The 60,948-nt window shown below is 44.1% G+C and overlaps 2 protein-coding genes across 2 annotated transcripts; one reads left to right on the top strand and one right to left on the bottom strand.

Annotated features, from left to right (window-relative positions):
- Positions 1 to 6,350: 6,350 nt before the first annotated feature.
- LSG1 (large 60S subunit nuclear export GTPase 1) lies at positions 6,351 to 29,512 on the bottom strand. Its single transcript, XM_005903398.3, has 14 exons — positions 29,332 to 29,512; positions 27,796 to 27,922; positions 26,115 to 26,235; positions 25,852 to 25,938; positions 25,264 to 25,350; positions 21,004 to 21,064; positions 19,696 to 19,872; positions 14,153 to 14,539; positions 13,605 to 13,706; positions 13,306 to 13,458; positions 12,752 to 12,866; positions 10,479 to 10,558; positions 8,341 to 8,514; positions 6,351 to 6,816 (listed from the first exon to the last, which is right to left on the bottom strand). Exons 1-14 carry the CDS (start codon positions 29,428 to 29,430, stop codon positions 6,637 to 6,639), a joined length of 1,950 nt encoding a protein of 649 aa, XP_005903460.2. The 5' UTR covers positions 29,431 to 29,512; the 3' UTR covers positions 6,351 to 6,636.
- A 13,634-nt stretch (positions 29,513 to 43,146) lies between these two features.
- Positions 43,147 to 46,266, top strand: FAM43A (family with sequence similarity 43 member A). The gene has a single exon (XM_005903396.3). The coding sequence runs from the start codon at positions 44,080 to 44,082 to the stop codon at positions 45,349 to 45,351; it is 1,272 nt and encodes a 423-aa protein (XP_005903458.1). The 5' UTR covers positions 43,147 to 44,079; the 3' UTR covers positions 45,352 to 46,266.
- The last annotated feature ends 14,682 nt before the right edge of the window (positions 46,267 to 60,948 follow it).

Here is a 60,948-nt window from a genome sequence, read left to right as displayed (position 1 = left end):
GTGGCCACCTAGATCCTGGGTTCCTCTGGTGCCTACAGCTCCCAGAGGCAGGTCTATCCCCAAATCATCTATCCCACTAGTCGTCTTGCTAAAGTGAGCACTGTCCAGTTTGGTGTTGCCCTTTCACCAGGCCCAAGATCACCTGATACTATCAGTTTTGCTTAGGTCTGAAATTACCACGGTTTAAGTTGATTCAGTCTTTATTATGGTTTCCTTCTCCCTCCGCCTCAGCATAAATCCTGGGGAAGTGGACCTAATTTAAAAGTTGTTTCGGTAATTCTCTGGTGGTCCATCGGTTAGCACTTAAGGGTTTAAGTCCTACAGTTGCACTGCCTGAGCAGTTGAGGCGGTGTGGCCCATAGATTGTCAGTATCAGAATCGCTCTGGTTGCCCTTCAAAAAGCAGACCTACTAAATTTAACTCCCTGGGCATGTGTCCTTGGAATCCACATGGATTAGTGTCCTAGATCTGCTGAAACAAATCATCACAAATTTCGTGGTTTAAAGCAACAAAAATGCATTCCCTCACAGTCCTGGAGGCCCAAAGTCTGCAATCAGTGTCACAGGACTAAAATCAAGGTGTTTCCTGGGCTGCCTGCTGTATCCCCTTAGTGGTATCTGGTATCTGGTGCCTGCCCTACTCCCTGGCACTTTAAGGGAGAAGCTCTTTCTTGTCCCCTCTCTTCCAGCATCTGGTGGCTGCGAACATTCCCTGCCTTGGGGCTGCATCACTCTGATCAGTCTCTACCTCCTGTCTCCATGTCTGTATTGCCTTTTCCTCTTCTATGTTTAATCTCCCTCTGCCTCTCTCTTATTTGTGGCCTCCTCAAATAATCCACAATAATCTCCCTGTCTCAAGATCCTTAACTAAATCACACCTGCAAAGACCCTTTCTTCATACAAGGTAACATTTACAGGCTCCAAGGATCAGGACTTGATATCTTTGGGGGCCATTATCCAGCCAAATGTACTGTTTTATGGGAGATGCTTATGAGAAACAAGGTTATGAGATGGCCCTCGCTTGGGGTGGAGAAACTGTGGGGAGCTGTTTCCAGTCACTGGATATCTGGGGACATTGGACAATGCAGTAGGAAAGTGTGGGTTTTTGATAATCTTGGACCGGATTCACATTCTGCCTCCTTGCAGCTATGACTGGGTAAAGCGCTGATCCTTTTTGCACAGGAGTATTCTTACCTGTAAGCTGATAACAAGAGTACCTACCATAGAGTTACTATGATTATTAGAAATCCTGCAGATAAAGCATCTGGCACATGCCAACTGTGGCAATTATTATTGTTACTGTCTTTCCCAGGAAGAGCCTCAGATATACTTAAAAACAAATGTGGTTCAGGGACTTCCCTGGCGGTCCAGTGGCTGGAGCTCTGTGCTCTGGTCTGGGAACTAGGTCCCACGTGCCGTAACTAAAGATCCCTTGCGACACAACTAAGACCCAACGCAGCTAAATACATACATACATACACATATGTATATTATATACAAATGTGGTTCACTGAAAATGTGAAAAGGAACGTCAACTAATGGAGACACAGCTCAGTGCTTAGTTCTGTTTTCTACCATGTGCCAGGAGCATCTGTCTTCTGCCCCTGGGTCTCTGGAGTGAATTATCCACAGCTGAGAACTCCCACAGTTCAGTCTCACATAGCAACTGCCTTTGTGACATGTCTTGCATATCTTAATTGAGCACATCTACAACGAAACTGGATGATTTTCCTTTCCAAAGCTGTTCCACTGGGGTGGTCTTCCCTCACAGGTGATCGGGGATCTTGGTCCTGAGGGGTCCAGTGCCCACTCTACTCCTCTGGTAGGGACTTTCAAGCATGCTAAGTGTTGTCTTTCTACCAGGCTGTGAGCGCCTTGCCATGGTTTTGTTCGTATCTGTCTCTGCAACTCAGTGCTTGGCACATAGTAAGGAAAATACATAGAATGAAAATATTGATTTTTAAACAGGCCAGAGAGTGATATGTACTTAAGAACATACTGGAAATGCTCTAACAATACCTAGTATTGTGTGAATACGCTAGGGAAGGCTCTCAAGAAAGGCATGAGCTGAGCTTTGGAGATCAGGTGCTCCTGATGGCAGGAAGGGCTGGCCTGTGGGCACAGGCAGCAGCAGATGCTGCAGCAGGTAGAGCCATGTGAGGGGCAGTTGGTCCAGTCCCAAGGGAGCCAGGACTCCGTCCTGTAGGCGACACTTAGGATGATGAATTCTAACCAACTCCCTCCCTCCCAAATTCTTCCAGTACCTTCCATAGGGCTCTCCACCTGATCCACCCTCAGGAAGTGAGTCAGTTCCTTTACCAGGCTCCTCCCAGGCCCAAGAGTGAATGTCTTCTGGCCATGGTCCAGAGTTTAACAAAAAGGAAAACTTAACAAGGGAACCATAACACACGTCCTCCCCACACAGCTTGTAAGCACATCCTGTTGGCAGAGGCACTGCGGCCACTGGCATTGTCCTGAAGAAGGAAGGGCTGTGGCAGGCTGACTAGCCCTGCCGGAGCGGGCAGCCAATCGGACCATAAATCCCAGCTGCCTGTGAAGAGGGGTGGGGTTGGTGAGAGGGTGGGAGGTGGCTGTGGGCAGGTGAGCAGCTCAACAGCTTTCCTCTTCTGAGGACACACTGTCTCCTGTCAATGTTCTTATAAAATGCATTATTTAGAGAAAGGGCTTGTGGCTACTCCTTAAACAATAACATAAAAAAAAGTTCATCAATTTACCTGCTATATAGAGAGAAATTCTAAGATAATGCATTAAAAAAAAAATGTATGTTTATCTATCTACTTGGCTACCCCAGGTCTTAGTTGCAGCACACAAGACCTTTGATCTTTGTTGCAGTATGCAACATGCCTTTAGTTGAGGCATGTGGGATCTAGTTCCCTGATCCAGCATTGGGAGAGTGGAGTCTTAGCCACTGCATCACTCAGGAAGTCCCTAAAGAATGCATTTTGAAATACTGGCCATTCCAAATCTTAAGCAGTCCCATTGTGGACAAACTGGAGTCAAGATTGAAGTGATAGGATTGTTAAGGTCCTGAGTTCTATTTAGAACTTTGCCATCAACACACTGTACGATCTTGTTTTTAATAAAACATTTAAAATTTTTATTTAGGGTCTATTGAGTGGATCACAATAAACTGGAAAATTCTGAAAAAAAATGGGAATACCAGACCACCTGACCTGCCTCTTGAGAAACCTATATGCAGGTCAGGAAGCAACAGTTAGAACTGGACATGGAACAACAGAGTAGTTCCAAATAGGAAAAGGAGTACGTCAAGGCTGTATATTGTCACCCTGCTTATTTAACTTATATGCAGAGTACATCATGAGAAACGCTGGGCTGGAAGAAGCACAAGCTGGAATCAAGATTGCCTGAAGAAATATCAATAACCTCAGATATGCAGATGACACCACCCTCATGGCAGAAAGAGGAACTAAAAAGCCTCTTGATGAAAGTGAAAGAGGAGAGTGAAAAAGTTGGCTTAAAGCTCAACATTCGGAAAACAAAGATCATGGCATCCAGTCCCATAACTTCATGGGAAATAGATGGGGAAACAGTGGAAACAGTGTCAGACTTTATTTTTTCGGGCTCCAAAAATCACTGCAGATGGTGACTGCAGCCATGAAATTAAAAGACGCTTACTCCTTGGAGGGAAAGTTATGATCAACCTGGATAGCATATTCAAAAGCAGAGACATTACTTTGCCAACAAACGTCTGTCTAGTCAAGGCTATGGTTTTTCCAGTGGTCTTGTATGGATGTGAGAGTTGGACTGTGAAGAAAGCTGAGTGCCAAAGAATTGATGCTTTAAAAAAAAAAAAAGAATTGATGCTTTTAAACTGTGGTGTTGGAGAAGACTCTTTAGAGTCCCTTGGACTGCAAGGAGATCCAACCAGTCCATTCTGGAGATCAGCCCTGGGATTTCTTTGGAAGGAATGATGCTAAAGCTGAAACTCCAGTACTTTGGCCACTTCATGCGAAGAGTTGACTCATTGGAAAAGACTCTGATGCTGGGAGGGATTGGGGACAGGAGAAGGGGACGACAGAGGATGAGATGGCTGGATGGCATTACTGACTCAACGGACCTGAGTCTGAGTGAACTTCGGGAGTTGGTGATGAACAGGGAGGCCTGGCGTGCTGTGATTCATGGAGTTGCAAAGAGTTGCACATGACTGAGCGACTGAACTGAACTGAGTGAGCACTTTTTGCTAACATAATGCCTTTAAAAAAAAAAAAAATCAATCATTTTGTTGTTGTTTTGGCCATGCCATGCATTATGTGAGATGTTGCCCCACGAAGGATAGAACTCATGGCCCCTGCAGTGGAATGGGAGTCTTAACCACAGGACCAGGTAAGTCTTCATTTTTAAATTGCTCAAAATGGTTGTTGTTAACCTTTTTATAACTGGAGACTTTTGAAAGCACTATCTTTCCTTTCTGTATGGCCTCTCACCCTCAACTAGTATACAGTACATTGAACACGACAACAAATGGCTGTAAATGGTGGAAATTCAAAAATTTTCCTCACTTCTCCACAAAGACTGAAGAGGGGAAAGGGCTAATAAAACAAGGTAGCACTTGGATTTCTGGCCTGCTATTAATTTTTTCCTGTGTATCCATGAAGAAAACATTGCTATTGGTTTCTTGACAAAAACTTTACTTCCTTCTAATTTCCTGAAAGTAAACAGATGACAGATGTACAGCAGGTTCTGCTTTAAAAGGATGGTATGTCCCCTGTAAGAAAAGACTTCAAAACAATAAAGTGATACTGACTGCCCTGCGAAAACCTCAAAATACTAACCTCTACAAGGGTGGGCATACTATTTACAAATTCCAAGTTTGCTTAACAAGACATATTCCAGGCAGAAGCGAAAGTGAAGACAGAAATTCCCTTTCAGGATGTCCTAGTTTGGGTTCCTCAGACTCTAAGCAAAGGTTCAGTTAGTTTATTTGGGAGGCAACTAACTCCATGAAGCAGAAGTGAGGAAGCAGCAAAAGTAAGAAGGGTAGGGAGAAGAGCAAGGAAAGGTGAGTTAACAAGACAGTTTAACCACGGGCAAACAGGGCTCAGTTCCACTAAGGATCTTGTGAGAAACCAGAATGTGCGTGCTGCGTGACAGGAAGCTGGGGTACTTACCAGCCGGCCCCCACTCCTTCCTGGTTGGGGGTTACTCTGCGGGGGTTCCACCTCCTGCCCTTCCAAGCTGCCCTTTGTGTAGGCTGAGCAAGCTCCTGGGGTGCAGGAAAAGTCCTCAGGTGGGAAACCAGGGAACACAGGGCTTGTGGCAAGCTGTCAGCCTGTTCAGGAACTGGGCTGCAGGCAGGCGGACGCCATTTGACACTGAGGGATGTGGAGTGTGTGTGTGTGTGTGTGGAGGGCATCTGCATACACATCCATCTCTTACAAGCTGTACTTGCTAGAAAGCTGAGTCTGATACCATTGACAGTTGTTATCCACTCATGAACATTTGACTTGTCAAAGGTACATCTCTAGAAATGCCCTCACATTTATGCTTGATTTTCCACACAGGTGCCCAAACAACTACATGGGAGAAGACTGACCTTTCCAATAAACGGTGCTGGGTCTACTGGATACACACATGTAAAAGAATTAAGCTGATCCATTTCCTGACTCACACTATGTACAAAAGTGAACTCTGGTCCAGAGACCTGAATTTAAGAGCTAGAACCCTAAAACTCTTCAGAAAAAAAATGAGTATATCTTAGTAATCTTGCATTTGGCAATACTTTGATTCTAACACCAAAGCACATGCAACCAAAGAAAAAAGATAAATTTAGACTTCATCAAAATAGAAAAGTTGGTCAATGAGTATTTGTTAAATTGGTGAATAAAAAATTTTAAATTCCCCAGATAGAACACATTTTCAAGTATACCAGATATATTACAGTCAGTTAAAGGCAAGTCTTCTTAACTGTGAATTCATGAACTTTGGGGTCTATGAATCTCTGGATACATTTTGCACATTTGTGTAGGTGGTAATGCACATTTTTCTGGAGAAAGTGTCCATAACTTCCACTAAATTTCCAAAACCATCTATGACACAAAAAAACACATGCTCCCCTCTCTGGGGTGGACACTCAAATCTTCAGTAGGTCATGCTCTCCACAGGCTTTAAAACTCATCCATGTCAAACCCTGTTCTAAGATCTGATATGCCTTCTGCCATATCAGGGGCATAAGCTGGGTATGTGTGTGAGGTTAAGTATCACAAATTTAATCATGTACTAAAAAATCCATCCAGGTTTCAGCAAATTAAAATCATTTAAAGAATGTGAAATGTCCAAATAGCAATAAATCTATATGAGCCAATAAAAAACTCACAAGTAGCAACTGAACTTTAATATCTTTCCCCAAAATTCCCAATTTATAAATTACTCTGCATTTGTGTATATATTTACACAAATATACATCATAAATTCCCTCATCTTAAATTCAGCCTTTCAAAGGAGCAGGGTTCTGGGAATCTGAGACAACTGCTAGTCTGAGCTGGTACTCTAAGGAGCCCCTTGGTCTTAACACCGACTGCTGTGTGCGCATCACAAGGGTCCACCCTGTAGCACCACAGATGCACAGCAAAGGTGCCAGTTCCGTTGCAGTCCAAGTTCACGTATCCAGGTGCTTATAGAGTCTGCGGCTTTTCTCTTTTTTATTTCTGTTGCCGTGTTTTTTCCAGGGCTTCCCAGGCCCCCTCTCAGAGCTCACAGCAGCTGCTGTCACCAAGCCACTCCCAGGCTTGTAGCCCATCACAGCCTGGACTCCTTTGGTCAGAGCTCTCACATTTTCCTAGGGAATAAGGGAAGATATTAATGGCGGTGTCAGCAGTCTCCTTCAGAGGATACACACAGAATTGTTTGTGGAGAACTCCAGGATAGTGGACTTCCATCTCTCATTGCTCTTCTTTCTCTCCCCATTCCCAAAATAAGTTTCTCAGAGTTTTGTCTTCAATTCATTCTGCCTTCAACTTTTGTTTAGTCCCATGGCTTCAAACACCATCTATATCAATACTCGTAATACCAGCTATTTTCTGGAAATCTCTCTTGATATCAAAATTCTACTTGTGTAACTCAGTTAGTTAGAAGCTGACTCTACATTCTTTATTTCAGCCAGTGGTATAAGAACCTGCTCAGCCCCCAAGATGACACACTCCGTCTTATCTGTCACAACAGTTAGGCACTGAGTTCCATGGACTCCAGTCTCTAGAACTTTATATATCCTCCCCTCTTATCCATCCCCACTGCTTTAACCCAGATGTTCATTGGCTTTTACTGGACCACTGCAAGACTCGTTGAGTCCAGAGTCCACACTTCTATTAGAGTTCTCTAATCTGTATCTCTCTAAGTCCTGTCCTCACAGATCTCTGAACGCCCCTTGCAGACTGGGGAATCAAGTCCATATTCCTTCCAGTGGCACACAGGGTCACCTGCAACATGAGTTCGGTGCTGATAAAACCCACACTCCCGTATCTTTTTGCCTCTGTTCATTTACTCCTTCTGCCTGGAAATTTCATCACATCTTCCCACTGACACATTTTTATTTGTTTCTCAAAGCCTAGCTTAAATATCATTACCTTTCTGTAGTCTGGCAAGGATGTGGAGGTATTAGAACCCTCATACATTGCTGGTGGGAATGTATAATGGTGTAGCCACTTTGGAAGATAGTCTGGCAGCTACTCAGAAGGTTAAATATAGAGCAATTCCAATGACCCAGTAATCTTACTCCAAAGTATACACCCAAGAGAAATGAAATACATGTAAACAGAAAAACCTTCACGTGAATGTACACAGCAGCTGTATTTATAATATACAAAAAGTGGAAACAACCCAAATATCCATCAACTGACAAACGAATAAACAAAATGTGGTATATTCCATTTAATGGAATATTATTTGGCAATAAAAAGCAAAAGAAGTACGGATACGTGAATGAACCCTGAAGCTGTTAGGCTTTGCTAAAGAAGCCAGCCACAAATGATCATACAGTATATGATACCATTTATATGAAATGTCCAGAACAATCTATTTATAGAGAAAGTGGATGACTGGTTGGAAGTGGCTAGTGGAAGTGGGGAATGGGGAGTGAATGTTAATGGGTACAAGGTCTCCTTCTGGAGTGATAAAATGTTCTAAAATTAGATGGTGGTGATGGTTAACACAACTCTGTGAATACACCATAAACTATTAAATCATGTATTTTAATAGGGTGAATTCAATGATATGCGAATGACATTTCAATAAAGCTATTACTAAATAAAGCTGTTTCAATAAAGTGTATTGGATCAGAAGTTAAAAAAAAAAACTTAAAACTCACCTGATGGAAAAAAGCTTTGTCCACTACATTTTCAATCTGATATACCTTTTTATTTCTAACCACCTGCAGTTTTATTTCCCCACCATTCACTTTTTTCTCCAGGAGTCGCTGGTGTTGGTACTGAAAGGTCACAGGATCTCTGCCAGGAGGAGGATGACAGTACAGGAGTTTACCCTGCAGAGATAACACATGTGTTATCAGAGCACCTGTGTGAAGTTCACAGAGGTGGCCTCTCCCCAGGGCACACTGATGGAACTTTTGTTCTTTTGACAGCCGAGATGGGTTCTGGTCACTGCAACCAGACAATCCTAACACCCAGAAGACGATCCTTAGTGTTCTAGAGGCCTCACTCCTTCCATAGTCCTAACTTAGAATGTAACCTTTCTTCTCTGTGCCCCTCTTTATCTTCTTTAATGTACTCCTCAGTACAAGTACGTGATTATATTGGGTTGGCCAAAAAGTTGTTTGGGGTTTTTCTGTAACATCTTATGTAAAAACCTGAACAAACTTTTTGGCCAATCCAAAACTTAATGTGGTAGTTGGGGGTTTAGTCACTCCGTTGTGAACAACTCTTTGCATCCCCATGGACTGTAGCCCACCAGAATCCTCTGTCCAGGGGATTTCCTAGGCAAGAATACTGGAGTGGGTTGCCATTTCCTTCTCCAGGGCAATCTGCTGACCCAGGGATTGAACCACGTCTCCTGCTTTGCAGGCAGTCTCCTGCACCGTAGGTGGATTCTTCCCTGACTGAGTCATCAGGGAAGCCCTATACTTGATATATTTTCCAAAACAAAAGCCAGGATGCAGTTGGACAGTGTGGCTGCACTAACGGGGACTCTGGGCCTAATGCCATCGTTTGCTGGGCGCCAAGTTTCCTCTTCCTACCATGTATTCTCTAAAGACTGTGCTGTGTTTTAACTCATTTCCCCCATCCTCTACCTAGACAGCATATTAAAAAGCAGACATCACTTTGCCAACAAAGGTCCATCTAGTCAAAGCTATGGTTTTTCCAGAAGTCATGTTATGGGTGTGAGAGTTGGATCATAAAGAAGGCTGAGCTTTGAAGAACTGATACTTCCAAACTGTAATGCTAGAGAAGACTCTTAAAGAGTCCCTTGGACAGCAGGGAGATCAAATCAGTCAATCCTTAAGGAAACCAACCCTGAATATTCATTGGAAGGACTGTGCTGGAGTTGAAGCTCCAATACTTTGGTCACCCGATGTAAAGAACTGACTCATTGGAAAAGACCCTGATGCTGGGAAAGGGGGTGAAAGAGGATGAGATGGTTGGACAGCATCAGAGACTCAATGGACATGAGTTTGAGCAAACTCCAGGAGATGGTGAAGTACAGGGAAGCCTGGCACGCTGCAGTCCATGGCGTTGCAAAGAGTCGGACACAACTGAGCGACTGAACACAACCACCACCCATTCTTCACAGATTGACAGATGGCAAAGAATAATTAATAAATAATTCATCCATACAAGTGTTCTATTAACTGTTTTCTTCCTAAATTAAGAAAAAAAAGAACACGGCTGTCCTCTTTCACTTCTGTGCCCCAAAGCCCCACTGATGACACACTGAGAAGAGGAGGGAATAAAGCGACATCCTCACAGCCAATTATTATGAGCCTCCCGGAATACTTTTTGTGGAAAGAAGTAGCTTACTACTACTGTTAATAAAAACTACCGGGGCTAACTTTACACAAGGCACTGAGCTAAGTGGTGTTTGTGTATATGGGGGTGTCTGTCTCCAACTCATATCACCATTCTCATTTATTTCCCATAATAATCTCATGAGATAGGTACTATGAACTCCTATTTTGCTGATGAGAAAAACCCAAAACTTACTATGTCCTCACTGTAACAGGAAAATAATAGCTCACAGACTTACATACTTTATCACCTTTACTGATAACAGATATTCAGAGATGTTCATCTATTTCATATCATGTCAGTCCTTTCCATGTTTTATATGATGCTGGCTCCCCTGGATCAAGAGTATAATTCCAGTTATAAAACAGTATCAAAGAGAAAATATCTCTTTTTTAACCCAGCTGGTTGCCATTACCCTAAACACAGGCAATGGAAAAAGACCTACTTACTTATTGGAGAGGAACAAGAGGCAACGTTCACTTACATTGACATAATCCTTCAGGATGTAGCGTGCAGATCGAGGCTGGTCTGGCTGTCCATGTGCTGTCATGAATCCTCGCATACCTATGAGGGGAAATGAATTTTGTAAAACCTAAGTTAGAAGACACTGTAATAAAGAAACTTGAGGTTAATGGAAATCTAGCCTTTTCTATTACTACACTGCATTCTTATGCTACCTTAAAAAAATCAATTAACAATGTAGAAAACATTTTGGTTAGCATTACAAATCTATCTGACAATCCAAGACCGACTATACTGGTGCATCTGATCTTTTGACAAACGCCTAGCAACATGTTGTGACGGACACGTTCAGTCTCTCTCTACTCTAGTTATTTCTTTCATCTCTTTGATTTTAAACACTGATCCAAGGAGGCTACTTGTAGAATGCTACATTGTCATTATCAGCAAAACCAAAAGCAACAGATCAAGTTTTCTTATTTAATGACACACCTACACTTTTTTCAGTTTCCCAAACATACAACAAAGATCCCTTTAATACTAATCCAATTAGAAGGGAGCAACAGAGCAGAGCTGATAATAACACAGGCTTTAGCTGACAGGTTCAAAACCCAGCTCCTCCTACTAGCCCTATGCTGTTGGGTCTTTTAGTTTAGAAGAAAGCAGTTACAACTATACACAAAGATACCTTTGAAGGAGGATGAAAATCTAAAAATTAAAAAAAAATTATAGGAAAACAGCTTTTCCCAAGTAAAACACCAAACCCAACAAAACTAAAAACCGAACAAAACTGACTTCTATGGGGCTAAAGAAAATACACATCAAGAAAAACATTTGAAACATAGGTGGCAAAGAATTGCTACAAATCATTAAGACACAAATGATGCATACAAAAAAGTGATTCTTAGAAGATAAAATGGTTAACAAATACATGGACAGATGATGGATTGTACTAGTATTTTAAGAATGTTTAGGCATGTGTTTTTACAAACTGGCTTTGTCCTCACTTTTTGATTTACCAGAGAGAATTAGATGAAAAATTTGAAAAGACTCATATTACTTTCAGTTTTATCTGGATATCAAACCAGATGGAAAGTCTGATACAAAGTCTACTTTTCCCCATCTTTCAGGCCAGCACAAGGGAGAGATGGATTAGGAAAGAAACCTAGGTTCTCACTGAGGCTATGCCACTGACCAGACACCACCTTAGGCAAGTCATTTCATGTTCAGAGTTCAGATTACTTGTTGTAAGGAAAGGGAGAGGAGAGACGGGGAAATCTTTAAGACCCCTTCTTGTCCTATGATTTTGTGACTATACTAGTCTTACCACAAGTGCTTAGTATCCATCCTCTTTAAAATATCTCAACTAAGGCAAAAATTCAAGGTCTGATTTAACTGTGGTTTATATCAAATCACCTTTCTCTGTCAGGAAACACTCAAATAACCTGAACTCTTTCCTGGCTGAGGGCAATTTCTTGAAAGGCAAGATACATATACATGGAAACTTTTTAACACTGGTATTTCTTTAGGTAGATACAGGTCTCTCCAGATTAAAGTTTGTGTTTAAAATACGTAAATCACAGTCAATTGGAGAAATGACAAAGATAATTCTCATGTGTGTGTATGCTAAGTTGCTTCAGTCATGTCTGACTCTGTGCAACTCTATGGACTACAACTTGCTGGGCTCCTCTGTCCATGGGATTCTCCAGGCAAGAATACTGGAGTGGGTTGCCATGCCCGCCTCCAGGGGATCTTCCCAACCGAGGGACTGAATCCTCATCTCTCATGTCTTTTGCACTGGCAGACGGGTTCTTTACCACTACCACCACCTGGAAAGGTTCTACATGGAGCTCCCATGAAGAAAAGCCAACAGAGCCTCAGATCAGAACCCCTACATCTACACTTGGGTCCAAGGCCTCCTACCGGAAAGGGCCTGAAACCACCAAAGCCTGGGAAGACACGTCTCCCAGGCACTGATTTCTGCGATTAAAACCTGGGGAAGAGGCAAGGAATATAGCACACCTCCTTCTCTAACTCTAAAAAGCACCTAACATGAAATAAAATACCACTCAGGCAGCAGCCGGCTCCCCCTCCTTTACTGCCAGACCCCAAAACCACTACCAAGTCAGCTACCTGGAGGCTACTCCACAGGAAAGACCAACAGGACCACAGAAATATCAACCCTGAAAGATGACAAAATGCTAAGGGAAAATTCTGAATTTGTATCTTTGCAGGGTACTTCTATCAGTAATTATATTGTTATTTTTTGTTCACATTTTAAAATAAATCACCACTCACATCCATAAGCCGTCAGCAGTTCCTCTGATGTTGGAGGTCGCCAGGGATCTTCATCCTCTCTAGGCTTTATGATGTCAATGCCATATGTAGCTTCTAAAACATGTCTTGGAATATTCTGGCAAACATAAGCTTGTCAAGGAATCTACTTCTCTGAACTGACCCTCTTCCTCCTCCCCATGGCATCTTCTAAGAACACTGTATTTCAGCACCATGGTGACAAAAAACTTTCCACCTCTCCTAAGAAGTATGATTATTCTTAATTTTAAAAGACTTTCAGTCCCTCTTTTAAAAAAAGCCTTATGCACCAAATGTATGCACCTCCAAATGTATCCTTTAAAAATATTATCTCTGAAACAGACTTCAAGATGACAAATTTTTACCTAAATACACTACAGATTTGTGAGATAATCCTAATTCAGAGATAAGTCACACAATCTTTGTTTCTAATCCTTACAATTATGTAAGGAGGGATTATTTTTTCCTCCCCTGTTTAATTACCCAGATTTTTCTGAAGCTCCAATATACACAGAACAACCACAATTTTGGCATAGCACCAAGGATATTAGTGATACAGGTGGGACATGGTCTCTCATCTGGTCAATCGGGAGGATTCCACTGCAAATCATTTCGGCTTTGGTAGAGACAAAGGAGGGCATCACCAGGCCTGGGCAGTCACACAGGCAGAGGCCAGGTTCTACATAGAGAGTCTGAAGGACAAGTAAGGGGGTTAGGCTGGGCACACGGCACAGGAAGGGGAAGAAGAGCAGCACACGAGTGGCAAAGAACTCCAGAAAATACTCAGAGGGAGGAACTGTCTGAGGAGTAAATGCAGAGGCTGATGCTGTGGAAATACCTGAAAATGCTTGGTGTGGCCAGGCGTAGCAGACACAGATACCTTCTTGTTGCCTAGGATGGTGTTGATTGTTGAACTCTTACCAACGTTTGGATAGCCCACCTAGAAGGGAGTCAGATGGAATGTCTACAGTAAAAGTTGGCAATCTTCACAGGATGCCAAAAGCCTACCCTATCTAAAAAGCCTGCATCACAGGATGCCCAAAGCCTACCCTACCTAAAGGAAAGAACACTGGATCAGAGGGCAGAAGACAACCTTAAAAGTTTGCATTCTGGTATATCTTGTAAGTCACGAATCCTGTAGGGACTAACTGGGAGACTGCAGAAGGTAACTAATACGAAGAGGGGTATAACCAGTTTAAGCCTTGAGAAAGTTCACTCTTGGAGCTGGGCTTTGCCTGTCACACACGGCCTGCTCCCACGACGCCCACGGGCAACAAGAAGGCTTCAGTGTTCCCTGTGACACCAGGGCCTGACTGGTCTCTGGGGCTCCAGTGCAGTGGGAATACAGACCCTCATGAATCAATTTTATGACCTATCTCATCTTACCAGTCCAACAGTAAGTTGTCCATCCTTCACCTTCTTTCCAGAGTGCAGCTGCTTAAAGACCTCGAGCAATTCCTGCTTGGATACCAAGTGACTAAAATTGTGTATTTGTCTCTTTTGTGGGGTGTTCCTTCCTTGAGCCTCAGAATGGCCCTCTTTGCAGTCCTGGCCACAGGCTTCCTCATCAGGGCTGCTGCTGTCTTCCAAACACGTCTGCCAGTCTTCCTCCTCCTCCTGACAGTCCTCATACTCGCTCTCATCTTCTTCACTACTGGCAGCTTCACCAAGTGAAAGATGTTCAGTCTCTTTGTGTAGAATTTCAGCTTCGTCGCAACTGGAGTTTTCAAACTCGGCTGTGATAGCCTCTCCAGTGTCTCCGTTTACTTCTTCCTGATGAAATAACAGAAACCACATAAGTTCAGAAGTGTGTAACAACTGCACTTTTCACTCTGGTGAAAACACTCAGAGTTGGTTATCTAAGATGAACAGAGGACAAAAAACATTGTGAAGAAGAGGAAAGGTGACAGACGGAGGAGACGAGATAACATGAGAATATAACTGAACTATCAACAGTGGTGCCCTCTAGAGGTGGACCTTCACATCACACATTTTTCTTACTTGAACTTTGAACAAATAACATCTATTATTTTTCTAATAGATAACTCTTGTTTAAGGCCATACTACCCTGAACACCTTGATCCTAATAGATAACTCTTTTATCTATTAAAAAGAGAGTAAGAATTTAGAAAAGTCTGTGTCAAGCTGATTTCCTTGGCAGTACTTTTGCAATGGACTGTAGAATAAAATAAAAGCATTCTCATTAACAGTAAAACAGTTAACATTCTCTTCTTTGCACAAAGCAAGATGGGTATAATTTATAATTAATATATATTTGCATTTTCAAAGACAGGGATTTTCATAGTTAAGGAAACTCTTCTTTTATAACTGCCTTTAATAAATCATAGCACCATGGAGCACAGGTCCCTGTGTGTGAAACATGAGAGCAACAAAACAATGCTGTGCATGGAAATTATTCAGCAAACAATGATTTTTTTTGGAAACAGAATGGTAAAAATCATTTACAATTCATGGGTATATTAATCCTTCTGGATGAATTACAAGTTGGAATCAAGATTGCCAGGAGAAATAACAACCTCAAATATGCATATGATACCACTTTAATCACAGAAAGTGAAGAGGAACTGAAGAGCTTCTTGATGAGGGTAAAAGAGAAGAGTGAAAAAACTGGCTTAAAACTCAACATTCAAAAACTAAGATCATGACATCTGGTCCCATCACTTCATGGCAAATAGATGGGGAAAAATGTGAACAGCGACAGACTTTATTTTCTTGGGTTCCAAAATAACTGCGGACGGTGACTGCAGCCATAAAATTCAAAGATACTTGCTCCTTGAAAGAAAAGCTATGACTAACCTAGACAGCATATTAAAAAGAAGAGACATTATTTTGCCGACAAAGGTCTGTACAGTCAAAGCTATGGTTTTTTTTTCCAGTAGTCATGTATGGATGTGAGTGTTAAACCATAAAGAAGGCTGAGCATCAAAGAATTGATGTTTTTGAACTGTGGTGTTGGAGAAGACTCTTGAGAGTCCCCTGGACAGCAAGGAGATCAAACCAGTCAATCCTCAAGGAAATCAGTCCTAAATATTCATTGGAAGGACCGATGCTGAAGCTGAAACTCCAATACCTTGGCCACCTGATATGAAGAACTGACACACTGGAAAAGGCCTTGATGCTGGGGAAGATAGAATGCAGGAGAAGGGGACGACAGAGGATGAGATGGTTGGATGGCACTGTCGACTCAATGGACATGAATTTGAGCAAACTCCGGGAGATAGTAAAGGACACGGAAGCCTGGCGTGCTGCAGTCCATGAGACCACAAAGAATTGGACATGACTTAGCAACTTAACAACAATCATTCTGAATTCTTATGGATAATAAAGCAGAAATACAACAATTTACAGTATTACCAATTCTTATCAATAAGGATGAATTGATTTAGATTTAGAAATGATGCAAACCTATCATTTCCAAATAATCTACAGGAGAGGGCATGATGAACTCAGTTAAATAGGTATCCTACATTTTAGGGAAGAAACAAAGTCAGGGAGAAGAGGTATGATTTCACTGTCATTTCAGGCGACTCAAAAAGAAACTTGGAATTGGAAGCAATTTCTATAATGAATGTCAAGAAGTCACTGTGTACTATTCTGAATCATTTAAAAGTATGAAAGAGGCAGAACACAAGAATGTGGACTGAACATGGGTATGTACTAGGAAAACTAAGGCTTGAAGCAGTTTAGGTTCAGGAAAATGATAAAGGCAACAAAAGGACTTTGCAGTAGTTACATCAAAAATTTAAAGAAGGGACCAATTGAAAAAGTATATACAGGTCCCTTGCTAAGACTAGCCAGTGAGGCACTCTCCACCCCCTTCTGATGTCTATGTCAGAAGCTTTATCTGTCCCTTTTTCACTTTAATAAAACTCTGCTACACACACACCAAAAAAAAAAAAAAAGAAAGAAGGGAAAAGTCCATCTTTTGGGGAACACAGTGCAATTTAACAAATGGTCAAGAGAAAACAAAAGTATTCAATTAAAAAAAAAGTCTCATTAAAAAAAAAATAAGAATGGTTAAACCACCATGGCTGTTGCTGCTGCTAAGTCGCTTTAGTCGTGTCCAACTCTGTGCGACCCCAGAGACGGCAGCCCACCAGGCTCCTCTGTCCCTGGGATTCTCCAGGCAAGAATACTGGAGTGGGTTGCCATTTCCTTCTCCAATGTATGCATGCATGCTAAGTCACTTCAGTCGTGTCTGACTCCATGTGACCCCATGGACAGCAGCCCACCAGGCTCCTCTGTCCACAGGATTCTCCAGCCAAGAATACTGGAGTGGGTTGCCATTTCCTTCTCCAAAAAACCATGGAGAAAGAACCAAACTTCAGATAGGTGAAAAAATAGTGAATATCTATTTTTAATAAGTTCATGCTTGATATTCAAATGACAGATGTGATTAGATACGATATCACAGCAGTAGCTGGTAACAACCTGGAAAATCGTGAACAGAGACTTCAGAAGACTTAGGAAGAATAAATAGGGTTCAACTTTTAGAAAGGAAGAAAGAATATCTTCCATAAACCAAGCACTGGTAATCCAGTCTGACAGGGAAACAATTCCACAAGTTAGCTGACAGTCAGCAACAGGAGGCAGCGAAGATTCCCTGAGAACAGATCCTGCAAACAAATTCCGTTTCCCTTGGGAATCTACTCCTTGATTGTCAGTTCAGGGAATACCACAGATGTAAAACTGATCCTTTTCCCATTTTTAACAGGGCCACTGGGTTGCTGTATCAGGGCTGAGTGATATATTGATAAATAATTATTCAGCACTGCAACTAGACACCAACTTCCAGGAAGGATTTGAAACAAGAGAAGCCATGGTGAAGAGGGCAGCCTATGAAGCCAGATTGCCCACGGATTACAAGCACTTACACTCTTTCTGGAGAAGATGAAATAAAACACAGAAAGTACTCAGAATAGCAGTGCCTGCTAAGAACAGGTTTTCTGTGGGTTAGCTTTTATTAACAACAGTAATAGCACGACAACTACTTTTATAGCCTTTCAAATACATCTTAAATGATTGGTACACCTGTGCTTATTAAGTCCACGAAAGGTCGCAGAACTCTGTCCTCGGCCCCAGACTACTCAACAGCGTTATCAATGAACATTAAGAATACACAGAAGGGCCAACACAAAATCTGCAGATGATTCAACGCTGGAAGAAGAGAAAAGCAAATGACACATCCAAAATGAATTCTACCTTGTCCGCAAAACACTAATATTTAGGAGTTACATGTCCTAAGCTGAGCTAAAAATAAAGTGAAAAACTTTCCCCACATGTAAAGACAGATGAGCTCTGCTTGGTAAAACCTTATCTTTTAAATACTGAGTTGGCCAAAAAGTTCATATAGATTTTTCCCTTAAGGTAGTACGGGAAAACCAGAACAAACTTTTTGGCCAACCCAATATTTGAGGGATATGGTTGCTCATAGGTTTAACGAGCCAAAAGCATAAGCTCCTTTGAAAGGAGGTGAATTAACAAAAACTCTGAATTCCTGGGAGTATCCTGATTACAAGAAATAAGAACACATGCCCTGGGCAAACCACATCTGAAAGACCATACTCGATCGGTGGCCATCCTTTGTAGGTGCTCTCCTGACTCAGGCAGAGAGGCCCTCAGCGTGAGGAGTGCGCTGGAGGACAGGTCTATAAGGAGCGGCAAAGCAGAAAAATGTATCTTCTGCAGAAGAGGGAACACAGGGAGAAAGTAAGAGGCCTTAGATCAAAGTTAGGAGAGCTGAGCCTCATTGGACTGGATGAAGAACTTTCACCCTGGAGAGAAAAAGAATGAGACATGTGGTATGTCTGGCTGCAGACAGTATGTGACTGTCTGCCAGGGAGGTGGAGGGAAGAAGTCCTTCACAGAGGTAGAGCTCACTAATTTGTGAGCTCACCAACAAGAAGGGGTGTATTCAGAGCACCCAGCTCCGGCCACTAACTAGTCAGCAATGGCTGATAAACAGAGGTGAGACAAAAGGAGGTGGACAGGAAAAGATACGACTTTAAGTCTCTTTCAGCTCCAAGATGTTATTGCTAAGTTCTTCCCATAGCTGGTTATCATTAATTTTTATTAGAAAATAACTCAAACTGTTTCTATCAAAACTGGGTTAAAACACATGGTGTATCTTAATTTAGTATTAACTCATTTCTTTGTTTTCAAAATAAAGTCAAAAGAAATTCTAGTTGAGTCCAGAGAAGTTACTACATTCAGCTGCATCTGCATTTTGGTTTTGACTGCTGTTAGAAGTAACTGTGAAGTCATTAGGAAACGTCCTATACAACTTTCTGCCTAACATTTAAAAAAATTATGAACTCCGGAAGGTGGGATTCAAACATGCTCATTATTATGTAAGAACTAGATCATCAAGGAACACCTACTGCAAAGCACAGGGAACGCTAGCTACTCAGTCTCTTAGAACCTGTACAAGAAAGAGAGTGAATAAGAGCTGATGCACGTGGAAGTGAATCCCTTTGCGCTACACTGAAACAACCACAGCACTGTAAGTGAACTATATTCCAATACAGAAGCAAAAAAAAAAAAAAAAAAAAAAAATTATGTGTCTTCAGAGAAAGCAACTCTGCGACTCACTTTTCTGTAAGTCATCATACTACCCTACTGCTGCTGCTGCTAAGTCGCTTCAGTCGTGTCCGACTCTGTGAGACCCCATAGATGGCAGCCCACCAGGCCTCTCCGTTCCTGGGATTCTCCAGGCAAGAACACTGGAGTGGGTTGCCATTTCCTTCTCCAATGCAGGAAAGTGAAAGTGAAAGTGAAGTTGCTCAGTCATGTCTGACTATCCTACTATAAATAAAGCCCCACAATCAACAATAAGAAAAAAACAAAGCGCACTTAACAGAAACTGAAATCTTCCTCCCTGAAGCCCAACCTGAAGAAGTCCCAGTTACCTTAGAGTTACCCATCAGCTTAATGGCTTCAGCCAAAGCTGACCAGAAGATGACCTTCACGTTTTCTTTTTCGAAAAATTCAGCCCAGGCACTCCGCTGCTCGGCAGTCAACAAGTCTGCCTTATTTATCAGAATAACATTCTCCTTGTTGTCATCAATGGTTTTCACATAACATTCCTAGGCAAGACAAAGATATTCAAATATTTCTCCAAATGGGGAAAAATTTGGCTAATTATACTGAAGACCCCCTTTCCCTAGTAGCTATTACTAAAAGGTCTTACTGTCCCCAGTTTTAAAACAGTCCTAATACAAAAGATTTTTAATCATGGTACATTCTATGGATCCTTTCAGCAGGCTTTGAAAAGAAGTTAGGTCACATATACTTACAAACTTCACATAAAAAACTAAAGGGTACATGCTGATATATGGCAAAACCAAAACAATATTGTAAAGTAATTAGCCTCTAATTAAAATAAATAAATTTAAATTAAAAACAAAAGGGTAAAAAAGAAATGCTTTCCTGCCCTGTTCTCATTTCTTTATACAGTTTCTTTTAAGCAAAAATAAAGAACTGCTGATTTGTCAGTCAGCAAGAACTATTTTCAAGCCAAATGATGACAGCCAATAATAATCTTACCTTTTATTACAAAAAATATTTTTGAAGTCTAAAAGGAAAATAAGACCCAGTGATTAAATTAACTCCCAACCATAGCTTTCCATTAGGAAATACCCTAAAAATATTGAAGGCTGAATTAGTAAGAGTTTCCCTATTTTGAATTTTGCTATTCACCAGTAGATTTTAAAATAATGGTTCTACTATGGTCCTTAAACAGAAGGAGGAATACTTCATGTGTGTTCAGTCTTATTAATTCAAAGCCCGTATCGCCTCATTTCTAGTGCTCCTCACACCTTAATGATGACCCCTGCAGTATTTTACAAACTTAGATCATTTGTAGAATACCACAGAAGGTAGTAACTATAGTGTGAGAAGAGAAAGCTTAGTGGGATGAAGGGACTAGGCATATGCCAAACTCAGCAAAATGCTACTTCATTTACTGTCTCTTCAAAAATGAGAAACATTCTAAACTAAAACCTAGAAAGTTCAAGTGTTTATGCGTTCCTGCAGACGGAAACAACTGTCTGAAGAAAACATCTGTCTGAAGGGCACCATTATGCAAGCTCCTGGCCTTGGAAGGAGTCGGGGACCGGATAGGGTGCAAAGGCTGGCCCAGAGCCACTGCTGTCAGTGACACAGTTCTCCCACTGCTGCTCCAAGGACAAGTTTGAATCTTGTCACGTTTTACTTACCAAATCCTCACACCTAAACAGGAGCGGATTTCGAGCATCTACTATCTGGACCACGATATCACTGAAAAACAAATGGGAGATGCCAATCACTGTGAAGTGAAAGGAAACAGTATTGAGAGCAGACATTCTCCATGTCAGGCGCTGATAGGGTTAACTTTCAATGGGCAGAATTATCTCCAGTTTATATGTGAAGAAGCTGAAGCTTGGAACAGCTAAGTGGTCTATTCAAAGTCACAAGGTACTAAGTGATGGAGCTTGAAGGGGAACTCAAGCACTCTGGACCAGAGATCATGCTGTAATTGTAACATTTTCCTGCTCTCAATATGATAAAAATTTTAATTATACCTTCTAATCATCTCTCCTGGAAAGATTAAAGAATTATTTCAAAGACTTCAACCCAAGGTGAGGTCTACTGTATGCTCAGCACCCAGTCTACACTTGTGTTAAGCAAGGCCTCAAAAAGCCCTGATACATCACCTGATCACAGCTGCCACTATAAACCTCATTGAAACCCTTCTGACATGTAGCAAATCATCATCCACCAGTTTCAAGAATGTGCTTAAATGCAAAGATTCAAAATAGCGAAGTATCAACTGAAGTTGCCATGGTGAAGCAGGAAATGATGAATCCAACCCCTTTCATCACGCAGAAGATGATGGAGCAATGTGAAAACTTTCCGCGCAGACAGCAAGTCCCTCGAATTCCTCACAAAGGTAGCGGGGACCAGCAGGCCAGCACTGTACGACTAAATACTGCACTTCTCCGGTAGGATCCTCCCTGCCCTCAGCCTCTGCGGCTAGGACGCCGTGACCACCGCTGGGAGGGAACAAGCTGCGCAATGTGCCAGCACCTTCTAATAGTCTTCCCAATCCATGTCCAGTTCACTCTTCCTCAAGTAACTCCTATGCAACTATGCTGAACACCAAGGAAATGTGTTAAATCAAGGCTACCATTCAGGGCAGAGCTTTTGACAAATCTGGGTTTGCATTTTCCTTCAGAATAAATTTCCAGCATAATCTTGTGAGTAAAGGAACTCGTAGACTTGCTAATTTCTGACAAGATGCTTAAAAAGTTCTCTAGTTAAGTGGGTCCTAGTATTTCCTTCTTTAAGGTAATATCTACTGCTTTCCAACTGTAAGAATTTAACAGTAAATGCAAAAATGACTGCAAAAAACGGACAAAGTCTAATGAACCAAAGTCCATAAACATTACGTCTACCTGCCAAACAGGCAGAAAGAATAACCAGCTTAGACACACCAGTAAGAAGACAAGTTTAAGATGGCATGCTTTGTGTACTGAATTAAGATGCAGGGCAAAGTGCCAGTTATGTGCTGCAAAGGCTTGATGCAACGCAACGGAAACGCCCTGTCTGACCAGAAGCAGCATTCTGCCCTCCGTGCCTCAGAGGTTTCCTGCATTTCAATGAAATGTCATACACCAAATCCTTTCTGATAACTATTCTTGAACTTAAAGAAACAGATGACATAGCTAGCCTGTTATCAAACAGGAGACATCTGCCGCTTTACAGAACATATCAATAAATATTTCCTGTTAAGAGACACAGCAGGAGTCACTTTAATGATATTTTTATGTAATTCAGATCCACTTCCATGTGATAGAGCAACAGAACAAGTGATGCTGTAATCCAATTGAAGCTACAAGTTTCAACAGGTCCAGGCTTACTCTGGGGAAACAAACAGCTTATTTAGGGGCATAAAAAATAAGGGCCTTCCCGTTAAACATGGAAAAATTCATATGGTTACCTTTGTTCCCTCTCAAGACCTACAAAAATGAAAGTAAAGGCTGGAACTCATTAGGACAAAAAGAGCAACTCAGAAAGTTAGTCAATGAGAAGCAGGCCTGTTCACACTCCAGAGCTCTGAGAAAGCTCAGGATCAGAAGCATCAGATGCAGCTTTTGAGACAAGGGCAAGGTGTGGGGCTAAAATCACTCTGAACAGGGAGTGATTAGGTCTATTCCCTTGTTCCATTCAGCCAGGCGGCCACACTTCACCCCACAGCCCCTCAGCCCCCTATCCCAATGGCAGAAGCCAGGCTTTATTGTGGAGAAGATGAACCTGAGAGGCTCTAGAACTAAGACCTCAAGCATAGGAGAAGGTGGGAAAGAAATGCCATACTGAAGAGGAGGATTAATGTAAGTCGACATATACCCCAAATGGTGCAAAGGCCCAGCCCCCGTGTAGTATATCATCACCTTTACCCTGTTCCTGACAGACGAAAGTGCTTCTCTTTAAGAAACTGACTGATCCTAGGGAAAACACCCTAGATACGAACATCTTAGGGTATCCCAACCAAATAAAATTGATCTCTGCTCAGTCACCACACAGAGAAGTTCACCTGGTGGCAAAATCACCCAAACAGAAGTTCGTCAATCAGCTTTGTAACACTTTGTTTTCTTAAATATGAACAGATGGCAAACATCACTTGATATCTGTGGAAAGCCTCTTACACAAGTCAGAAACCAGAATAAATAGGGAAAAAAAGAAATACGGAAAAAGACAGACAATATATGAAATAGGAGAAAATCTAGAATTAAAAAATAAACTAAGAGTGTGCAGATGGAGGCATTCCCTCAAGGTAGAAGTTTCAATATTTCACACTGTTATCAATCCTCTTTGGAAAAAAAAAAGCGCATTTTCAGCAACATACATCCTAACTGCATGAAGGAGACATCAGTCCACGTCAGTCCCCCAAAAAACCATAATGGGTCTTCCTAAGCCCCATTCAAACCTAGGTCAATCTAAGGTCTGCATGGAGCCTGGCAATTAGCAGCAACCTTCCCCTTCCTTCCGGAGAAGGCAATGGCACCCCACTCCAGTACTCTTGCCTGGAAAATCCCATGGATGGAGGAGCCTGGAAGGCTGCAGTCCATGGGGTCGCTGAAGGTCGGACACGACTGAGCGACTTCACTTTCTCTTTTCACTTTCATGCATTGGAGAAGGAAATGGCAACCCACTCCAGTGTTCTTGCCTGGAGAATCTCAGGAACGGGGAAGCCTGGTGGGCTGCCATCTATGGGGTCACACAGAGTCGGACACGACTGAAGTGACTTAGCATAGCATCCCCTTCCTTTAGGCTTGGAGATTTGCCTTAATATTTTCACCTCCTCACATCCCAGCCCAATGACCCTCTCTACCCAAGGGAGCAAGATGGGCTGGAGGCATGTAAATGACTTTTAAGAAAAAGAGATAATTCGTGTTATCATAAAATTCATCCTTTTAAAAGTATACAATTTAGTGGTTTTTAATACAGCCACAAAGTTGTATAACTATCACCACTAATTCCAGAGCATTTTCATCACCCTAAAAAGAAATGTAAGTGACTTTTACAAATTTAATCCAAGCCCTTCTTCTTCGTAATAATGCTAAATATGCTAATATTCTTTCCCAAGAATCCCAGTGAAAGCATCCTGTTTCCTAACGTTCTTACTGGGTATATTTTATAGATTAAACACACACACCCCTGCTCCCCGAAGGCTTATTGTTAAAAGCATCATTTCAAATATAAGGTTAATTTAAGGGGTCCTTATAAATAACTCATACACTCTTTTGACAAAAATAAAAACCCTTTAGCAATAACAAAGAATGAGATTGAAGAAAGCTGATTCATCAATTTCTAACTATCAGGATATGGCGATGATCGAAAAATCTCCCATTCTCAACTTACCAAAGTCATTCTCTTATTTTCAAATCCCAGTTGAAACAAATCACTCCTAAATTCCCCCAATACTACTAACTGTTCCTTCAGCTCTGACTTGGCCCGTGATCCTTCATCTGTAACACAGCAGGACTCACACTTCATCTTGTATTTTACTAGTATTTCGTCAACTTAGTGCAAGGATTGCATTTCATCTATCTGTGTGTCCCTGGTGTTTGACCCCTCCCCAAAACACATTTGCTCTCTGCAAGCAGACACCAATTCTTTTTCACATCTGTATTTTCCATGTTACTAGTATGAATTCGTATACGTTTGCTGAAATAACTATAGGTAGTTCACAACTCATCTTACAGAAAACAATCATTAAGTTTATCGATGTGTTTTATTAATAACAACCCCCCCCCATATTTTAAAAGAAATGTAGGATCACAGTTTCAGTTTTTATAATAATTCTCAGTAGCCCTTTGTATAGCTTGATCCTGTTCCCTTAACCCCTCTCTGAGCTCACAAACATATATAACATGCAAATCTAACATAACACCATCACCACATCCTTCTTACACCAGAAGAAAATGGTAATCTACCTTCTCTCAATCACCCTCCAGAGTTGGCGCCAAAAGTCCAAATTTCTTTCAAATGGTGTCAATATCAGGTTTTGTTCCTCTTCCAACCTGGTTTTAGAATGAGAAGTTTATCTTTCTGCTAGATTTTGATAGTTAGGTTTCAAGTGATATAAATACTCAAATTCATTGCATTAAAAAATAAGCATGCAAATATTAATTGTCAAATGATTTTTATATCCTTTCTGTTGAGTTAATATGTAAATCAAATTTAAATTTTCTACTCAAGCTTTTAAGTCCTAGAGGTTTATCCATCACACTGCAAGAAAGCTCCAGGGAGCGGTGATCAACTCCAGAGTGACAAATGGCGGGAGAAGGATATGAAAAGGAGAAAAGGCCAGGAATGCAGCGATGAACTCACAACCTTTGTGCAAGGAAACACATGCACAAAGCAATGTGGCTTGCACACACAAACTAATTTGCACTTATAAGATGAAATCTACCATTTCTCTTTAAAAGAACAAAGCCTTAAAAATGCAAACAGCAATGCAAGGACACCAACATGCCTAACTTAAAATTTCAAGAAAATTCTTCATGGAGGTGAACACTCACCAGACAAGCTGACGTCTCCATTCTAGAAAGTTATCTTTCTCTGCTTGTTTGAGTTCTTCTGGGCTAGTTTTTTGGTCCCACTTTGGTCTGAAACAATCATAAAAAAAAAAAAAAATCCACATGAGTTACCAAAACAGAATAGGATAACTGGATTTAATAATGGCAGTTGAGAAAAGAAAGCAGAAAAAAGTGAACACCAAATAAAAAATTTTACATTTAGTGGATTTGTTACGCCTTTTGATATACATTTTTACTCAACTCACCTCCTTGGTATACACAGGAACTGTTTGTTTTCTTCATGGAGTTTCTTAATTCTCTGGTTCTCCTCAAAAGATAGTAGTCCAGTTCTAGCCTCAGGAGGCACAAATTTAATATTAAGCTTCTCTGTCCATAGGGGGGAAAAAAAAGTACTGCTATTTAAGAGGCGGTGAATTCATTACTTAAAATACTAAAAATATGAGCACCTAAAACAGAATTTAAGCTTTCTTGATCTACATAGATTTCCCTAACCTAAAAAAAAGGAAAAGATCTTTACTAAATGTTTCAAAAGGTCAACCACTTTTTCCAGTACTGATTTTTATAAAACTCCATATGCTAAATGCATTTCTTGGAACCAGAAACAATAGAAATGGGAAGCAATTGAAAATATTCATTACAGAATGTATGTAATGAGATAGCAAAAGAGACACTGACGTATAGAACAGTCTTATGGACTTTGTGGGAGAGGGAGAGGGTGGGAAGATTTGGGAGAATGGCATTGAAACATGTAAAATATCATGTATGAAACGAGATGCCAGTCCAGGTTCAATGCACGATACTGGATGCTTGGGGCTAGTGCACTGGGACGACCCAGAGGGATGGTATGGGGAGGGAGGAGGGAGGAGGGTTCAGGATGGGGAACACATGTATACCTGTGGTGGATTCATTTTGATATTTGGCAAAAAACTAATACAATTATGTAAAGTTTAAAAATAAAATAAAATTAATTAAAAAAAAAAAAGAAATAAAACAATAGGAACGGAAAAAAAAAAAAAAGAAAATATTCATTACAACCAATCTCCTCATTGTACCCATGGAGAATAATTATAAGCCAAAGGGACTGAGGGGAAAAGCAAAGTTCAGCAAGGAGTCGCACTCCAGTCAAACTGGTGAGCTACTACAAAGCTAGAATTTACATAAAACATTTACAAACATTCACAATTAAGCTGTACAAGAATTTAAAGGAATAAAAAAACACCCAGTGTATATATAAACCAGAGGCTTCTACTCTAGGCTTTATCCCCTGAAGCTGCTCCAGGCCTCTCTACTGCACCTCTCCACACAGCCACCTAGTCTCCGAGGCAGGTGACTCCAGTGAGATAAGCACTTGGGAGCCAGCTACGCTTCTTACCCAAATGCTGAGAGGAGATCCTATTCAAGGATAACAGGTCATCTTCAGCAATGGTTCTCTTGATCTTTAGGCAAAGACGGCAATCCACTACCCTCATGTGACCATCAATACTGGCCGGTCCAGTCACCATTCTCATCATGTCATCCTCAACCACCAGTCAGAACACACACCCCTCTAACCCCATGCTTGATCATTTTTTAACATTAATTTCTCCTTCCAATGGTGACCTCCTACCCAATGTTCCCACTTAATATGGGAACTTACTCACCATGATGTTAACTGGTCTCTTCCCTGATGAGAGACTGAGTTTCTTGAATTTGACATGACAGATAACCACAGATACTTTTTAGAGCTTAATTTTAAAACCGTGGCACATTTTGAACTTCCCTGTTGAATTCAACTGACCCTCCCGCACTGCTCCTGGGATATCTGCCTTTGGGTTAAAAACAGCTCCCTATGACTTTAGGAAGATTGGCAAAACAGCCCCAAGTAGACTTACTTGTATCTAGTCAGCAAAGACAGAAACGTGTTGGAGGCACTCAGCAACAACTTACCAGCTACAAACTCTGTTCCTGCAAGTTCTGCAGTGGCAAGGAAGTCATCCAGGGAACTCTGTTCAGTCACGGACTGAAGATTAAGTCGACCCCAATCATAGCCATCGTTGAGCTCACTTGTGTGTAGCTATGAGTAAAACATACAGCTGCTTTCTTCTGCTCTTCACATCCAAATAAACGCTATGTTCTCAAAAAACCATTCTATGGCCTTGAGGGTGGTGTTAGCTCTTTTAGTCAACACTAGTAACAGTTAACATTTAAATGGGTACTTTCTTACCTCGTAATAGTTATTTTCCTTTTACTTTCTTGTTTAATTTTCAAAATCTTTTGAAATAAACTTCATATCTCCATCAGGATTAAACTGGAGAGAATAAATTGCCTATAGTCATAAGCTAATAAGTGGCAGAGCTAATATGTGGTTTATAAATCCATAAACCATATACTCTGGTTCTGGCAGCCACTGTTGGTCAACTTTTTTAGACAGACACCCACAGTAAGCAATACACTTCGGATAGTGACTTAAATGCTGTGAGATACTGTGAGATGCTGTGTACCATTCAGTATAGTGAAGTGAAAACAAAAGAATCCTGAAAGTTACCTTTATTACATTCCACACAACGTGGTATTTTCTTGAGTTTTATTCTGTGGGGTGAAAAGCTTGGCTAGTTGCCACTCACTGTTCTGATTCCAGACACACCTCAGTTTGATAAGATAAACACCATCCTAAGCTACATGCTCTGTACAGGTACAAATAAATGAAAAAAAACTGAAGGTTAAAAGGCTAGGTGGTTTGCCCAAAGGCCCCAGAATCAGCAAAAATCAGGGTAAGGATTAGAATCCAGTTCTTTACTGAGAACTTTGTGAATTCTAACACTTCGAGGAATGAATGTCAAAATGACAATTACAAATCAATCAAACCACTTCATCCGCTCTTCAAGGATCCTAAAGCTATGACCGTTTCCAGGCCCAGGAAGCTACTAGGCCCGCCAAACTTTGGAGAAATGCTGTCCAGTTCTGAGTAATACCACTAGGGAATAAAAAAAAAGTGAAGCACGAATCTGAGTTATTTTGTACTTCTGCTACCAACCAGCGGCTCTTGGAGGATCAATTCTTTAGAAAAATGAATACAACAAGAAGTAGTTTTTGCGTCATTCCTGTGAGGAAACTTCCAAATGCTTCCACGGCCTACAGGATAAATATCAAACTTTTGCCCTGGTTTCTGCCCTGGTTTTCAAGATCTCACTCCGGCCTCATCACATTAGCCTCCACCTATGGGCCCTGTGTCTTGCTAGGAGGGCCTGTTTATCCGTCTGGTCGATTCTAACGGTCTTGAGCATTTGCGCATTTCAGTATCCGAGAGGGGCTGGAGGTGGGCCTAGAACGGTTCCCCGCCGTTACCGGGGCGCAACTGTATTCATCCCTAGAAACCCTATTTTGGCATCATTTCCTTTGAATATTTCCCTGAGAACCCTGACCGTAAATTTCGCAGCGTTCAGACTCACAACTAGGCAGAAAGGCTGAGAAAGACGTTTTTACCCAGGAGTCAGTGTGGCGGTGGCTACGGCTCCGTTGAACTTGCTGGCGGATAAGAGCCCGGCCAAGGGTTCCACCCTCTGGCGCTCTTCTCCGACCCATGCTTGTCCAGAAGACGAACGAAAAGCAGCAAGTTAGAGTCACACCAGTTTGCTGGGTATTCAGGAGCGCGATCTCCGGAAGTGACGTGTAGACGAGCCGAAGTGGTTAAGGCCCGACATCGCAGGGAAACAGAATAATCTGCCTCAAATCTCCACTTATATATCTCACACTTGCCACTACGATAGAAAGTAAATGCAAAAAGTGGCCTCAGAACTTAATTTTCAATATATATATTCCTAAGAATATCTCAAAGTTGGATAGGGCGATTAGATTACACGAATGGTACCTTCTAAATTTGTGCGTCGACTTTTAGTGTTCGGGGTACAACTAGGAGATTCGGAAAAAAATGGCCGGGCATATTTGCGGTAGCAGCCACGCCTCCGGTTAATTTCGTCAGGAGGAGGAGGTGACGTGCGTGTAGAGTGTTCTGGAGCGCTAGGTGGCGTTGCTTCCTGGCGCTAATTTTCGGCCTAGTGTTGTAAGGTGTGGCTTTACTGCTGTCACGCCTGGCAACTAAACAGCTTTGTGTTTACTTGGTCTTCCTAAGCTGTGAATTGGTGAGAAGAGTTCCTGCGTGGATGGCCGTTTGGAATGGAAAGAGCTTGACAAGGTTGCAAGGAAAGCCAAAGGAATCTGACTTAAACGTGCTTTTTTTTTTTTTTTTTTTCCCAAATAGCTTTTAAAAAAGTGTTTAAAACTTCCAGCTAGAATTGTATTTAAATTTTCCTATAAATTAAAATAAAGTGAAAGCAGTGACCCCGCTCCACTCTTTGCGGCCTGACTTTTGCTCCTCACTTTATCTTTAGAGAAGTCGAATTAAAGTTATGAGGATGTTGGGGGTTTTAACTCCATTCTCATTAATCAGAACACCTCATTGTTGTGATGCTCTGAGAGCAAGCAGCATGCCCAAATCATAGCTGAAATGTATTCGGTCAGGCATCAAACCCAAGTCTCCTCAATATTTTATCAGTTCCTGGGGCGGATAAGAGGGGAGAATGAGGGTTGTTATTGTGTATTTTAGAACCCAGTTCTTCCCCAACTTTGATGTGCATGTGAACCCTCTAGGAATCTTGCTAACGTGCTGATTCTGACTGATAAGGTCTAGGGTCTGGCTGCACTGGGTTCTTCCAGGAGATGATGATGATGTTGGTCTGGCCCACAGGCCACTCTGAAGAGCAAGAGAAGTCCATTTCCTGCTGGTGCAGATGAAGATCCTGAAGAGCACTGGCTAGAAGTCAGTCACAGCAAGTCTGGGTCAGGAAGAGCTGGAACCATATCCCCCACCCATGTCTGCATTCCCTGGTAAGCCCTGCTGTGGGCTGTATCTCACTGCTGACTCTAATTGAATTGGAGTGCACTTTGGGAAACATGCTGACAAACCATGTAGTAGTCGGCAAGTCTTTGGGAAGGTGGTGCTCACAGATCAGTGAAGGAAAGCATTAGAACGTGGTTTCTTCCATCTGTCAACTTAGAGACAGCATATCTTTAAAAAACCTGAGAAATTTCCGTGGCAGTCTACCGATTAAGACTCCACCCTTCCACTGCAGGGGGCATGGGTTGGATCCCTGGTCAGGAATTAAGATCGTACATGCATTGAGGCATGACCACAATAACATACGATAAAATTGGGTTACTAAAACAAACAAACAACCCCCCCCCCAAAAAAAAACCTGAACATCAACTCAGTTTCTGGCATTCTCTTAGAGCTGAGTGGATAAAGAAAGAAAGAAAGAAAATAAATGTGCTCAGTCACGTTTGACTCTTTGCGACTCTTTGCGACCCCATGGACTGTAGCCTACCAGGCCCCTCCGTCCATGGGATTTTCCAGGCAAGAGTACTGGGGTGGGCTGCCACTTCCTTCTCCAGGGGACCTTCCTGACCCAGGGGTCGAACCCAGATCTACTGTGTTTCAGGCAGGTGCTTTACCCTCTGAGCCACCAGGGCTCAGTGGAAAAAACTAACTCATAAAGCAAGATTCAGTGAACTTTATATTCTAGTGACAATAATAATGAAAAGATGTAAACAAACCTGCCACCTAGAGCTCAGTTAGAAACTTGGGACTTCACTTTCATTTCCTCTTCCAGATTTTGTCACCTTCAGTGATTTAAGGAAAACAAACACTTTTGGTTTCTATTGTTATTCTTCTCCTAGGCGTCAAAAAATCTGGATCAAATAAAGTGATAATTTAATCAAGATAGATAGGGCATCAAAAAGACACTGACATCGTAAAATGCCAACAACTACTCTTAGCTGACAAATAAGTAAGGCATAAAAAAAATCTACTCCCCTCTGAGATATTCCTCAAATCTACCACTGACAAAGAACTAAATCTCAGCTTTCTTATCTGGTTAATGAGGATAATAATAATTCCTGTCCTGCAGAGGTAGTAAATGAGATAATGCTGCAAGATCATTGCCTAGTATTTTGTGTTCATTTTCACAACTGAAAAAAATTTTTCCCCAACAACTGGATAATGCCGGTGAGATTCCAGATGTATAATTGGTTCATACTGAAGGATTATGAGGCTAGTTCAGTGAGAGGGCAAGGAGGAAGGGGAATTGAGGATGCTGATGAGACACGATTGTGGGATCTAGATTCAGAGGAACAAAGTGAGATGGGGGTACAGGGAATGGTGATGGTGATGGTCAAGGGCGGAGAAGGTGTTGGTTGCTGCTCCTGAGTGAGGAAGTTGAAAAGATGAATCAGCCCAGCCCCTACACTCTAACTACAAAAGCCATTCCACCCACACACTTCAGGGAACAACACAACCCAGCCAAACTCCCTTCATCACTTTGTCACGACAGTGGAAATGTTTGTGTCTGGAAGACTAGTCAGATCTTCCTAATACCCCATATAGCTGAGACCTGTTGAGGCCAAGATTCCCTAAATAGCTGACTCCTGGGGAATGTTGCATTGATTTGGAGCTTGGAAGCCTCCTATTCAGTTTCCAAATAGCAATATGGGGTGTTCCTCATTCTTGATTTACTGTGATTCAACAAATGCAATTCCAAGTCCCCCAAACCTACATGCAGGAATAAACCTTGGAGTAGCTTTCTGCTCTCCAGCTTCACACTCTTGTGCCTCTGAGCTCCACCTCTCTCTGGGGATGGAGAGGGGTGAGTGGGTGGGTTTCTGTTTTGGTTTTGTTTTCACCCCTCGGCCAACAATGTGTCAGTGGCAGAAAAATTATCCCAAGGCAAGCTTGCAACCCTGCCCTCCCTCTTTCCCATTCTCTACACCAACTTCTTCCACAAGGACATTAAAGCAGTTTGCATAAGCCTGAGAGTTGTGAAAATAGAAGTCTGGCAGTCCCCACAGAGTCACTGAATCAGTAGGAAACTCCCTTCGATTATCTATGATTCTCAATTTTTCCCTGTCGAAAATGGGTGGATTCCTACACATAAGCAAGTTTCAATAGTTCAGCAGTGACTATACATGATAAATTTGAGTCACTTCAAACATTGCTTTCCTGCTTGTGCAAGTCACTGTGTGTTCAATGAAACATGTAAAAGACCTCTCGTTTTGGTGGGTAGGCAACAAGATCCTATGTGTTCTGTATTTGAACCCATGAATTTTTCCCAACTCTTGGAGTTGTATGTGGAATTTCTGGGGTTTTTTTATTCCCAGATGACTCTGCAAATTATTTTTTCCCTCACAACAGCAAATAAGAAAGGGCACTATCTGTTTTCTGAACTTTTGGCAGTAGAAATTGAGATCCAGTGAAGTTCAGTGAAGTAATACAAAATAAAGAAGGCTCCTAGTAGAATGAATAATCAGCAACTCTAAAATCTTCAGATGGAAAGTGCCAGGTTTCTTTCATTTGTTCATTAATTCATTCATTACTAGTCTCTGGGGTTCAGCAATGGACAAACTCCCTGCTCCCATGAGCTTATATTTTAGTGGTCATCAGTCCAACAGAGGGACTCATCCAAGGTTAAATAGCTCAAGTCAGTGGTGGGGTGATGAACTATACCACCAGTAACTAATCCACTAGGAGGGCCTTCTGACCATTGGGATTTCACTGTTTGTCTCTAACTGTGGTCCCTCCCCTAAATCATTTTATTAGATACATCGATAATGTTAGCAGGTACACTTGGATGGCAAGGAAATGAGAAAAAGTTGGAGGAAGTGTGAACAGAGTCAGGAGAAAGTATATAGGGCCATTTCTGTTCATCTGAAGGACTGTCATAGGGACAGGAGAGGATTGTTTTGACAAAGAAAGTGGAACTAGAACAAATAGGGAGAAACTACAGAGTTGCCATTTCAACCTGTGTGAGCCTTCTTACAATTGAAGTGGTTCAAAGATGGAATGACAGCTTTGAAAGGGAGTGAGCTCTCTGTCACTGGAGGTGTTTAAGCAAAGGCTAAATAATCAAGCATCAGGATGTTCTCAAGTAGGCTCATGCTTCAAAGTGGGTGTTGGAATAGATAATCACTAAGGTGCTCAATTAGGTAAGGTTCTTAGCTAATAGACTCCTTGCCCCTCCTGCTTATGCCACCCTTTGTTTCACTCCAATCTCTGAAATAATAGTAGCACAATGATGATCTCAGAGAAGGTGCCTAGGCTGGCAATATCAGCATGGTACCTTCACTATATAACCCAGGAAGAAGAGTACATCCTGCCCTCTTTGTCATGTAAGGGTCAAGGGCATCATGAGCCAATGATCTAGCAAATGTGCTCATTATTATTTATAAGTACTACAAGCAGCCCTGGGATTTCTTTGGAAGGAATGATGCTAAAGCTGAAACTCCAGTACTTTGGCCACCTCATGCGAAGAGTTGACTCATTGGAAAAGACTCTGATGCTGGGAGGGATTGGGGGCAGGAGGAGAAGGGGACGACAGAGGATGAGATGGCTGGATGGCATCACTGACTCGATGGACGTGGGTCTGGGTGAACTCCGGGAGTTAGTGATGGACAGGGAGGCCTGGCGTGCTGCGATTCAGGGGGTCGCAAAGAGTTGGACACGACTGAGCGACTGATCTGATCTGATCTGATCTGACAAGCACTTATTCATTGGAAGGACTGATGATGAAGCTGAAACTCCAATATTTTGGCCACCTGATGCAAAGAGCTGACTCATTAGAAAAGACCCTGATGCTGGGAAAGATTGAAGGTAGAAAGAGAAGGGGACAACAGAGGGGAAATGGTTGAATGGCATCACCAACTTGATGGACGTGAGTTTGAGCAAGCTCTAGGAGTTGGTGATAGGGAGGCCTGGCATGCTGCTGTCCATGGGATTGCAAAGAGTCAGACACGACTGAGAGACTGAACTGAACTGACTAGCACAAATGAAAATGTGGATTGAAGGCTCCAGTTTTAAAGATAACCATGCAGGCAGAGCAGTTTCTCTGTCCTCTGCCTTTTGAGGGAACAAACTTGGCATTCATCCCTTGCCTCTGGTGGTGCTGATGAGAAAGGCTCACTTGCAAGGCTCAGAGTTTCACTTCTCTTGACTGCCTTCTTATGCCTTTGCATTTCTGCCAGGCCCTTCTCCAGGTGGTAAACATTCCAAGCAAGCAGTGCTTGAAAGGCAGGGCTTCAAGGCAAGCGAAGTCAAAAAAACGTGAGAACATTTTTGGGGCCTCAGGACACAGGACGACCTCCAAAGTTTATAGACATCTAATCTGTCTATTTTCTTCTCTTACCCTTGCAATTTCCTACTATGGCCTTTGCTTTGAGTTGAATGCTGTCTTTCAAAAATAGAGATTCCAGTCTTAACCTGATATTATTTGAAAATAGGATCTTTGCAGATGTACTAAAGTGAAGACAGGGTTACATGTGATTAGAGTGGGCCCTATTGCAATGACAGATGTCCCTATAAGAAGACACAAATTTGGGCACACACAGAAAAGATACAAAACCGGGGGAGAACATCAGAGGAGGAGGAAGGCAGAGACGGGGTGATGTGTCTACAAGCCAAGGAATGCCAGGGATTGCAGAAGCTAGGAAGAGGCAAGGGAGGATGCTATCTTCTACTAGCCTCAGGAGCTAAGAGAGAAAAAAAATCTCTATTATTTTCAGCCATTCTGTTCGTGGTAATTTGTTATGGCAGACTTAGAAAGCCAACATAGCTTCTTATGATCTTAGAACCAGAGGGGAATTTGCTCAGCTCACAAGCAGGAAGGAGAGGGGCCAGGAAGAGGCAGCATCTTGCTCTGGGACCCTCAATGAGTCAGAGCTGGGACATGGGCGTCTGAGCTCTGACTCTGATCACAGCACATCCCTACTCAAAGGCCTCCAGTGACTCACCCAGCTTGCAAGATGCCTCTACCTGCTATTCAAGGTCCTCCAGACTCAGTCCCTGACCTGACTCAATGCAAAGAGCATAGCTTGGGAAAAAATATTTGCAAATGATGTGACCTACAAGGGCTTCATTTCCAAAACAGCTCATACAAACAGCTCATACAACTCAATGACAACAATAACAAAATCCAATTGAAAAAATGGGCAGAAGATCTAAGTAGACATTCCTCCAAAGAAGACATACAGATGGCCAACAAGCACATGAGAAGATGCTCAACATTGTCAATTATTAGAGAAATGCAGATCAAAACTACAATGAGATACCACCTCACATTGATTAGAATGGCCATCATCAAAGAAGCCTAAAAATAATAAATGGTGTGGAGAAAAAAGAACACTCCTGCATTGTTGGTGGGAATGTAAATTGGTGCAGCCACTATGTAAAATAGTATGGAGTTTCCTCCAAAAAACTAAAAATAGAATTGGCATATGATCTGCAATTCCACTTATGTTCAAACAAAACTATAATTCAAAAAGATACATGCAATTCTATGTTCCTTGCAGCACTATTCATAGTAGCCAAGACATGGAAACAATTAACAGATGAATGGATAAAGAAGATGTGGTACACACATTCAATGGAATACTGCTGCTGCTGCTACTGCTAAGTCACTTCAGTCGTGTCTGACTCTGTGAGACCCCATAGACGGCAGCCCGCCAGGCTCCCCCGCCCCTGGGATTCTCCAGGCAAGAACACTGGAGTGGGTTGCCATTTCCTTCTCCACTACTCAGCCATAAAAAGAATGATATAAAGTCATTTCTAGAGACATGGATGGACCTATAGATTATCATACTAAAGTCAGAAAAAGACAAATACCATATGGTATCCCTTATAGGTGGAATCTAAAATATGACACCACTCTAACTCTTTTACATCCTGCTTTCATTTAAAAAAATTGATGTAACATAAAATTATCCCTGTTAAAGGGAATAATTAAGTGGTATTTAGTATATTCAAAATGTTATGCAACCACCACCTCTGTCAAGTTTTGTAACATTTTTATCACCCCAAAGGAAACCCTGTATACCTTAAGCACTTGCTCCCCCTTCCTCCATCCCTCCAGCCCCTGGCAATGCCCAACCTGTGTTCTGTCATTAGGGTTTCACTTTAGCATAATGTTTTTGTAGATCTCCACTTTCATGGACCATGGTGATTAGAATGAGCCCATCTGGATAATTCAAGCTATTTTCCCTGGTTATTTTCAGTTGGTTAGCAACCTTAATTCCATTTACAATCTTCCTTTCCCTTTGCCATGTACTGTAACTTATTCATAGATTCTGGGGGTTAGGACGTAGGCATCTTTGGCGGGGGTGAGATTGTTGGTGGTGGTTGTGGTTATTGTTCAGTCGCTCAGTCGTGTCTGACTTTTTGCGACCCCGTGGACTGCAGCACAATAGGCTTCCCTGGTGTCCTTTGCCATCTCCTAGAACTTGTTCAAACTCATGTCCATGGAGTTAGTGATGCCATCCAGCCATCTCATCTTCTGTCATCCCCCTCTCCTCCTGCCTTCAATCTTTCCCAGCATCAGGGTCTTTTCTAATGAGTCGACTCTTTGAATCAGGTGGCCAAAGTATTGGATCAGTACTTCAGCATCAGTCCTTCCAATGAATATTCAAGACTGATTTCCTTTAGGACTGACTGGTTTGATCTCTTTGCAGTCCAAGGGACTCTCAAGAGTCTTCTCCAACACCACAGTTGAAAAGCATCAATGCTTTGTGCTCAGCCTTCTTTATGTTGGTGGTGGTGGTGATTATTCTGCCTGTTTAGGATGGTCAGAATGTGTCAAGGCACTGTCTGAACAACTGGAGGATTCTACTTATGTTTTGACTCCAGGAGCAGAGCACAGAGACGGTGGTAGTAATCCAGGGAAGGAGTGGATACAGTGCACAGAAATTGTGAACCTGATGCTCATCCAGAAGGTCTTGGATGAGGAGGAGGGCAAGGATAAGAGGTTAGGAAGGGGTTGATAGTGGGAAAAATGAAGTGGGGTAGGGCAGAGCTCCCTGCACTTTAGTATCTGTTCAATCACGAGAAGTTGAAGCACACATATTGCCAACCTCTAACACCAGATATCTGGTTTATGGGTGGGATCCAGGAATTTCCCCACAGAATTCTGATACAGCCAGGGGGTGAGTCTGCTCTGTGAGGAATGCTGATGTGATAGGAGTCAGGAATGAAGAGGGCTGGAAGAATAAGAGGCTGTAATCTCACAGTAAGATTTTGAAGTTGGAGAGTCCTTGAACCCACTGGAGTCATTCCCACCTTGGTGACTTCACACTGGCTGTGAACTCTGCCTAGCACAAAGCTGTCCAAATGCATAGTTTTAAATGTCCAGCAGCCACATTAAAGAAGTAAAGGGAAATGGGAAAAATTAATTTTAACAGCATATCCTACTAACTCAATGTAGCCAAAACATTATCATTTAATATATAATTACTATAAAATCATTGAATATTTTACATTCCTATCTAGGTCCTTAAAATATTGAATGTATTTCATGTTTGCATCACATTTCAATTTGGACCCAGCACTTTTCAGGTGCTCATTAGCAGCATTTGGCCCATGACTACCATTTTGGCCATCACAGGTTGGAATGCTCTCCCTCCATTTCTTTGTCTGGCTGGCTTCATCCCATCCAGGTCTCTGCCCAGAGAGGCCTTACCTGGCTATGCAGTCCAAACCAGCTACTTCCTCCTCCTGACATTGCTTTCTTTTCTTCAGAGACTCTTCACTAACTGATATTTTCTCAGGTGTTTGTTTGCTTGTTATCTGCCTCGCCACAGGATATAAATCCCATGAGGGCAAAGACCTGTCTGTCTGCTTTGGTGCAGTATCCCCAGCAATGACATCACATCTACAGTGGACTCTCGACAAATATGTGTTGAATGACTTTGAAGATCCCAGGTATGTCATTTGTCATGGCTGAAGCCAATGTTCATTCAGTGGGATGTAGGGGGAGGGGGACCAAGCAGGAAGAGCATTATTCGAGAAATAAGGTGGGAGAAAGCCAGCCCCAAAGCTTCGTGCAAGCTAAAAGGCTTACGCTTCGAATTTATGTTAGAGGCTGGGTTTCTTTCCGGCTGTGACTTGGCTGTGTGTTGGTTCTGCTGCTGGCTTATCTGGTTCTGTGAGAAAACGTTTCACCAAGTGTCACTCTTGCCTGGCACCAGTAGATGGGGCAGTGTCATAAAAAACAGTCTGTGGTCCGTGCAGTTTCTAGCCATGCAGTTTCGGTCAGCCCTTGCCAGCTGACTTTGCTGAGGTCTATTCTGGAACTGTTCTACATCTCAGGTCTACATGGTGTGTGTCTTACACATCGGAGTGCTCATATTTGCCTAAATCTTCTGTGTCCTCCCAGGTTGAAAATAAGCTTACTAAGAAGATAGCCCAGGAGCAGCTCTGTGAGCCTGTGCATCTGGGACATTGGGTCTGCTAGAAAGCCTGGCCCGCCAGTGGAGTCCTCCCTGCTGCTGTGCACCACTGTTTTCTCTGCCACTGCATGAAGCCCAAGGAGGTGCCTCTCGTGGAGGTTGAGACAAGCCCTAGCTCCCATCACCAGCGCCTCCACTTCCTCCCTAAACCCTTCTGATCCTTGGTTGTTCTTCACTGTTGTTCAGTCACTAAGTCGTGTCCGACTCTGCGACTCCACGGACTATAGCATGCCAGGCTCCTCTGTCCTTCACTGTCTCCCGGAGTTTGCTCAAATTCACGTCCATTCAGTCGGTTGGTGATGCTATCTAATCATCTCATCCTCTTGCCGCCCCCTTCTCCTTTTGCCTTCCATCTTTCCCAGCATCAGGGTCTTTTCCAATGAGTTGGCTTTTTGCATCAGGTGGCCAAAGTATTGGAACCTATCAGCTTCAGCATCAATCCTTCATTAGAATATTCAGGGTTGATTTCCTTCAGGATTGACTGGTTTGATCCCCTTGCAATCCAAGGGACTCTCAAGAGTCTTCTCCAGCACCACAATTTGAAAGCATCAATTCTTCAGCACTCAGCTTTCTTTATGGTCCAATTCTCACATCAGTACATGACTACTGGAAAAACCATAGCTTTAACTATATGGACCTTTGTCAGCAAAGTGATGTCTCTGTTTTTTAATGTGCTGTCTAGGTTTGCTATAGCTTTCCTTCCAATGAGCAAGTGTCTTTTAATTTTCATGGTTGAAGTCACCATCCACAGTGATTTTTGAGCCCAAGAAAATAAAATCTGTCACTGCTTCCACTTTTTCCCCTTCTATTTGCTATGAAGTGATGGGACTGGATGCCATGATCTTAGTTTTTGAACGCTGAGTTTTAAGGCAGCTTTTTCACTCTCCTCTTTCACGATCTTCAAGAGGCTCTTTAGTTCCTCTCTGCTTTCTGCCATCAATGTGGTATCATCTGCATATCTGAAGATGATATTTCTCCTGGCAATCTTGATTCCAGCTTGTGCTTCATCCAACCTGGCATTTCGCATGATGTACTCTGCATATACATTAAATAAGCAGGGTGACAATACACAGCCTTGTTGTAATCCTTGAACCTCTGAGTAATTTGGAAATGTTAACTGCTTGAACATGATGTCTGCTTTTGTAGAGTCTAGACTTTGAAATATGGCCTAGCTAAAGGTCACTTGCTGCTGCTGCTGCTAAGTCGCTTCAGTCATGTCCAACTCTGTGCGACCCCAGAGATGGCAGCCCACCAGGCTCCCCTGTCCCTGGGATTCTCCAGGCAAGAACACTGGAGTGGGTTGCCATTTCCTTCTCCAATGCATGTAAGTGAAAAGTGAAAGTAAAGTCGCTCAGTCGTGTCCGACTCTAGCGACCCCATGGACTGCAGCCCACCAGGCTCCTCCGTCCATGGGATTCTCCAGGCAAAAGTGCTGGAGTGGCGTGCCATTGCCTTCTCCGAAAGGTCACTTAGCACAAGTTAATTTGGTGTGGTTTTTATAGGATTTTTTTTTTGTTTGGACTACTTACTCTCTCTACTTCATTGCCACTATAAGATATTCCTGAAATGCAAGCAGAAGAGGAATTAACCTTGGTTTAAGTGGCTTTTTACAGTCCTAACCAGCTCCTTCCAACACCTTGCCTCCATTAACCTATCAGGGCAGTTGAAGGGTAAGTCATTATAGCACTGTTCTAATCACATTCTGGGCCCAGCCAGCCATGAAAAGGCCATTCCTTCTCTAAGAGACTAGGAGAGCCCAGAAAGCACGATCAGCATAATTCCTTGTTTGATCAGGAAATTTTCCTCTTTCACTTAAAAAAACTATTTATTTTATTTTGGCTGCCCTGGGTCTTTGCTGCTGGATGCAGGCTTTCTCTAGTTGCGGAGAGCAGGGGCTATTCTGTGGTTGCAGTGTGATCTTCTCATTGCTGGGGCTTCTCTTGTTGCAGAGCACAGGCTGAAGGGCATGTGGGCCTAATTAGTTGTGGCACATGGGCTTAGTTGTCCCATGGCGTGTAGAATCCTCCTAGACAAGGGATCAAACCCATGTCCCCTGCATTGGCAGGTGGATTCTTAACCACTGAACCATCAGGAAAGTTATCCTGTTTCATTGTTATTAAATGCCATCCTAAACTGCACACGTGCATGCATTATTATGTTCTATGTTTGCTATATCTGGAAAGCCCTTTAACTCTTTCCGGCTTGGTGACGTCTTGTTCATTTTAAACATAACCACCTCTGTGGAACCTTCTTTGATTTTCCTAGTCACAAAGAATCTTTTCTTCTCCAGCTTCTCAGAGTACTCTGGGATCTTCGCAGGCCATTTGATCCACTCTGTCTTCTTGTTTACATGCATGTTTCATTCATTCATTCAACAATTAAGTGGTGCCAGGCATTGTGCAGACAGGGTGCTCTCATAGAATTTATGTTCCAGCAGAAGCCCAGAGTTGGGTGAACTTTATATCCTTCACTGGACTGGGAGTTTCTTGGAGACAGGAATTAGGTCTGTCGACTCCCAGTTCAGGGCCTGGTTCCAAAAGGTACTCAGGAAAGTTAAACTGAAATTCAGTACCAATGACTCTAGAAAATTGAGTCATGGCTCAGCTGGTAAAGAATCTGCCTGCAATGGGGGAGACCTGGGTTCGATCCCTGGGTTGGGAAGATCCCTGGAGAAGGAAAAGGCTACCAACTCCAGTATTCTGGCCTGGAGAATTCCATGGACATACAGTCCATGGGGTTGCAAAGAGCCGGACACGACTGAGTGAATTTCACTTACTTTCAAAGAAAGGTTAAAAGTTAGCAAAAATAGAGGGCCAGAGAATCTCCAGGAGGGGTTACGGTTGTGCTGAGATCAGGACCTGGCATGGAAGCCAGAGACACCCAGATCCCCAGAAGCCTGGGCCTGGAGAGTGGGAGGGTCTACTGTCCTCCTGTGGGATGAGCTTGGGTGTTCCATGCAGGGTTATCAGGACACTTATTACACATTTCAGCTACAAGTGGTTTTGCTTTGAGTGAGCAGACCATAGAGGAAAGCTGGTTGTTTCAAGGGCCCAGAAATGAGTTACTAACCAAGGGTCAGGCCAGCCAGATGATTAAAGTGACAGTGTCAAGCTGGCACAAGAGAAGAGAATGATTAATGCTAAGCATTCTCATGGAGGGTGGGTGGGCATTATTTGAAACAAAAGTCATTTGAATTTTTACTAGGAATTTTCATCCATAATGTGATAGTAATGTAATAAAACTAAATGCCTGGCCTGCCAAAGTAAACTGAGTTCTTAACCACACACAAGGATTATTTAGAAACTGTATATATCTCAGAAAAGTGCTCTCCCGCTTAGGCCCTGACAGAAGGCAGGGCCACTGCTAGGGGTTAGGAGCTTATTTATCAAATACACACTGTAGTGTTCACTCCAACCATCTTATTACCACTCATCTCTCTTTTCATTATCTGCTCTTTACATGTGGAGAAGGGGCTCCAAGAGAGTGAAAGATGTTTTCTTTGCCCTTCTTTATTTTCTTTGCCAGAATAAAATTCTGGGGAAAAAAATAGCACCCAGTCATTCTCAGAAAGCTGTCACACACAGAAAGAAATACTATTTCCCCAACCTTTTTGCACATTATAGTCTAAATCCCACCTTCCACCGCCTCCCCCAGAAGTTTCGATGGAGACATACATTTATTCAGTGAGTTGCAATTCAGCCTGGGGGTGGAGTGTCAGAATTCAAGTTGCTTTTCCTGCGGGGTAACCCCAGGTCTTGGAGATTTCTGTAGATATAGGGGATATTGGTAAATTTGGGATGAAATTGCCAGACTGGATCGGTCTCCCTTTCCCCCCAACCAATGGCTGCAACCAGATCCCTTTAAGAGATCGGCAAACCGCCGGGCGTCCAAGCCTGAAACAGATCCTTGTCTCTGCTCCTCCCCTGTCCCCGTGCAGCGAATGGTTCGTGCCGGCCTATATTTACCCGAGATCTTCCTCTCGGACTGCAAGGATGTGAGGCTGGCGAGGCAGCTACCGCTCGTAGCACCGGAGAGGGCGCGCTGCAAAGGCTGGCAGCCGAGCCAGGGGATCCCGGGAGCCGAGTCAGACACCCTCCGGAGAAAAGAAATGAGGTAGCGACCGTCCCGGGAGCCGACCATGCGCACGCCTGGCCCTCGGAGCCCCGCGCTGCCCCCGCCGAGCCAGCCCTAACAGTGAGCCGCGGAGCCCGAGTCCCCGGCGTCCTGCCTGTGGGAAGATGCAGTGAGCCACTGGGGGATTGCTGCGCGGGGCCCGCCGCGGCCATCCGACCCACCATCGGAGCGCACTTGGGGCAAGCAACTGCTTCTGGGACCCGCTCAACCGAGGGGCTCTCTGCCTCCAGGACCCCTTGGAGGTGGGGAGTACCGACCCCTGGGTACACTCGCGGTTGAGTTTCCGCGGTTTCTGGCCCTAGCGACTGTGTGTGTGAGTGTGAGAGGGGGGGCTCTTTTCACCTTCGCCGAGGAGTTCCTGCGTATTCTCGCACCATCCCGGCTGCTTTTGCTGGGGGCTTCCTCATTTATTTGCATCTCTTTTTTTCTAAAGACGTTTTCCGCCCCACTCTTGTGCTGTCTTTCTCTCATTTTGCCTGCCTAAGACTCTTTGCCCTGATCCTGCTCAGGCTGGGATAAATCTGTGTGCTCCTTCCCTCCTCCCCCTTGCAGTTAAATCTTAAAAAAAAAAAAAAATTCGACCCCTACCTCTTGTGCTGGGTTCTCGAGCCTTATACACCCCTATTCCCCCGCCCCCACTCCGGAGTGGGCCACTCCCAGCAGAGTTTTATTTTTCGGTCTTGCCCGGGCCGAGCCCGGCCGGGGCGGGTGGCTCAGCCGGGCTCTCAACCGGCGCTCCGCCGCCGCCGCCCAGCTGCGCGGGGGCGCCCTCCGGAGATGCTGCCGTGGAAGAAGCACAAGTTCGAGCTGCTGGCCGAGGCGCCGCCACGGCAGGCGTCTAAGCCCAAGGGCTACGCGGTGAGCCTGCACTACTCGGCGCTCAGCTCTCTAGCGAGGGCGTGCCCCGAAGGCGCGCTCAGCCGGGTGGGCAGCATGTTTCGCTCCAAGCGCAAAAAACTGCACATCACCAGCGAGGATCCCACTTATACTGTGCTCTACCTGGGCAATGCCACCACCATCCAGGCGCGCGGCGACGGCTGCACCGACCTAGCGGTGGGCAAGATCTGGAGCAAGAGTGAGGCGGGCCGTCAGGGCACCAAGATGAAGCTGACTGTGAGTGCGCAGGGTATCCGCATGGTGCACGCCGAGGAGCGCGCGCTGCGGCGCCCTGGCCACCTGTACCTGCTGCACCGCGTTACCTACTGTGTGGCAGACGCGCGACTGCCCAAGGTCTTCGCCTGGGTGTACCGGCACGAGCTCAAGCACAAGGCGGTCATGCTGCGCTGTCACGCGGTACTCGTGTCTAAGCCCGAGAAGGCGCAGGCCATGGCCCTGCTGCTCTACCAGACGTCGGCCAACGCTCTGGCGGAATTTAAACGGCTCAAGCGGCGGGACGACGCGCGTCACCAGCAGCAGGAGCTGGTTGGCGCTCACACCATCCCGCTAGTGCCGCTGCGCAAGCTGCTCCTGCACGGACCCTGCTGCTACAAACCGCCGGTGGAGCGCAGCCGAAGTGCGCCCAAGCTCGGCTCCATCACCGAGGACCTGCTCGGCGAACAGCAGGAGCAGGAGCTGCAGGAGGAAGAGGAAGAGGAGCACGCGGAGGGTTGCCCCGAGGAGGAGGAGGACCGAGCCGGAGAAGGAGAGCCGGCAGAGCCAGAGGCCGAAGCGAAGCGGGCGCTGGTGGTGGCCATGCACTTCGAATGCGGGGACTTGCTGGACACACTGGAGAGTGGCCACGAGGAGGCGCTGGGGGGCGGCGGGGTCTCGCCGGGCCCTGAGGCTGGGTCGTCGCCTCTGCTGCTGGGCAGCACCTCCGACATGAGGGCCGAGCTTTCGCAGCTTATTAACGACCTGGGCGAGCTCAGTTTTGGCAACGACGTGCGCAGCCTGCAGGCGGACTTGCGGGTGACGCGCCTGCTGTCGGGCGAGAGCACGGGTAGCGAGAGCTCCATCGAAGGAGGGGGCCCGGATGCCAACACTGCCACCGCCGGGGACCCATCCGGCCCCGCGGACTGCGCCAGCCCAGACGAGCCCCACTCGGGCTGAGCTCCCAGCAATGTCCTGTGCGCGCCCTTGGCGCCCGATCGTGATCCCCACGCGCCTCTCCACCACTTCCTTACCTCCCGACCTGCCCCAGGAAAGGGGAGATGGGACACTTGAGGCTCAGACCCGCCCCCTCTACACCCATACATATGGCTGTGTTTGAAGCGGGGCTCAGATTGCAAGTGGAGATACGGGGGAGGGGAAACCATACAAGGAAGGGGAAAGAGGTCGCCATTTGGGGTCTGGGGAAGGGAAAGGCCGCTGGTGTTAGCAAAGCCCGGCGGGCTACAAGTGCCTGCCGGCCAGTTTCCTGTTTGTGGGGCAGCTGGGGCCTGAGGAGGAGGGGTTAACTTCCTCCCCCACCGGTCATCTGGGAGGGCCTAGTGTTGTCATTGACATGGCACTTTTTGTTTTTTTGTAATTGCTTTCACAGTGTTTGAGGCTTTAATGCCACCTCCTTGGACCCAGTCTTTTTGGTGCAAGAGCTTGGGTTGTTTACCTCAGACTCAGACCCTTGAAATTCTGCCAAATTCCTCAAATAACTAGTGGGGAAGGGAGAGGGGGAGAAAGAAAGTCGCATTTTGTTTACAGTTATTGACATCTAATACCTAGAAAAAGTTTTCCTTAAGAAACACACACCTTGCTCCTGCTCAAAAGATCTCACTCCGTGATACTGTGTAAAATATTTTTGCACTGTTGTGAAGTATTTTTGACATCTTTTTGGTTTTCTTGTACATAACTGTGTTCTCAGAGTCCAATGTTTATATCTTTTGCTGTGCAAAAGGGACATGTAAAATGTTGTTCAGTTGTATATACAGAAATGTGTATAAAACATTTTGTTATTTTTTAAGAGTAGCACTGCTCTGGTTCTGTTTGCACGCCAGTGGGGAAGAGAATAAAGAGGAAAATTGAACAGAACAGGTGAGCATCCAAAACTGCTTCAGAAAATGCTTGGCCATGGGGGTGGGCGGGAAAGGGTGTGACCATGACTGCGATAGGGTTGGGAGGCTAGTCTTTGTCCTTCGAAGGACTTGGAGGTGATTGAGAAGGGGGAACTCGCTTTATGTGTAGTCTGGGGCCTTTCCTGTCCTCTGAAACTCTGGGTACTGCAGCTGGGCCCGGATTCTTCACTTATTCAGTTCTATAAGCATCAGCTGTTTCTTTTTTTTTATTTTTAAACTTTACATAATTGTATTAGTTTTGCCAAATATCAAAATGAATCCGCCACAGGTATAAATGTGTTCCCCATCCTGAACCCTCCTCCCTCCTCCCTCCCCATACCATCCCTCTGGTGCTCTAGCCCCAAACATCCAGTATCGTGCATCGAACCTGGACTGACATCTCATGTATGAAACGAGATGCATCAGCTGTTTCTGATCTCTTTGAGGCAATTCTTGGAGATGCCGGGTGAGTTCTGTTCCTCACTGCCAGACCTGTGAGGTGATTTAGGGAGGGGTAACTTTCAAGGTCTTCTAGGGTTTTACCAGCTCCTGTGGTTCACCTTTTCCTTCCCAAACAGCTCAAGGAGCTGTAAAGATGAGAATTAGAGAATGAATGGAAGTCCCTATGAGGTTCTCTAAGGAATGGGAGCATCTCTGTTTTTCCTGAGAGGAAAAGCAAGGAGAAAGGAAAGTTAAATTCTAGTCATGGCTTGAATGAGTCACAGTGCAGGTGGGGCGGGGTGGGGAGCAGGTGGAAAAGCCCATTTTCTTTCCTTCTACAACCCAGCCTGACCCAGTGGGAGAGTGGTTTGGAGGTCAGGGCGGAGAAGGACTGCTAGAGCTTGGTCTGTGTGTGTGTCTTAGCGTTTTCATGCTTGCTCTGTGTTTATTTCTGTTGTAAACTCCAAACAGATGTCTCTAGTTTGGCTGCACCCGATCAGCTGGAAGCTGTAATAAGATGCTGCCAAAACTGTGCCTTCTGCAAATTATTTTTTTCCCTTTGCCCCTGTGGGCCCTTTTTTCCTATGTTGCAGAAATTGATTGCTCTCTTGGCCTTCCCTGCTGTCCTGAGGCCCTTGGTTTTGTTTTCATTGTAAATTTGTTCTGAGCAGATAGACCCAGTGATCTTGAGTCTAGAATTCACTGAAACCATAAAGGAAGGAGGGGTGGGAGGTTGGGGAGAAGAGATTTTCTTCCTAATTAACAGAAGTTAATTGGTGATCCTTATTAGAAAAGCAAGTGTGGGTGGGAATTTGAAAAATATTCAGAGTCACTTCCTGAGGGCCTTAGAACAAGGTCCATCTTTATCTTTCTCTTTTATTATATTTTGATTTGGTTGAGAGTCCCTCTCCCTTTTCCTGAATACCTCAGATACACACTACTGAATGATGTTTTCAAACCCCCAGGTAGAGAGAGGTCAGGAAAGTCAGCTATGTGGTCCATCACTAGTTTGCATGCTTAGATCTCACATTTCAAATTATTGCCGTGCACTGCCAGGTTCTTCTGCTGTTTGAAACTGATAAGAGCCTTAATCAGGGTAAAGATCATTTGACAAATACTTGGAGGTGGGGCAGAGTCTACATGTCATCCTTCTTAATCCAACTGAGTCCAGAGAGAATGCCATGGTGGCTTTAGTCTGTGATTAATGGGGTTACAATGATGGGTCAGAAAACAGACGAATGACATTCATACCAATACCATCAATAAATACAAGGCAACTATGTCTTTAAAGTCTGATTTTTCCTATTCTCTGATTTATAAATAGGGAAGGGGTGTTTAGAGGGTGAGGAAGCAGGAAGAAGAAAATAAGCAGACTGCAGAAGAATCAGCTTCCTCTACTCACCCCACTGTGCCCTCCCTTTCCCTCTTTCCTCCCCTCTACTTTTTGGCTTTTATCCCCACTGCACCCCAGGGCTCTGGCTGTTGTAATTCTAGATGCAATAGGAAGGTGATACATGATTCACCTCTTCTTACATCTCAGTCTTCCAGGGATGATATCACTAGCGTAAGGAGAGATGTTTTGAATGAAAAAAACAAAAACCCGAAAACCAATTTACTCGTAACACTCAGAGGGAAAAGTGGTGTGACACAAGTACAGTGAGGCAGAGGAGATACACGTTACACGTTATGGAACGCACCTGAGGTCTGGTTTATTCATCAAACAGCTTGCAAGGTGAGGTTTATTCGTCAAACAGTCTTGCAGGGTGAGCCTCCTCTTTCTCCTTTACAAGCCAATGGTACTTTAAATGCAGTGAGACACTTGCCACATTCTTCGCCAGTGTGAGTAATCCTCCGTGTCCCACAGGAGGCATTGACTGCATGAAATAAGGAGTGACTTGTGGTGGCAAGAGAGATGGTTGCAGGGGTGGCTGTATACATCCACAGAGGAGGCGTTCCTCCACCTCCCTCAGCACAAGCATCCCATATTTGCAGTTTGTTGTGTGTGTTGAGGCAAAAGGAGGGAGGAGCAGGATGGTGTAGAAGAAACAATAGTATTATGTACCCTTTCAACTATTACAGTGTCAGACAAAACACCCCCTCTACACACACACACACACATGCTCCCCCCTAAAGAAAACCTTCCCTCACACTGCCCCACAGTCAGCAGAAGAGTAGATTTTAAACAAATTAGAAAGGCTCTGTTATACTAAGCAAGCATGATGCCCTCTCAGGGACAGAGCTGCTTTTAAGAGTTCAGCTTGTGAAAGGAGATAGATCTGGCTGGTAGAATCCACCCCTGGCACCACACTGGAGATTAGAAAACCTCATGGGAGTTGCCAAGAACCATGAGAAACATAATTCTATTACAAACTCATTGCCCTCATTTCTACCAGGATTTAGTAATGGAATAAGCAGAACTTTGCTCTGTGTAGTATGCATCAGTAACCTGAATATTTGCTGGTCAGTGATGCACAACAGAGCTAGAAATGTGCACGGACAGCTGGGGCTCGGAGCCCCGTCTGACATGTGGGAAACTATTCAGGGCTTCAGGCATGCAGGCAGGCCCCTGGGGCCATGGTACTCTGTATTCTCTGCACCAAGTTTTTCTATACTTGGCCACATCTGTCTCAAGGTAGTTTTTGATTTCTTCTTTGATTTCTTCCATTGGTTGTTTAGTACCATATTGTTTAGCCTCCACGTGTTTGTGTTTTTTGCAGTTTTTTTCCCCTTGTAGTTGATATCTAGTCTCATAATGTTGTGGTCGAAAAAGACACTTGATGTGATTTCAGTTTTCTTATATCTACCAAGGCTGGCTTTGTGACCCAGCACATAAACTATTCATGAGAATGTTCCATGTGCTCAGCACATCTGGATCTGGCTTTATGGTTAGCTGGGGCCTTTCCTGCTTCTGTTGGCTCATCCATGTTCACAAAATGCCTGGGACCACACCAATATCCCATCCATGCCCCCAGCTCTGGAGTGACCTAATTTGAACAGCCTTAAGTAACCATCATTTCAGTGGTTTGAATAGTTAGGTGGCCCTGGAGCTTGGCACTAATTCCATCACTTTTCTAGGACTGTTCGGTGACACCAGCAAAGGCCCATGTTTCTAACCCCCAAGGAGAGGAGCCCTGGTGACTGCCTCCTTTCTGGTTTCTCCTCTTCATCTCTCTCCAATCTCAGTTCCTCCTATAACACATCATTCAGGTGTCACCTATTACCCAGCTTTCTACCTGACCCTGGCTTCATTTCTCTTCCTTTCCACAAACCTAGTTCAGAATTGAGTCACATAAATGAAAGGAAAGCCCAAACTTTAAAAGAAAAATAAGCCAAGCAGGCAGTCATTCATCAGCACCAATCCTGCAATCCCAGGGCATGCTCTGGCCCTGCCCCCCCTTAGAAATGAAGAAATGAGGCACAAAGGGGTGATGTCCTGCCCAGAGTCATACAAGGAAACACCGTGACCGAGGGGTCCAGACTCCTAAACTCCTCTTTTCACATTCCTCCAGTTTTAATGGCTCATAACTAGGTTTTTAGCTTTGGGATCCAGAAACTGGCTGTTTTCCTCTTTCTAATGTATCCCTACATTTTACACATGGTAGATGCTGGATAATAAACTCGTGTGCCCTTCATCAACATGCCACTCCCACCTTCAACTCCCACCTCCAAGTGTGCGTGAGTGTCTACTGGCCACATGATGCTGGAGGGAGAGGGGCCAGGTGTCTCTTCCTGGCAAAGACCCTGCTGCAGGGGTAGAGTGGCAGCCCCCAGAGGAACCTGGTCTCCACTTGCTTCACCTCTGAGATCTGGTCTGGCAAGGTCTTGCCCTAGAAAAGCAGGTATAATTTGAGGGTGGGGGAGCTCTTTCCATGGTACCATGTTTATTGATCATCTGTATCATTCCTGGTTGGCTGAGTTCTCCAAGGACAGGCACGTAACTTTAGGCCTGTCTGATCCACCAAATTTAGCATACCGCCCAACACTTAGTAGGTGCTCAGGAAATGCTAAGGAAGGAATAAAGGGGTGATTCCACTTCAGGATAGGAGAATAGGGCTGATAAAGTTCAAGGTCATCACCCAGATGGAGGAGTCAAGATTTTAAGGATATATGTTTGGAAAGGAGGGAAGGATAGGGATTCAGTTGACTTCTCCACTCTATATCAGGTAGATTCAGTTCTCAACTTTTTCCTTGAAACTTCCCTAATCTTCTAAGGGAGGGATGGTTGTGGTTAGAGAAGGGTGGTTTACTGGTAATTGTCTTTGAATGGAATCGTGGACCAAATCTTTCCCTGTAACTTGAGCCAAGTAAAGGTTCACATAATGTGGTATGGCGGACGTCTGCAGGAAGAGTCTTGAATCCAGGCCTTGAAGTGATCTGGACTCTGGCTGCATTGAGCCAGTCAAGTCATTTTCTCTCTCTAGTCTCAGAATACTTGTAGATAAAATAGATGGGTGTCATTGCTGTTCAGTCACTACGTCATGTCTAGCTCTTTGTGACCCCATGGACTGCAGCGTGCCAGGCTCCTCTGTCTTTCATTCTCTGCTGGAGTTAGCTCAAATTCATGTCCATTGAGTCTCTGATGCTTTCTAACCTCTCATCCTCTGCTGCCCCTTCTTTTTCCTTCAATCTTTCCCAGGATCAGGGTCTTTGCCGATGAGCTAGCTCTTTGCATCAGGTGGCCAAAGTATTAGAACTTCAGCTTCAGCATCAGTCCTTCCAGTGAATATTCAGGGTTGATTTCCTTAAGGATTGACTGATTTGATCTCCTTGCAGTTTGATAATTGCAAAACTAATGTTCTGAGTTAAAAAGGAACAAAGGTTAAAGTTAAGAGTGTTTCTGCTTTCCTCTATCTGCTAGTAGGTAAGAATAGAAGAAACATCTGCCTGTGGGCTAGAAACTGTCTGGAGCTCTGGGAACACCTTTAGGTCTCACTGTGGCCTCGGCCATCACCACAGTTTAATTTGAAAGTGATGTTCCTCTTGGCCAAGGCAGAGCAGGAGTTGCCTGACAGACATCCCTTTCATTAACTCCAAATTTGGAGGCCATGCTGTGTCCTAAAATGCAGACTGATATTCTACCTAAGGGCCAGGTTGTGCGTGCATGGTTGCTAAGTCCTATCTGACTCCTTGGGACCCTGATGGACTGTAATCTGCCAGGCTTCTGTGTCCATGGAATTTTCCAGGCAAGAATACTGGAGAGCTTTCCCATTTCCTTCTCCAAGGGATCTTCCCAACCCAGGGTTCGAACCCATGTCTCTTGCGTCTCCTGCATTGGCAAGGGAATTCTTTACCACTGCTCCACCTAGCCAGGTTAGGGGACATAGAATAATGTGTCCAAGATCACTCAACAAGCTGGGCCAGAAGTCAGATCTCCTGATTCAAAGTCCTACACCCTCGTGCCCTGTATCTTTTTGTATTGGGATAAGTTAGTTTGCAAGCAACCCAGCTACTCTTCGAGGAAAGAGCCTCAACCTCTGATCAAAGACCACGAGGGAAACTCGAAGCACTGGAAGAAGTCTGGGAGTAAGAGGGAGTTGGCATCCTGGGGCATCTTCCTCACCACCTTGCTCTTCTCTGCTCCAGGACCCATCCCAATCACAGATCCCTGTCCTAGGAGAATTTATTCTTTGTTGCCTGTTGGGGATTCTCCATCCCTCTGTCCCAGGATTAGCCACCAATGAATGGTTCAGGAGGTCACCAGCTCACTCCCAAGATCATCTACTCTTTCTGAGAGTCTGAGGGCCAGACGGAGCTAGTCAGTTCCTTCCTTTTACAGATGAGAACACTGAGCTCAGAGAGGGGAAAGGACTTGTTCAAGTGACGTGGGTAGCTTATCGCAGAGCCATGAGTAGAACTCAGGCTTCTAATTTCTCTCAATCTCTTTCCAAGATGCCACACTACTGCCTCTTAGAAGTCCTCAACAGGAACACAGTGGGCCTCTCTGCCTCAGGGACGTGGGCTGAATATGTGTGTGTAAAGTGCAGGGCCCGCCTCCCTTCCAGAAGTGCCCACATTCATGCTTCACCTTTTCAAGCTATTGTTCCTAAAGCCAACAGTGAGTCCCAAATTCTTTCCTAAGTCGCTTTTTCAGGAAACTGACATTTTAATAGGGGTCTCTTGGATTTTAAAGCTTTTGAGATATAAAAGGCTGAATAATAGAATTTCAGGCACTGTGTTGGAGAAGGCCACAGTGAGCAGGAAGAAATATTTTAGTGCATCACAGATGCACTCTCCTAACATCACAGATGTTCTGCAGTCTAAGCCATGTTCCTAAAGGTTGCACTTTTGCAGCTGAACTCATACACAGAGAAAGCGAGCTTTCCAAGATCACCTGAGTTCAGGAGGGAGGGTGAGTAGGGCCCCTGGGTCCTACTCTCAGTTCTGTGTGCTCAATCAGGGCTGGCGAATGATTCCCAGGTACCATTTAAAGATCTACAAGTCCAAGAACTGCAGTTCCTTGTCCACAGCTGCTGTCTGTCTTCTCCCAAGGTTTCCTTGGCAGGTAAACCTGTCTTTGTCCTTGCAGGCCAATACATTTCTTCCTTAGCGTCCTTGATTCCCAGGGAAAATGCTCACACTACCTGATTTCCAATAGAGGAGCTCATCTCTTTAAAGGAGCACTGTGCAGTCAGGTGCTCCTGTTTATGCTGCTTGCTCGAATGAGATCTGGAGCCACACCAAGGTGTGTGGGGTTCTTCTCACATCAGTAACAGTTGCTGCTGATGAAGGAAGTTCACAGAGCCCATGGCTGGTCAGACCCTTTTGGAGGTGTTCGCACTGATGAACTCCAAAGAGACTTGAGTTTTATGTAGTATGTATCTCTGCTACTTCCTTCCTTTGACCCAGGTCTTAGAAGATGTCCAGTGTTAACTGACAAGTGTGAGATTGCAGGACCAAGATGGAGTGGCCACAGTATTCCCGTGGGTGAGACTGTGGGTATAGCTGAAAGAGAAGTGGACTTGAGACTTGGTTCTAGCCTTGATTTTCCCATACATCAGCTCTTTGACCTTGGGCAATTTCCTTTTGGGGTCCAGTTCTTTTTTGTGCAATGGAGATAGTGACAGCTAACCAAACCATCTCTCAGGTTGCTTTGAGGCTCCAAATCTAAATGTTGAACAAGTTGGTGCTCTTGATAAAGAGCAGTGGAGAAAAGGAGTGGTGGCTGCTGGAATATTCACATTGAAATAACACAGTTGGGATGAGTGAGCCTTCATGGGGCTCCCCCAAAGAATAAATGTGTATCTGGGCAGGGACATTTTCCATGAAACATGTTCCAGAACCCAAGGAGGGAAAACAGGCAAATGAGGAAGTAATCTGTTAGGAAGAGGAAACAGTAGGTGGGGGTTTGATGGTATGGTTTCTGTGGAAATATTATGGGCTAATTTTCCATCTGAAGCTCAAGATATTCACCTAAGCTACATGGATCCATCTCCAGCCCAAACTCTTTCAGCAGCTATGGCAGAAGAGATGGCAACTGCCTGTGTTCTCTGGCTGGATTTTTGTTTGTTCTCTGTAAAGAGAGTCATTTTGTCGCATGTGGTTATCAGCCGAGATCAGTATTTCTAATGTGATTACTGTTCTATACTCAGATCAACAGACATACACATTACCTCCCCCAAAATATTTACAGTCATTGACCTCTCTAATAGATGGCCCTGAAATGGACAGAGTTCACCTTTCTAGAAATGTGGAAGCTCTAGGTTGTTTCTTGGGAGACGTGCTATATAAATAGAGTATACACAGGAGTGCTTAGGATCTCTTGTCCTAATGCAGCTGGTGTGTGTGTGTGTGCATGCATGTTCCTGTGGGTATGCCTGGGACTATGCTCTAGGGCACAGCTGAGCTGTGCTGTAAACTCAAACTGTTGTGCTGGGCGTAGTGGGAAATGATCAGTGAAAACTCATAGCACAATGTGAGAGCTATGCTGATCCTCCCAGAGTTTAGCCAAGAAAAACTTCAAATCGCATCCCCCTTTCCTTTCCGTTGTACTGAGTCTTCTTTTTTGTTTCTCTTTGATCTTAAAGTATCCTTAAACGAAGAGAAATCACCAGTTTCCTTGGGGAGGCCTCTGTATCTTGGGCGGCCATGATCCACAGAGGCCTCTACTGGTATGGCTTAGTTGTGGCTGGCAGGATCTTCATTGTGGCATGAGAACTGGTTCGCTTCAGACAGTTCCCATTTACACCAGTGTCTTCATGTAATTATAGTAGAGCCATCTTTCACTCTCAAAAGTGACCTAGTTTGGATGATAAATTATGTTTCCCTACCTATTACCTAGATAATTTTGACCTTAACCTGTGCATGTCTTCATCCATTCATTCCCATTCTCTCCTTCATGGAAAAAAACATTTATAATGCACCTACTGTGTGCCAAACACTATTCTGGTTGTAAGCGTGAGGTGGGTGAGTCTGAGGAGGGGATTGGGGTGGATCTAGGGAAACAAGAAGGCATCCCTGCTCTCATGGAGCTTGTAATCCAGTGGAAGAAACTAAAACATGTAATATCTGTGTGCTTAGTCACTCAATCAGTCCAACTCTTTGCGACCCCATGGACTGTAGCATGCCAGGCTCCTTTGTCCATGGGGATTCTCCAGGAAAGTATATTGGAGTGGGTTGCCATGCTGGAGTGGGTTGCCATGCCGTCCTCCAGGGGATCTTCCCAATCCAGAGATTGAACCCAGGTCTCCCACATTGCACCCAGATTCTTTACCAGCTGAGCCACCAGGGAAGCCCATTTAATATCTATACAACCTAAAAAGAAGTATGGACAGTCTATGTCCATATTGAGGGAACCCAGAGGAGGGGGCAGCCAACCCATCCCAACCCACTCAAGGGAGGGAGGGATGGTCACAGAGGGCTTCGCAAAAGAGATGATCATCCTTTTCAGCTACCATGGTGGTCTTCTGACATGTTCTGACTAAGTTATAGAACTTTGACTTATCTAGATTCTGGGGGAAGTATAATCCTCCATAACTTTTTTTTAAGGGAGAGATTGGAGGATTTTTTTTGAAGTTCTCACCAACCTTAGCCTCTCTGGGGAATTTCTGCATTTAAAAAAATATTTATTTGGCTGAGCTGGGTCTTAGTTGTGGCAGGCAAGATCTTCATAGCAGCATGTGAATTCTTAGCTGTAGCATGTGCGATCTTGTTCCCTGAGCAGGGACCCAACCTGGGATCCCTGCATTGGGAGCACAGAACATTAACCACTGGACCACCAGGGAAATCCCTGGAGGATGTTTTTGAAAATTTCCTACTTGCAGCCTCTCTCAAGCCCCATACTTCTAAATGCCATTTCAGAAGAATATTTAGGTTTTCTTATTGTTCCATTTACTGACCCATGAACTTGGCAGCTGGAAGGAATACAATATGTTGGGTATAATTAAATAAGGCAAGAAATGCTAACTACTTTAACAAATCCCATACTCTTACTGGGTTATCATAATGAGGGTTTGTTTCTCTCCTATGCAATATTCAGTGTGAGTATTCATGATTGCAGTCATTCAGAGACCCAGGCTCTGTCTACATTGTGGCTCCACCATCTTTTAGAGCAGGAGACATGGGCCAGGTCAGACCTGCTGGCTGTTTTCGGATATGAAGTTTAATTGGAACACAGTTATACTCATCCATTCACATATTGTCTATGGCTGCTTTGGACTACAATAGCAGAGTTGAGTAGTTGCAACAGACTGTATAGCCCACGAGTCTAAAATAAATTTGTCATTTGGTCCTTTACATAAAAATTTGCTGACCCCTACCCTGGAACTTCAGAATTTTCCCTGGATCATTTGTTTCCAGCTAGAGAATGACTTCCAGTGGACAGAGAAAAAGTGTGCATGCTCATTGGAGGTTTTAATGGGTAGGTCTAGAAGTGACACACACACAACTTCTCACCGTGTTGCACTGGCCAAAATTCAGTCCACCATTACACATAACTGCAAGGGCAGCTGGGAAGTGTAATCCAGCAGTGTGCTCAGAACGAAAGGGAAATGGACTTGGGGAAGAGACACAGTCTCTTCTGAGGAATTTTGAGGGGAACTATCCCCTCTCTGAGGGCTCAGTGAATTCCTGCAGCCTTTGGAACAGGCCTCTTTCTCCAGAGACAGCCCAGCCCCTGGATGACAGCTCTGATTCTTGAAAAGTTCCTCTAAGATCATCACACTGCCCTATGAGCTTGCAGAGAGTCCTCTAATTCTACCTTGGTCCCAGCAGGGACTCAGCTGCCTGCAGAGAGATGCCTGAATTCTTCTCCCCTACAAAGTCCTCAGCTCCTCCCACCAGGGACTCAGACACCTGGGGAAAGGTACAGTGCTGCCTTCCCAGTGAGAGTGAGACCTGGACAGATGCATGAGTGGCCACTGCATGCTCTGGGAAGGCCCTACATGAATTCCACTGCCCCCAAGAGGGAGGTCCCACTGTCCCATGTCAGAAATGCCTCTACTATAAGTTACATTGACATACTGGCTTGAGGGAGGGCAGGAGAGGGGGACTTTATATGATACTGAACTGGCTGGATTTTTGTTACCATGCTACACTTATAATTTGTTGTGTGCATGCTCAGTCATGTCCAACTCTCTGCAACCCTATGGACCACAGCCCACTAGGTTCCTCTGTCTATGGAATTCTCCAGGCAGGAATACTGGAGTGGGTTGCCATTTCCAGGCAAGAATACTGGAGTGGGTTGCCATTTCCTCCTCCAGGGGATCTTCCCGACCCAGGAATCAAACCTGCGCCTCTTGCATCTCCTGCATTGGCAGATGGATTCTTTATCACTGCGCCATCTAAGAAGCCCACATTTATAAGAAACTAATCTAATTTAGAAAATAAAGAATTGTATAGTGCATTTTGGAAATATTTTAATGCAAGATTGAATATCTAGCTCCAACTTATTTATTTCCTTTTTGGTCACATGGCATGTGGAATCTTAGTTCCCCTACCAGGGATTGAATCCATGCCCCTGCAGTGGAAGCACAGAGTCTTAACCACTGGCCCACCAGAGAAGTCCCTCAAAGTAGTATTTTTTAACAGGCTTAGGGTACCTGACAGAATTATCTGGGAAATTTACTGGTACAGGTGTTAATGGAATGTGGCATTACTTTATCATTTATTATTCTTTGGTAAGTGTAGGGATAAACTAGCAAATAGTTGAAATAAATATATCATTAGCAAGAAAAAATGAGAAGAAAGGAAGGAAGGGAGGGAAAAAAAGAAAACAAAGGCAATAAGCTGTTGGTTACCTCGGTCTTTTGTAGGTAACCGAACTCAGAGGATCCCAACTCAGAGGCCTGGGTTTGCACCTCATTCTACGAGGTTCTCTGTGTGACATTGCACAAAGAGGTGCCGTTTTCCAAGGTCGGATACATTTATAAATAAGGGAAATTATGCTTCCTTACGGCACTGTGCAGTTCAAAGGAAGTCACGAATATAGGCTACTTCCTACGGAAAAGCATGACACAAATGGTGAGGGGTCTTCCTTGCTGACTTTCTGGACAGCTGGGTCCCAGGCAGGTTGGGAAGCATGCCTGAGAGAGTCTGGCCACTCAGTGGCCGCGCCTGCTCCATCATTCTCTAGTTGCTTCTTAGAAGTTCTGTTTTTCCCCAAACTTCTTGAAGGTGGAGGTCTATTTCCTCAGGACCTGCATTGCTAAGGCTAGACTTTACATTGGAGTCTGTCCAAGGGGCTGTCCCCCTGGAATACCATCTGGTCAGTGACCCCTCAGCACTCCACCTCTCCATCCTTCTGAGGTGGTCGCCCTTCTGGGAGGTGGTACCTTAGGCCTTACAAACTATGCTCTTCTGATGCTCATAACCCCTCAAAAGAGGCAGGCAGAGCAGCATCAATAACTCAGTTTTCAAGGAAGAGACCTAGGGAGGGACTAAAGAGTGGAATGCAGCAGAAAGGAAGGCCACCACAAGTGATTAGCACCTACTGTATGCAAGGCAAAGGACTGGGCACATCAAGTGCTTGCCTCTCATCGTAGTGGACTGAGTAACGGGTAGATCTGAGACTATGGTCCAGGTCTCCAGATTCTAAGGACTCTACATGCACAGAATGACATGGGGCAGGGGGATTATGAGCAAAGGATACTGGAGGCTGGCTGGGTAGACAGGCGGGAGACTAATAGGGAGGGGCCAGTGGGGGTAAAGAGGGGAGGTTGGCAACTGGCAAGCATGAAGCTATGGGTGGGGTCCAGGCCATAGTTTCCATTATGTGGCTGTCATCAAAGTGCCCAATAAATAAAGGTTTGCAATTACAGGGAGACAGGGGTTTGGGACTCTCCCAGGAGCAGGGCCCAGATGTTAATTAAGCCTAAGATAGGTTATTATCTCTCTCCATTGGATTGAACAGAGGGAAATTGATGCAGATGGCAGGTTGGGGACTTGCCTATGTGGCTGTTATATGTTATTATTTCTGGTTTTTAAGAGGCACTCAACCTGGGGTTCCGGGGTGCAGCCGAAGGGAAGAAGCCATATTTACGTGCTAGTCACTGAGGATGTTTCCCGCTCCTCCCTCACAGTTCAGGAAGGGCCTGCCCAGGCGCACAGCATTTGCCCTGTGGCTTTCTGGTCACCTGACTTGTGTTCCCACAATGGGGCTGCCATAGAGCCAGAGAGCAGAGCATGGGGTACAGAGTGCTGGAAACTTGAGGCTGTTCCATCCTGAAGTCCTCAGTGCAGATAGGCAGAGAGGTTATTAAAATAGCCAACAACTGGCTCACCATGTTCACCCACCCTTCTGAACAGATGCTGGCTGTAGCATTGGCCTGGTGTGGGTCTTAGAGGTTTCTGTTTGGCCAGGTGCTAACTCTTTGATAGCTGGGTCTTGGACAGGTTTCTGTGTATGGAGGGGGAGCGGGTTCAGAGAAAGGGCCCAGGGTCAGGGTGACCTGAGAAGTACTACTACAAAGAGGCTTGGGTCAATGGTTTTCTACTAATAGAGAAATAATTCAGTGTTTTACTGCTCATACATCTGTAGCCAGCAGAATATCAATTATGAGAAACATACTTTTTTTTATCAGGTAGTGCAGTGGTGAAGAATCTGCCTGCCAGTGCAGGTGATGTAGGTTCAGTCCCTGGGTCAGGAAGATCCCCGGGAGAAGGGAATGGCTATCCACTCTGTATTCTTGCCTAGAGAATCCCATGGACAGAGGAGCCCGGTGGGCTCCAGTCCATGGGGTTGCCAAGAGTCAGACATGAGTTAGTGACTGAACACCTATGCAATTTTTTATCTATAAATTAACAAGTATCAAAGATTTTATAATAATAATATTTCACTACAAATAATAACATTTAATTCTTTCACAGTAACACCATTGGACTTTGCTTTCTCTCTTTAAAAAAAAAAATCATTGTATTTGTTTGTTTATTAGCTGTGCTGGGACTCACTTGAGGCATGTGGGATCTTTGATCCTTGCTGGGGTGTGTGGGGTCTCCCAGCTGTGGCATGTGGGATCTAGCTGTCCTATCCTTGAGTGAACCTGGACCCTCCACACCAGGAGCACGGAGTCCCAGCCACTAGACCACCAGCAAAGTCCCTGGACTTTGCTTTCATGCCTATTTTCTAATGGGCTGCCTTCCAGATACCAAGAGGATGTTTATGTTTGGCTGGTCAGTGGACTGGGAACCTTGCTAACACTTGCTTTTTGGGTATTGGGGAGAGCAAGTTTTTCTTTATTCCTCAGTGTCTTCCATCAACAGAGTTTTAACATTGTTGCAAGACAGACAGCATCTGTGGATAGGCCACTTGTGTCTATCCATCTTTGTAGACCAGGTAACTGTCTATTGACGAAACAGTGAGTTGCTTAGAGTCAACCTTTTTTTCTGAGCATCATTTGGAACCACTGAACAGAAACTGCACTCCTAGTATCACATGTGAGGTGGGGGTTACGAAGGGCCGGGGGAGAGGGAGACACAAGCAGGAGGGCAGTAGGAAAGCTGGGTCAGTCGCTATTCACACCCACAGGTGTTTATCAACAAGCACTTCTTGGCTAACCTATCGAGCAAAGGAAGAGGACCATTCTTTGGTTGGTGGCTCAGAAAAGTGGTCAGCCATCATTTTCAGGCAAAAACTGTGGAGCAGCATGGACCCCTTTTGCCGTCCCTGGCTTCAATCCCTCCAGGAGTCCCAATTCTAAAGGACACCATAAAGATTTTCTGATTAGAATTTCACTGTGCTTGTAGACATAGGGATGTAGGCTGCTAGGCAGAGTATGCCCGTGAT

The sequence above is a fragment of the Bos mutus genome, chromosome 1 (assembly GCF_027580195.1).
Source record: "Bos mutus isolate GX-2022 chromosome 1, NWIPB_WYAK_1.1, whole genome shotgun sequence".
NCBI classification, from domain to species: Eukaryota; Metazoa; Chordata; class Mammalia; order Artiodactyla; family Bovidae; genus Bos; species Bos mutus.
This window is presented reverse-complemented; position numbering and strand designations above follow the sequence as displayed.

Coding starts and splice junctions, on each gene's coding strand:
- LSG1 (XM_005903398.3), bottom strand. CDS start 29,430: ATGGGTCGGAGAAGAGCGCCAGAGGGTGGAACCCTTGGCCGGGCTCTT. Junction 14,540..19,695: donor AGCTGATGGGTAACTCTAAG/GTAACTGGGACT, acceptor TTATTTCATCAG/GAAGAAGTAAACGGAGACAC. Junction 13,707..14,152: donor GACAACTTACTGTTGGACTG/GTAAGATGAGAT, acceptor ACTCCCTTCTAG/GTGGGCTATCCAAACGTTGG.
- FAM43A (XM_005903396.3), top strand. CDS start 44,080: ATGCTGCCGTGGAAGAAGCACAAGTTCGAGCTGCTGGCCGAGGCGCCG.